Genomic DNA, 72,089 nt, shown 5'->3' with positions numbered 1-72,089 from the left:
GTGAACAATGTTGAATATCTCGATCTCTGCAATGCTAGAAATGAGAGGAGTGGAGGAAAATTTCACTTGGAAATGGAAGAACAATGTGTTGTCGAAGGCTTTCATGGCCGGAATCACTGGGTTGCTGTGAGTTTTCTGGGCTGTATGGCCATGTTCCAGAAGCATTCTTTTCTGATGTTTTGCCCACATCTATGGCAGGCATACTCAGAGGTCTGTTGGAAACTAGGCAAGCGAGGTTTATATATCTGGGGAATGTTCAGGATGGAAGAAAAAACTCTTGTCTGTTGGAGGCAGGCATGAATGTTGCAATTGGCCAGCTTGATTAGCATTGAATAGCCTGGCAGCTTTAAAGCCTGGCTGTGGTGCTAACTGGCCCTGATTGTTTCTTGTCTGGAATTCCCATGTCTTCTGAGTGTTGTTCTTTCTTTATTGTCCTGATTTGAGAGTTTTTTTAATACAAGCATGTGGACAATTTCAACAGAAAAGAAGAAACCATGAAAATGAACAAAATCTGGCTACCAGTATTTTAAAAACTCTAAAATCAGAATAATAAATAAAGAACAACACTGAGAAAAGGAAAATTCCAGACAAGAAACAATCAGGGCCAGTTAACACCTCCCAACAAAGGATTACCCAGGCAGAAACCAGCCAGGCTTTGAAGCTGCAAGGTTATTCTCCCACCTTGGACATTCCACAGATATATAAACCCCACTTGCCTAGTTTCCAACAGACTGCACAACCTCTGAGGATGCCTGCCATAGATGTGGGAGAAACATCAGGAGAGAATGCTTCTGGAACATGGTCACACAGCCTGGAAAACTCACAGCAACCCAATGTTGAATATCTCACACTCTGCAATGCTAGAAATTTGGGGAGTGAAGGAAATTTTCACTTGGAAGAAGAAGAACAGTTACTGCAGGCAATACTCTCATGTTATTTCCCCAACTAGGAAAGGTGAAAAGGACTGGATTATAAACTCCCCATTCCCACGCACTCTAATGCCCCTTTCATGTTCGTCTGGTTCACCTTGAGTGCATCTACACTGCAGAATTAATGCAGTTTGATACCGCTTTAACTGCCATGGCTCACTATTATGGAATCCTGGGAGTTGTATTAAAGTCTTTGCCTTCTTTGCCAAAGAGTGCTCACTCGTGCCTCACCAAATTACAACTCCCAGGGTTTTAAAGCAGTTAAAGTGGGGCCAAACTGCATTAATTCTACAGTGTGGTTGCACCTCATTAAAAAAAACCCCACACATAACTTCAGCCTTGGCACATCAGCTCTTCCCTGATAGATCTAGGCCCCATAGCAATGTCGAATGTCCTTTCCCTCCCTGAAACTTCTGCCATGGTTCATGAAGCCCTAGCCCTCTTTCTAGAAGAACTTCTCTTTCCTCACCTGAGAAGGAGGTTCAGTCAGGTCTTCTGGACCCTCCAGCCCAAGCAGGCACTTGATTCCACCGAATCGGGATCCACGGCGGCTGTTTTTTTCTCTCGTGGGACGGAGCCGGGCTGGGCTGCTCCCTCCTCCCTCCCTCCCTCCCTTCTCGGACTCGTTTCCTCTTTCAGAGAAACAGCCTCTCTTCTGTTTCTCTTTGTTTCATTGACTTTGTGAATGGAGGCAAAGAAAGGGGAGGGGGGATTCCCTCGGCTCGCTGAGACACGCCCAGCCAATCAAGGCTCGGCGTGGCGTTCGTTCTGCCGGGAGGAGGCGCGGCTAGAGTGTCCCGGGCCAATCAGCGCGGGGCGTTCTGAGATTCATTCATGGCTGGAAGTTCCATTCACAAAAAACAGGCACAGAGGCGCGCACTCGCAGAAGGGCGCCCGAAATTCATTCATAAAAGACTTCCGAGGGAGGGAATAGGGCAAAGCTGGAGTATATACACCGCGGCTCGGCTTCAACAGAGGCCCAGTCCTTCGGGACTCGAACTGGTTTTGTTGCTACGTTTACAAAGGCCTTGTGTTTTTTGGGTTTTTTTGCCTTTCCTCCCATTTCTGCGACTAATGTTAAAGGCAGGAAGTGGGGGGCTTATATGGTGAGGATTGGTTTTGAAAAACAGACATTTCTGGACATACTTTGGCTTTGTCAAAAGTGTTTTTGAATCTCGTGAGCCGCATTGGAACTCGATTAAGAGAAGAACGCTGAGCAGTAATAATAATAATAATAATACTTTATTTGTACCCTGCCTTATCTCTCCAGGGGACTTAGGGCGGTTTTCCAACAAAAGTAACAAAATGGCAAACATGCAATGCCGAAAACAGATCAAAACTGTGGATAAAACAATCTCAAAATCAACTTATAAAACTAAATAAAAATAATACATAATTGAACTTAAATAAACATAATACAACCCATCACACACAATTTCCACAGGCTGAAATAGGTATCCAATATCTAGGCAAGGATATATATGTACTAGTCTTCCCGTGGTGCAGCGGATTAAACCGTTGAGCTGCTGAACTTGCTGACTGAAAGGTCGGCGGTTAGAATCGGGAGGTGAGCTCCCGCTGTTAACCCCAGCTTCTGCCAACCTAGCAGTTCGAGAAAATGCAAATGTGAGTAGATCAATAGGTATCCCTCCGGTGGCACTCCATGCAGTCTTGCTGGCCCCGAGAAGCTCAGCCTCACATTGAACATCAAGAAGGTTTTACAAAAGTCTCAACCTTCTCTGCCAAGGAGTGCTTGTGTCTCTCCAAACTACAACTCATTGTAAAATGTACTCATTGCTATTTCAATACAAGTATTGCTCTAAAATAGTGAGAGCTGAATAAGAGCATTGTCTGTGGTCTAAAAACATTGAAACTGGTAAAATGCAGTTTACTCTGAAAGATAAACATAAGCTGTTGAGAGTTTAACTGGAAACTAGTCTCACCTTGGCTTAGCTCCAAAATGTGCTCTCAGTCAAAAGAAAGGAGCCAAGGACTTGATCGATGTGACTGTGACTTTGAAATGCATCTTACAGCACTACTTTCCACTCATGTCTCCTAGACCTACAAACCTCGAGGAAGCCCAGCCATCAGAGGCAATGGTTATGAATTCTGGGAGCTGAAATCTAAAACATTTAGACCACCAAGGTTTTAGCACTACTGTGCTAAAGCACAATCCAGTGCATGTCTACTCAGAAGAAAGGCCCATCAAGTTCAATATTTTGTTGATGTGTATCTTCAAGTTGTTTCCTACTTATGGCAGCTGTTCTGCCCTCACGCCATCTTAACTACTTGGAAGGTGAACTGGCTGTGCAGGGAACAAATTGGAGACTATATAATTGGATCAGATAAGAATTTATTAGCTGACAAGAATTTTAGACTTTCTCTCCTCCTGAGTCTCACTACAAAGTCTTTATGACAGTGGTTCTCAACTTGTGGGTCCCCCAGTATTTTGGCCTACAACTCCCAGAAATCCCAGCCAGTTTACCAGCTGTTAGGATTTCTGGGGGTTGAAAGCCAAAATATTTGGAGACCCACAAGTTGAGAACCACTGATTTTATGAGGAGTGGTAAAGTCTTTGAGAAATAGACCCAGTTCTGACCTAAATGAGGCTCTTGGATCTATATTTTTTCTTATTGTCTCTTTCTTGTATGGTGTTCAACTGTCTCTAAGATCATCTCGATATGTAACTCTGACTGAACTTGAATACAGCTCCAACTGGACGTGCTATTTTGTAGACTTTCCGGCCTTTTCACCTCACGAAAAGGCTGACTCTTCCAAGAACCAGAAATGCCTTGCCTAAGGCTCCACCCCTGAGGGAATTCTTAAAGGGTCAGGGCGACAGAGGCTTCAAATGCAAAGAAGCTGTCTAGACTGCCCCCCCCCCCCCAGAAACTGTACATAAAATATTAATCCATATAACTAAAAAGGGTTTAACTAGGGGCAAACAGTGAGGGTATTCATGGGGCATGACATCAACCCTAAAGTGAATCTATCATGGGGTTTTCTTGTCAAAATTGATTCATAGAGGGCTTGAACTTCTATTCTCCTGAGGCTGAGAGGATGTGACTTGTCTAAGGCCCTGTCTACACAGCCATATAAAATCTAGATTATCTTCTTGGACTGGATTATATTAGTCTACACTGCCATATAACCCAGTTCAAGGCAAATAATCTGGATTTTATATGGCAGTGTAGATAAGGTCTAAGTCCACCTTGTAGATTTCATGGCTGAGTGAGGATTTGAATCCTGGTCTCCAGTGTTGCAATTCAGTAGTCTAGCCACTACTTAATTGTGGCTCTTTTAATTAGATTGCTGCATCATTTTTCTATACTATTATGTAAAGATTAAGTCAGTTTTTAATGTGATTTTGTCTGTGGGCCCTTCCACACAGCCATATAGCCCAGAATATCAAGGCAGAAAATCCCACAATATCTGCTTTGAACTGGGTCACCCGAGTCCACACTACCATATATTCCAGTTTGAAGCAGAAAATGTGGGGTTTTATTCAGCTGTGTGGAAGGGGCCTTTGTTGCTGTGTGTGCTGTCAAGAGGCCTTCAAATAACACTATGGGCCCTTCCACGCAGCTGAATCAAAGATAAATCAGAGATAATGTTGGATTTTATTCAGCTGTGTGGAAGGGGCCTATGTCACATGATTTTTGTTCCTGGGTTATAAATGTCATTTCCTAATTGGTTCTATCATACCAACATGGGGAAAGTTTTAAACTGCATTTTGCGGGACATCCTGCGGCACATTTTGCTTTAGGTTTTCAATGAATATCTCATTGAGTCACAACCAGTTCAACATAGTCTGTGGCAGGGCCAAAAACAAAGTTTCTGGAGTATAACAACTACTTTTAAAGTAAGTAAGTACAACACAATTAAACAGGAATATCACATAATGTAATGGATAGCCCATGAATGAGAGACATTCAATAACCTGGTCACCAGCAGCCCTGCACAAGTCTTCCGGACTAGTCTTGGGGGCTCAGTGTGCCACGTTTGGTCCAATTCCATCTTTGGTGGATTCAGAGTGCTCATTGATTGCATGTGAACTATAGTACCTACAAAATGTCCAGGCCAATTCCCCTCAAAACCCACCAGTATTCAAATTTGGGCTTGGTATGCATGACAAATGTGGTCCAGATCCATCATTGTTTGGGTTCATAGTGTGCTCTGGATGTAGATGAACTTAGGTAAAGGTAAGGTTTTCCCCTGACATTAAGTCTAGTCATGTCCAACTCCGGAGGTTTGTGCTCATTTCCATTTCTAAGACAAAGCACCAGCATTGTCCATAGACATCTTCAAGGTCATGTGACTGGCATGATTGCATGGAGCGCCGTTATCTTCCCGCCAGAGCAGTACCTATTGATCTACTTACATTTGCATGTTTTCAAACTGCTAGGTTGGCAGAAGCTGGGGCTAACAGCAGGCGCTCACTCAGCTCCCCAGATTCAAACCTGCAACCTTTTGGTCTGTAAGTTCAGCAGCTCAGTGCTTTAACACGCTGTGCCACCGGAGTCCCTGGTGAACTACTATAAACTATAAATCCCCTCAAAGATCTCCAGTAGATTGCAGGTGAATTATACATCCCAGTACTTACAGCTCATATCAATCATGGTGAATTCTCCCCAAAACTCTCTACTATGTTCAGTTGCTGATCAATTCCTCTGTTTGCTGTGTGCCATAGAAAAGAATAGGGAAGGGTTAAGGGAGAGGCAGTGGGTGGAGTCATGCAAATTCTACACCAGTTGAGGGATTAAGAGAAACACTGGGATGTCTGTAGTGAAGGAAACACATAAAATCTAGGATGAAATTGATGAAGTGCCTTCACTTGGGTGGTGGGCAGTATGGTGTTTGTGGATGACATTGGCAGGGCTCTTGTACATGTTCATGGTGCTCACTATAACCTGCAATGTGACTGGAGGGAGAGCCATTGGTGTCTCCTGAGTAGTGGCAATGATAATGGTTTGTAGACGCAGGAGCTTGTCTGTGACTCCCTGGCCACATACACACATACATATTTTCACTTTTATTATGTGTATAGATAGATTATAAATTATGTCTCAAACAAGGTATTTCCTGGTCTTACTTGATGTTGCCAAGGATTGAATTCTGGACATTCTACATTGAAACCCTGCAAACTAACCCTAGCACCCTTCCTCTCTTATAAGGATGTAATTCTTCATTAAACTTATTATCAAAGCAACAAATAATTTTAGTAATTTTCTTACTGCTACAAGAAAGTCTTTGAAAAAACACACTGTTTTTAAAAATCAGCACTTGCTCTCGGCAAAATTCACACATAGCCATTTTGCACAGAAATTCCCTGTTTCCTGTACAGAAAAATGCAAATCAAATGAATGTGAATTTTGCACATACATAATATATAACAATTGCAGCATTTTCCCCTTGGGCAGTAGCATTTGCTATGCAGTAAATAACATCTCTGCACATTTTCTAATGCTATTTCTGTGTAGAAATATTATTTTTTGTTTTCTGTGCCTGTTTTCTGTAGAATAAGTTGTGAACTGTGAAGATTCCTATCAGTTAAAGATGTTGGGGGTTCATCTACTTTACAGAAGTAATACAGTTTCATACCACTTTAACTGCATGCTCAAGATTAGGAAATATGGGATTTATAGTTTGGTAGGGGCCAGCACTTTTTGTCAGAGAAAGCTAAAGAAATTACAAAATTACAACTCCCATGGTCTAGATCATTGAGCCATGACAGTTAAAGTAGTTTCAAACTGCATTAATTCCACAGTGTAGGTGCACCCTTGGCAGGGTTTCTCAACACTAAAAAAAAAAGAGTGTTGAACCTTTCTGAATCTGGGTTGCTGTGAGTTTTCTGGGCTGTATGCCCATGTTTCAGAAACATTCTCTCCTGATGTTTCACCCACATCTATGGCAGACATCTTCAGAGGTTGTGAAGTCTGTTAGAAACTTGGCAAGTGTGGTTTATATATGTGGAATGTCCAGGATGGGAGAAAGAATTCTTGTCTGTTTGAAGCAAGCGTGGATGTTTCAATTGGCCAGCTTGATTAGCATTTAATGGCCTTGCAGATTCAAAGCCTGGCTGTTTCCTGCCTGAGGGAATCCTTTGTTGGAAGATGTTACCTGGGACTGATTTTTTTTTTGGTCTGGAATTCCCGTTTTCTGGATGTTTCTCTTTATTTACTGAATCTTCTTTCCATCCCCACCTCTATCCTTAGTTGAGACAACAACCTTTCATTGGCAAGCCTTTCCTCCCCAAAAGAGTAATCCATGAGTTCAATGCACCCTTCTGCCCAACTCCCATCTTTCAATGCAGGGCACCCGTCCCCTCTTGGTATTCCTTTCCAGTCCTTTTCTGATAATTTTCCTGAGTGGAAAAGAAGGTAGCCGTGTGGGGCACTTTCCATGCAGGAAGGAAGCCATTAAATGTCTTAGCACTTTGAGAGATTAAATGCCATAACTTATGGCTACGGGAGTTTCTGCAAAAATGTTATAATGTAAGAAAACAATTAAAAAGAGTTATCTAAGGGTGGGCAGTGGTTTTATTGTGATGGAGTGCGCAGTTAATTGATTGCCATCTTGTATGATGGGACTGGGGCCAGTGGCAGTGGAGCAGTAAATGACAATGGCTCCGGAAGTGTGAATAAAGCTGGGTGGCTGTCTGGAAGAGGGACAAGGAGGGAAGAAGGGTGGTTGGACACTGCCTCCAAATGGGATATCCACCCCGAGAAGGAAAGGAGCTTGTCTTGTTCCAAATGCCCACTGCCATCAAATAGGAAGAACGCAGGACAATTCTGCCCTACCCAAACTCTGCATTTTAGTCCAGCGCCAGATGTATGCTTCTCACGATTCCAATATGGTAGAGACAGTCCCAATGAATCCATTTTTCAGCTGCTTTTAAAGTATCTCATTTTTCTTCTGCTTCCCCCCTTGCTCTACAACATACTTCTGTCGCTATAAACAGAGACAGGCATTCGCACTCAGGCCCCTTCGACACTGCCATATAAAATCCAGATTATCTGCTTCGAATGGGATTTATATGGCAGCATAGACTCATATAATCCAGATGAAAGCAGATAATGTGGATTATCTGCTTTGATACTATGAAATATATGACAGTGTAGAAGGGGCCTCAGTTAATTTAGGGTGCATCTACACTGTAACATTAATGCAGTCTGACACCACTCTATCTGCCACGGCTCAATGCTATAAAATCCTAGGAGGAAATGTTTAGTGAGGCAATAGCACTCTCAAACCCCTTCTACATTGCCATATAATCCAGATTAACAAAGCAGATAATTCACATGATCTGCTTTGAACTAAATTATATACTGCCAACCTAACAGTTTGAAAACATGCAAATGTGAGTAGATAAATAGGTACCGCTCTGGCGGGAAGGTAATGGCACTCCATGCAGTCATGCCGGCCACATGACCTTGGAGGTGTCTACAGACAACGCCGGCTCTTCGGCTTAGAAATGGAGATGAGCACCAATCCCCAGAGTCGGTCACGAATGGACTTAACGTCAGGAGAAAACCTTTACCTTAACCTATGCTGCCATATAAGGAGCCCCGGTGGGGAAGTGTGTTAAAGCACTGAGCTGCTGAACTTGCAGACCAAAAGGTCCCAGGTTCAAACCCCGGGAGCGGCGTGAGCGGTTACTGTTAGCTCCAGCTTCTGCCAACCTAGCAGTTTGAAAACATACCAATGCGAGTAGATCAATAGGTACTGCTCCGGCGGGAAGGTAACGGCGCTCCATGCAGACATGCCGGCCACATGACCTTGGAGGTGTCTACGGACAACGCCAGCTCTTCGGCTTAGAAATGGAAATGAGCACCAACCCCCAGAGTCGGTCACGACTGGAATTAACGTCAGGGGAAACCTTTACCTTTACCTATGCTGCCATATATATATTCTAGTTCAAAGCAGATCATCCACATTATCTTGCTTTGAACTAGAGCACATGAGTCGACACTGCCATATATATATTCTAGTTCAAAGCAGATAATCTGGATTTTATATGGAAGTGTTGATGGGGCCTTAGGCAGAGAAGGCTATGAGAAATTCTAAAACTACAATTTCCACAGTATTGACCCATGGCAGATAAAGATGTGTCAAACTACAGGGTAGACCAGACATGGGCTAACTTCGGCTCTCAGGTTGTTTTGGACTTCAACTCCCACAATTCCTAACAGCCTCAGGCCCTTTGCTCAGCTTAAGCAACTGAGGGGGGAAAGGAAGGGGTCTGAGGCTGTTAGGAATTGTGGGAGTTGAAGTCCAAAACACCTGGAGGACCGAAGTTTGCCCATGCCTGGTATACATGCACTCCCACTTGGCATTTTGCTTTTGCTTGAGTCTGCTGGAAAGCGCAGAATCCCATCTCCATTTCTCTTCTCCTTCATGTGAAGTTAATTGAGTACAAACTATTTTTGCACTTTCAATTTAGTTTGCAGCAATTGAAGGGGAAAGTGGAAGGAGGTGAAAGAGACATGAATACTTTAAAAGCCACTGAAAAAGTGAGATTGCAAAGGATTAATAGGGATGGTCCCTGCCAAATTGGACAATGGCTGTGGCTGACTTAGAAAGTAGCTCCAGGGTATAGTCGTCAGCCCTCCAGATTCATGGATTCAACCTGCCATGTTTTGAATGTGTGTGTTAGTTAATTAGAAAAAAAAGGAAACTTTCATTGTGCTATTTTATATAAGGGACAACATTGATTATGCCATTGTATATAAGGGAATCCATGCGTCCACAGATTTGGTCCTGGAACCAAACCTCACTGGATACCAATGATTCTTTTTGTTTTTAGCCAACTCAACTTCTTTCAGATTTAATCAGTGGATTTAATCAGTGGATTTAATCAGTGCATCAAAGACATTTGATGCAATTATATGGAAGCTCCATGGATCTTGGAAAAAAAACTTTGGGGACTACAACTCCCACTTGCCTGGAGGATTCTGGAAATAGTAGCCCAAAAAGAAATCTTCCCTTGCTCTGTTGGTGTTCAAGGAGACTGAGGCCCCTTCCACACTGCCACATTATCCAGATTGTCAAATCCAATAAACCACATTATCTGCTTTGAACTAGATTATAGTCTACACTGCCACATAATCCAGTTCAAAGGAAATAATCTGGATTTTATATGGCAATTTAGAAGAGGGCCATTTACTATTGGACATTTTAAAAGAGAAAAACAAAGGGAGTTGGTGGGTGGAGGAAACGCCCCAGCCAATACTAAAGCACAACTTTAGGTCTATGATACAATCTCTGCTGTTGAAATTAAACCCCTTCTGAGCCGAGCTGCAGCTGAAATGAAGCACGGCCCAAATCCTTGCTGCCTAATTAGACCGGAGGAAATTGAACCAAGAATGGTGACTTTAGAAATAACCTCTCGGATCATTGCCCACCTGTTGGAGGTGGGGTGAAGGACAGGATGGCAAAAAAAGATCCATTCCTTTCAACCTGTGAGCTTTTATCTAGACACTTAATGGTCTAATCTTATGGCGTTACAAATTCATCCTGAAACATAAGGATGGGAAGCAGAGGAAGAAAGGCTTTACTCATAAAGACAACAAGATAAGATGAATGTAGTAAATCCAAGCATGACGATGATGATGATGGATTGTAGAACTCACTCAGATCTTAACAGTCCTCAGGGCCATAAGCTATTTTGGGTTCATTTATAGTGAACGCAATTTGACACCACTTTCACTGCTATGGTTCAATTTAATGGAAGCATAGGAGTTGTAGTTTTACAAGGTCTTTAGCCTTCACTGCCAAAGAATGCTGGTGCCTCACCAAACTATAAAACCCATGATTACATAGCATTGAGCCACAGCAGATAAAATTTATTTTATTTATTTATTTACTTACTGTATTTATATACCTCTTTTCTCACCCCTACGGAGACTCAAAGCAGTTTTACAAAATAATAATGGCCCAGATTATAATATCTAAACAATAAACACATAGCTATGAACTAAAATCATTAGGACCATTAAAGCATAAGACATAAGCAACATTTAGACATTAAGACATAGAATTAAAGCACCTAATATAAACATTAAAATCACATGATCCAGAATCGTAAACCAAAGCCATTCCAATTGTCAATTGCACATATTTCTAGGCTGTATGGCAACAACATAGGAAACTGAGTAGATTTCAAACAATGCACTAGAAAGGGGCTTCTACTGTGAATATATGTCAGCATCCCACTGGATATGTTCCAGGGCAGGGGTCCCCAAACTTTTTAAACGGGGGGCCGGTTCACGATCCTTCGGACCGTTGGAGGGCCAGACTATAGTTGGCCACCGAGAAATAATAATAATAATAATAATAATAATAATAATAATAATAATAATAATAATAATAATTCCAGCATATCTATCTTGTTTGCTGTGTCATACAATAAAATAACAACAACAACAACAACAACAACAACAACAATCAAAAAGAGGGTTGAGAGACCCTTTGGGTCATTAAGTCCAATCCCCTTCTGCCTTTCTGCATCGAAAGCACAAGCAAAGCACCTCTGACAGATGGCCACCCAGCTCAATGTTATTATTATTATTAATAATAATAATAATAATAATAATAATAATAAAGAGGGTTGGAGGAGACCCCTTGGGCCATTAAGTCCAACCTCCTTTTGCCTTTGTGCACCAAAAGCACAAACAAAGCACCCCTGACAGATGGCCACCCAGCCTCAATGTTAATAATAATAATAATAATAATAATAATAATAATAATAATAATAATAATAATAAAGAGGGTTGGAAGAGACCCTTTGGGCCATTGAGTCCAATCCCCTTCTGCCTCTGTGCATCAAAAGCACTAGCAAAGCACCCCTGACATATGGCCACCCAGCCTCAATGTTAATAATAATAATAATAATAATAATAATAATAATAATGTGATTTTGTGATACAAAATCCAGCATATCTATCTTGTTTGCTGTGTCATAAAATATAATAACAACAACAACAACAGCAACAACAACAGCAACAACAACAACAAGTGTTTTAAGAGAAGAAGAGACCCCTTGGGTCATTTAGTCTAACCCCCTTCTGCCCTTGTGCCATGGGGGCCAGATAAATGGCTTCGATGGGCCGCATCCGGCCCCCGGGCCTTAGTTTGGGGACCCCTGTTCCAGGGAATTATTGGGATCACCGGTACACTATTTAAGTATTAAAGGAAAAATTCTAACATTTTCCCACATATAAGTGATTAATATGTGTTGAATGAAGTAAACTCTCAGTAAAAAGGTTCATAAGACCATAAGGTTCATGAAACCAACACTAGGTGACATAACAAAATGGAACGGTAACTGATTCATACCTGATTCTATTTGAGCAAGAGCTGATTAAAATTGTGCCAAACTGCATTCATTTTGCAGTTCAGTCTTATCAAACTTAGCTGGAGGAGGGATCTATTTTTGCAAACTTGGGGCATTGAAGTCCATATTTAGATGTAACTACAATTTAAGCACACCTTTCCTCCCTGGTGGTGATAACTGTGGCAATTGTATGCCTGTTTCTGTTTTAGACTGTATTCTGCTTTCCTTCTTAGGTTTTTACATACCTTCCAACTTTCTCAATTTCCCAAAAGCAGTTCCAATCAATCCTCTAACATAGTGGTTCTCAACCTGTGGGTCCCATGGTATTTTGGCCTATAACTCCCAGAAATCCCAGCCAGTTTACCAGCTGTTACGATTTCTGGGAGTTGAAGGCCAAAACATCTGGGGACCCACAGGTTGAGAACCACTGCTCTAACATCCCACTTATTCAGCTGCTTTAAAAAATGTCCCGGTTCTTCTCTTCCCACCTTCCCTTTGTCATCAACATATTTAAATTGCTGCAAACTGAATTCAAAGTACAACACATAATATCTGCTCTATTACAGGGAGAAAAAAAGAAGAGAAGATGTAATCTTGTCCTTCCCAGGAAGCTTAGGCAAAAGCAAACTGTTGCAGCCTCCCCTAACTTGTGTATTCTTCCACATTAATAACGAATGTTATCTTCAGCACACTCTATTGTTGCTTGGCCACACATGTCCTGGTTTCATTTCTGAAATCTAGGTGATAGTGCTTTGTTTGTAAGCCATATTTGGACTAGGGAGCCCTATGAAAGCAGTAGCATCCCTCTACTAGAGAACTGTCCCCTAGTAAAGAAGGTCTATTGCGGAGAGAAATGTCTTGGCAAGCTCCTTGAGTCGCTAGTGACGCTTACCTCTCCCTGCCTGCTCTGGAGGAGCCACCAATAAAACCTGATCAATGGGCCGCCTTTTAAGTTGCGATGGATCAGTGACCCTGCTAATAGCTCCCCTGTAGAAAAGGAAGTGATAGTCAATAAAAGGGAGAAATCAATGGGGAAAATCTATTAACTGGAGTGAAGAGTGGGGGGACCTTTGGTTTAACAGCAACCTCCTTTTGGAAAGGAGCCATTGAATGTGCGTGCACCAGGGTTTTAACTCTCTCAGTTCCAGAGAGGCTGGCATGCCAGAAGTATGGAAAATAATTCTTATGGACTACGATTTCCCAAGGCCCTGACTTAAGTAAAGGTAAAGGTTTTCCCTGATGTTAAGTCCAGTCGTGTCCGACTGTGGGGGTTGGTGCTCATCTCCATTTCTATGCCGAAGAGCCGGCATTGTCCGTAGACACCTCCAAGGTCATGTGGCTGGCATGACTGCATGGAGTGCCATTACCTTCCCGCCTGAGCGGTGCCTATTTATCTACTCATATTTGCATATTTTCGAACTGCTAGGTTGGCAGAAACTGGAGCTAACAGCGGGCGCTCACTCAGCTCTCCGGATTCGAACCTGCAACCTTTCGGTCTGCAAGTTCAGCAGCTCAGTGCTTACATGTTTGCTATCAGAAGATTTTGGGATTTATAGTCCAAAACAACTTTTACCTTCCCAACTATTATTTCTTTCTCATCAGAACAGCAGCTTTACTGTGACTTTGATTTCTAGTTAACTTGACTTAGGATGCATCTACATTGTGTGATTGATGCAGTTTGACACCACATTAACTGCCAACAGTCAATGCTATAGAATCATAGAAGTTGAAGTTTTACAAGGACTTGGGCCTTTTTGGCCATAGAGTCTGGTGCCTCATCAAATTACAGTGTGGAACCGTGGTGGCGCAATGGTTTACACCCTTGTGCCGTCTGGACTGCTGACCTGAAGGTTGCCAGTTTGAATTTGTGAGATGGGGTGAGCTCCTGTTTAGATTGTGGGGACACGAGAGAAGCCTCCCAGCAGGATGGTAACACATCTGGGCGTCCCCTGGGCAACGTCTCTATAGACGGCCAATTCTCTCACACCAGAAGCGACTTGCAGTATGTTCTTAAGTCGCGGGATTTTAAGGAGTTGGTGGGAAAAGGTGGAAGAGAAAACTAGTTGAAATTGAGAGGATCTTGGGAAATAGTTAAGAACAGAGTAAAAAGAGAGGAAAACAAGTTGGATTCCTCGATCAGACAAAGGGAAGAAGAGAAAAAGTGGGGAGTCGGAGTATCATACAAAATGATAGTGGAAGCAAAAGGAATGATGCTTAGAACGATAATACAAAAATGGAGTAAAGAAAGGAATTTTTCAGAGGAAAGGGTAGAAAAGATAAAGAAGGGGGTAAGTACCATTAAAATGGAAACATTCCAAGAGTTAGTAAAAAAGATATATCAAAAATGGTGCAGAACCCCAGCTCAGTTAGCATATATGACAAAAGGCTCCAGCTCAAACTACTGGCATTGCAAAAAGGGAAAAAGGTGGTTTACACATATGTGGTAGGAACGTGAGGAAGTGCAGATATTTTGGAGGAGGGTACTAGAACAAATAAATGGGTTATTCTAAGTGAAGTTGTATAGTGGGCCTGGTTTGTTGGAAATTGGAACGTTGGGTTTACAACAAACGCTGAAGAAAGAGGACCAACAAACTCTGATGGCGAAGGTTAAAGCTGCCCACTCTGTAATAGCACTGGGATGGAAGAATTTTAAAAAATGGACAATGGACAGATGGAATGAATACATTTATGAACAAGTACAATCAGATATTATAGAAATAGTACAACAAGCTATCCCATGGCTTATAATCAAAGAATCAAAGAGAAATGGGTTAATATATGTGAAATGGGTTGAAAAAGGGAAAGCTAATGATCAGACAAAGGAGAAAATGGACAGACTCCTGGACTGGCTGCAGTTTAAAAATGTTTGTAAAGTTGGAGGGAGGGGGAAAAAGGGGGGGGGGGGGTAAAAAGTAATGGTTTATGGATGTATATAAAGTAAGTTGATTTCTATGTATTAAATGGATACCATTGCAATAAAAAATTAAAAAATGTTCTCAAGTTGCTTCTGATATGATAAAAAAATATCAAACTACCACAATGCCATAGTATTGAGCCATGGCAGTTAAAGTGCTGCCAAACTGCATTAATTTTACAGAATGGAATGTGTTCACAGACAGTTAACCTAAACAAGGACTAGGCAACTGTGATTCTTGAGCATTTTTTAAAAAATTTATTTTGGCTTACAATTTCTATCTACCCATATCTCTCAACTGTCAGGGATAAAGGATTATGGAAATTGCAATTTCCATAAGGGGCACTTAGATATTGCTCAGAGAAGGGAAATAAACGGTTGAATTTTCAAAAAATGCCCAGTTAAATTTGCAAAGGATTCTTGCTTTCTTTTGCTTTTTTCCAGATTTCTTTTCTCAAATGCTCATAATTTTTTTATTCTGTCAGAAGCGACTTGGGAAAATAGTGAAAGTCGGTTCTGGTGTGAGAGAATTGGCTGTCTACAGAGACGTTGCCCAGGGGACGCCCGTATGTGTTAGCTGGGAGGTTTTTCTCATGTCCCTGCAAGCTAGAGCTGACAGATGGGAGCTCACCCTGCATCACGGATTTGAACCATCAACCTTCAGGTCAGCAGTTTAACATATTGTGCCACTGTGGCACATTCTCATAATGGGCATTCAAGAGTTATGTTGGTCAAAGAGTTCTGGGAACTATCACTTTAAAAGATTTCCCTCCCTCTGCTTCTTTTTAAAATCTTTGGTTCAAAATAAATTGAAAACACCTCAGGCTTGGGAGAAGCTCTGAAGATCTCAAAGAAACATCAGAGCCTGTTCCTCTTTGTCCTGTTTGGGAAGTTACTTCTCACCTACCTCCAGTTTTGTCTTCTCTGATCCACACATAACATATAGACGCACGTGTGTCTGGATAAATCTACACTGTAGAATTAATGCAGTTTGACACCACTTTAACTGCCCTGGCTCATTGCTATGGAGTCCTGAGTGTTGGCAGTGTAGATCCAGCCTGCATGAAAAGGGATCCATCCACTCTGTGACCCCTTCCACACAGCTGTATAAAGTCCACATTGAACTGGATTATATGGCAGTGTGGACTCAGATAATCCAGTTCTGCCTTGATATTCTGGATGATATGGCTGTGTGGAAGGGCCCTGTAACTGCACTATATGGTCTGCTGAACTTGCTGATTGGCGATTCGAATCCAGGGAACGGGTTGAGCTCCTGCTGTTAGTCCGAGCTTCTGCCAACCTAGCAGTTCGAAAACATGCAAATGTGAGTAGATCAATAGGTACTGCTTCTGCGGGAAGGTAATGGCCCATCTCCAAGAATTTTGAGGTAAGCACTGAGTAATGTAAGCACTGAGCTGCTGAACTTGCAGACCAAAAGGTTGAAGGTTCGAATCCGGAGAGCTGAGTGAGCGCCCGCTGTTAGCTCCAGTTTCTGCCAACCTAGCAGTTCGAAAACATGCAAATGTGAGTAGATCAATAGGCACCGCTCCAGCGGGAAGGTAATGGCACTCCATGCAATCATGATGGCCACATGACCTTGCAGGTGTCTACGGACAACGCCGGCTCTTCGGCTTAAAAATGGAGATGAACACCAAGCCCCAGAGTCGGACATGACTAGACTTGATGTCAGGGAAAACCTTTACCTTTTCTTGAACTACATTAGCAGTTCCAAACTGCATTAAATGCCTGTGTAGATCCAGCCATAGATATGATTTGACTCTCAGAACCTTAGCCATAGAATAAAAATATATGAATAAATGCGTGCACTGTGTGGCCAAATCTATAGAAGAGTTGAGGATGCTGCATTACCAGATCTTCTCCACAAGGGGGCACTGTCCCAATGGCTATGGCTTTCCACTAGTAACTTTCCTGCCACCCACTTCTCAATTTTCTTCTTGTTTTGAGATGAAAGGAGGGAATACAATTTAGGCTGGCGTGGAATCAATGGGAGGATAGCCGCTTGTCTTCTAAATCCAGGTCATCATATAAAAATAATTACAATATTCACAAACTGCCTGGTTGGCTTTGTGTAAGAAAATGCCACGAATTGAGACAGGTGCCATGCTCTTTTGCTTTTCACGGGTGGAAACCAAGACCTTTGCGTCCAAGCCTCAGAGTAGTCAAAATGATAGGAGTCATTAATGAGGCCCCTTCTGCACTGCCATATAAAATCCAGATTATCTGCTTTGAACCGGCAGCGTAGACTCATATAATCCAGTTCAAAGCATATACAGTAGTCTCACTTATCCAACATAAACGGGCCGGCAGAACGTTGGATAAGCGAAAGTGTTGGATAATAAGGAGGGATTAGGGAAAAGCCTATTAAACGTCAAATTATGTTATGATTTTACAAATTAAGCACCAAAACATCATGTTTTACAACAAATCAACAGGAAAAAGCAGTTCAATACACGGTAACGTTATGTAGTAATTATTGTATTTACGAATTTAGCACCAAAACATCACAATGTATTGAAAACATTGATTACAAAAACAGTAACCACAAGTCTTTGCTACACAAGGCAACTAGTAACTGACTTTTCTGGTTTCTCAAGCTTGTGGATATTATCTTGTTTGAACTACAACAGCAAGAATCCAACCCATTGTCAGCTTGACCACTGCTATTCTGTCTGGGAAGTTCTGGAAGTGGTCCAGAAGGAGGCTATTCTATAGTTCTTTGCACTTTATCCAAAATTTCTCCCCAGGCAGCTATCAGTCCCCTATATATTTGGACCAAAGGCAGGACTAAGCAAAGCAAGGCAGTCACCTCAATTATCTGAGCCTGGGTGTGCATGACAAAGTGTTGTTGCTATTGCTGTATGTCTTCAAGTAGTTCCCAATGCATGGTGTCCCCAATATGAGCCTATCATGGGGTTTTCTTGGCAAGATTTCTTCAGAAAAGGTTTGCCATTGCTTTCATTTGAGGCTGAGAAAATGTGACTTGCCCAAGGTGTGATTCCCTGATTGCGTGGGAATTTGAACCTTGGGCCCCATATACACTGCCATATAAAACCTAGATTATTTGCTTTGAACTGGATTATATAGCAGTGTAGATTCATATAATAGCGTTCAAAGCAGTAATATTAATCATGTGCTTATATGGCAGTGTAGATCCAGCCTTGGTCATTATACCATGCTGGCTGTCTTATGACGAGGTAGCAGACTGTATTGTCTGTTCTTGAAGGACTGCTAGGGAAGAGGAAAGATGGATTTCGGATTGGTTGCCACAGTTACCAAAATAAGTTGTGTGACTTGCATACTACAGACCATGCCTTTGGGAGAAACAACCGCTATTTGTTGCATTGTCCCAGGGAGAAAATTCTTTGGGACAGTTCTAATGCAGAGTCCTGTATATTTCTCACGTGGTCCAATTGATCAAATTGTAGAGGATCAGAGCACTTTTGACTCTCCTCATTTCCACATGTATCTTTATAGTTTGGCTCACAGTGTTTCTTCTAGAGAGAAAGGTTGGGAAATGTAGTTTGCATTCTATCCGAGATGAGACATATCTGTGCATGAGCCATGCTTAAACACACAACCCTTTGTCTCTATTCAAGCCACATGAGATAGCACTGAATACTTGGTAATCGGGGCTTGTAGGTGTTTGATTACAATCAATGGGATCAGAGAGGTGTCAGAAGTGTATAACACACAAATAATGATCTGTAGCTTTATCATGGCCATTAGCAAACTGCTTTTCGGACAGCAGATAGAATAAGAATGGTGAAGTATGCTTGTACCATAGCTCCAAATCCTTTCCTTTTTCTGCTTTTACATTCTCAGAAATAAATCAAATCTTCAGGAATTTGGGTAGCAGGTCTTGGGACATTTCAACTAGTTTGGACCATTGGTCTCTCCAAGCTTTTTGACTAAAGCAATGTGTTCTTTCACCAGTAGGTGGCAGCATTAGAAACGGGAGCAGCCAGCAAAGCATCTTTAAAAAATTATAGTATCTCTGGCCTCTTTTACACTTCCAAAGATTCTAGATTATCAAATCCGATAATCCACATTATCTGCTTTGAACTGGATTATATGAGTCTACACTGCCATATAATCCAGTTCAAATCAGATAATCTGGATTTTATATGGTAGTGTAGAAGGGGCCTTGGATGCCTCCCTTCTAGCATTCTAAAGCCCTATTTATACAGCGTGAGTCACAGTTGCATTTAACTAAAGTAATTGATCAGTTTATGGGGCAGTGGATTCAAATTTCAGGAAAAAATATTCCACCTAAACTTTAGAAAGAACTTTCTGATGGTGAGATTGTTTGGCCGTGGAACATGCTGTATTGGAGTGTGACGGAATCTCCTAATCTGGAGGTTTTAAAGCACAGACTGGGTGGCCATCTGTCAGGGGTGCTTTGATTGTATGTTCCTGAAAAATAGATGGTTGACTTGGATGGCTCTTGTAGTTTCTTCCAACTTTCGGATTCTATGACATCAGAATGCTATACTTGCAACAAATCCCATGCAACTTGCTAACTAAAAATTAAACAGAAATTGCACCACAAAAATCAGACTGCAGAGTTACACCATGGAAAGAATGACATTATTCCTCATAATATTCCAGTCATAATATTACTCAAGCTTGTCCTTTACCCCGAAGTGGACCAGAAGTTGAAACTGGATGTTGCAGATATCCAGGGACATTAATAGCTTAACATGGGGTAAACCATGTTGCACCAGTTTAAGTCTGCTTTAATCGAAGTTGGGGAATACTCAACTTTGCTTTCTATTTTTGAGTGACAGTATGATGTGCCTGTGAAATCCTGGAGGCTATATACCTGAAATACCACCATGGCTTCAGATCCTACTTTTGGAAGCTAAACAAGGTCAGCTGTGGTTAGTATTTGGATGGGTGATGGTCAACAAATACTAGATGCTGTAGGCCAGAGCATCTTAAATGTTAATTCACTTGCGATCTCTTTCTGCCCAATTAATTTTAAGGTGACAACAGGTATGTAGGTATATAAAATAGGTATAAAAGAAAACATTTACTGATAATAAATTAGCATTTTCAAGGCATGCTAACAACGGAGCACTAAGTATCCCTGGAAGATGAAAATACAGCCTCTGTAGTAATAGTTTAGAGATCGGCAGCCAGATTACTAACAGGAGGCCTGTACAGGGAGAGATCCATTCCCATGTTGTGGCTGCTCCACTGCCTGCCTGTCTGCTTCTGGGTTAAATACAAAGTGCTGGTCATTATCTTGATTTTTATGAAGTACAGTTGGAGCATTTTTTGCAGAGTTGAGCAAAAACCCAGCACCTTGTTGCTAACAGATTCATGTAAATGCCTGAAATAGCCACTAGGTGGCGTTTCGAAACTTTTTACTATGGCCAAATATTTCATGAGCCCAACATTCAGTTTGGATGCACAGTTTAATGATGGATTTACACTGTCCTATATCCCAGGATATAATGCCATATTATCTGTTTATCCAGATTATCTGGCAGTGTAGAGTCATATAATCCAGATCAGATCCTGGGATACAGGGCAGTGCATATCCAGCTGAAGAAGCAGTGCTGTAGGCTATAATTCAGAGGAAGGAACTGGCAAAACCACCTCTGAGTATTCCCGAAGAAAACTTTGTGAAATTAATGGGGTCACCATGAGTCAGGAAGGCACATATACACACACATGTAGGTATACATAAATGGCTGAGGAATGGTTTTCCCTAGAGTTTCTCCCATTCTCTTGAGAGCCAAACGCCAACATGATGAATGACCCCAGGGCATGGCCACTCTGGGCCAGCAGCTGAATAAATAGGCTTCCTGCCCGCTGAGCTGAGCTGGGCCATGGGGTGAGATGGAAGGAGTTATGAAAACAGACCGGATGGATTCATCAGCAGATGACCTGCTGGGAAGGAGAGAGGGGTCCATCTCTCACTGTGGTTGCAGTTTGGGATTTATTGTTAGGGATTTATTATACAGAACAGAAGTCCGACAGGCATGCCTTTACTCTAAACTTTGGATGAGCTCAATTCTCACAGCTAACTAGAAGCTGTTTGCTGGCAACCTGTTAATAAGGAGAGAAAGAAAATATGGTACTTTTCATTCCCAGGTGGAAAAACGTCATCCCTGACAGATGGAAAACACTGTCTGAAGGATTAAAGAAGAGAGAGAACCTTGCACTATTTTCTTTCTGTGTTCAAATATTCCAAAGTGCATAGAAAATGTTTTGTACGCAAACTTGGTTTTATTTGTTTTTTGTTTGCAGAAAATATAGCTTTCTCTATAGGAAATTTAGTTTCCTGTACAAAAAAACTGACTTTTGCACCAAAAATATTTCACATGTTTTCTATGAAGAATAACCTTTCTTTAATATATTGGAATATTTGAATACAAGGATTACACTGCAGGGGAATGTTGATTTTTCTGCTTCCCTATCTCCAGGGCCACTTTTACACTGCCATATAAAATCCAGATTATCTGCTTTGAACTGGATTATATGGCAGTGTAGACTCATATACTCCAGTCCAAAGCAGTGTAGAAAAGGCCTTAGTGACTTACACAATTTGTATCATTTTAATCCATGTATTTATTTATTTAGTAATATAAGTACCATTATACAATTTGTAAAGATCGTAATTTACCAGTGTAGCTCTTACATCACTAAGTGCATTCTACCTAAAAACCTTGTAACTTTTTAATTTGTTTAAATTTTATGATTATTATTTTTCAAGACTTACACATTTAACTTTTCATTGAAATGCACTAGCTTGAGTGTTGAACTATGGGTGCATCTATGCTGTGATGTTAATGCAGTTTGACATCAATTTAGCTGCCAAAGCTCAATGCTATGTAATCCTGAGAGTTGTAGTTTGGTGGGGTACCCATACTCTGGCAAAGACATTTTTAGACCTTGTAAAACTTAAACTCCCATGATGCCATAGCACTGAGTCGTGGCAATTAAAGTGATGCCAAACTGTATTTGTTCTACAGCTTAAATCAGGGGTCCCCAAACTTTTTAAGCAGAGGGCCGGTTCACGGTCCCTGAGTGTTGGGGGGGCGGACTATAGTTTAAAAACAAATATGAGCAAATTCCTGTGCACACTGCATATGTCTTATTTGTAGTGAGAAAAAAAAACAACAAAAAAGCCAACTAAATGTTATGGTTTGCAAAGGCACTGTGCTATATTTGGGTGTTAACTGGAACAGCCGATTAGCTGAACTTGCAAATACCTGTAATTTGATTTGAAACTGTTTCTGTTCTGCTGCTGGAGAACTGGTTTGAACAAGTTTTTGTTCAGTGTGAGTCTGTGTGGTGATTGAGTACTGCCTGGCAAAGATGGCTCTGTACTCAGAGAGTCCTTGCTATTTCTGAGGCCTTGTTTGCTACTGGGAAAAGAGGATGAAGAACCAGGACTGTATTCTTCACTGAAACAGATTTATGGACTGAAAAAGGACTGTTTGTGACTGCTGGGTTTCTGTAAGCAATCAGAGGGACCGTTGTGAATACCATTGTTCTTTGGATCTCTTGGAATTAATAAAGTTCTTGTATTATTTGTTCTGCAAGTCTGAGTGGTGCATCATTGTTTTGCAGGGTGACTCTGGGCTCACGGGCACACGTAAGAGTTTCTGTTTACCATCTACAATCCACAACACAAAAGAACAATACAATATTTAAAAATAAGAACAATTTTAACCCACATAAACCTACCAGGATTTCAATGGGAAGTGTGGGCCTGCTTCTTGCTGATGGGATAGTCAAGTTAATTAGGATTGTTGTTGTTGTTAATGTTGTTGTTGTGTGCCTTCAAGTCATTTCAGACTTAGGGCGAGGCTAAGTCTAAAACCGAGGGCGGGGGCCGGATAAATGACCTTGGAGTGCCGCATGTGGCCCCCCGGGCCTTAGTTTGGGGACCCCTGGCTTAAATGAACCCAATTACCCTGGAAGTCAAAGTTCAAAACCCACTAGACCATGAAAACCCACTGGGTCATCTTGAGCAAGTCATTGTCGTAGATCAGCCACCAGAGGCTGATGGTTTAACTGATGATTTAGAGAGGATTGTGAGATTTCCTGTGGAACAAAATGATAGGCTCTCAAGTCTGGGAAATGATGTTTCTCTCTGTGAGAAAATTGGCTTGGAAAGTGCAGGGACTCAAGGGCATTCGGGGAAGTCAGAAGTAAAAACAGCAGATAAGGAATCGAGTTAAGAGCTGAGTGATAAGGAAGGTTCCCATGGGAACCCACCTGCAGCTATGGAGATCAACAAATGTCTTCATTTACAAATTAGAGGTGAAAATAGATTGCGTCGTTCAAAGAGATTACATGAAAAGGTAGGGAAAGAAATTCATGGGAAACAGAATTATTTCATGGGTGTCTATTAAACAAGTTGTTTACCTTAAGGTCAGTTCAGACAACACTGCGTAAGAGTGAGAAGCTAAGCCTGAGTTCTCTTGTTCCTGGTTCAAGTTAAGCTCTGATTTTGGATTTAATATATCCTTGAAGTTTTCTGTGCTCATCTCCATTTCTAAGCCCAAGAGCTGGCGTTGTCCATAGACACCTCCAAGGTCATGTGGCTGGCATGACTGCATGGAGCTCTGTTACCTTCCCGCCGGAGCAGTACCTATTGATCTATTCACATTGGCATGTTTTCGAACTGCTATATTGGCAGGAGCTGGAGCTAACAGCGGCCGCTTATGCCGCTCCCGGGGTTTGAATCTGGGACTCCAAGCTTTTTATATGTTTTTACAATAAACTGTCTGCTTATATTCCTGGACTCCTGGGTGTTGCAGTGGTCAAAAGTGTTTTCAGGCCTGGAGTGCAACAGTCACCCTCTCTCAGCCTCAGAGGAAATGCAAACTCCCTCTGAATAAATCATGCCAAGAAAGCCCTGGGTTATGTTTGGCATAGGTTGGAAAGCTTGAAGGCACACAGCAACACGTACCTGGTTGTTTAGGATACTCCTGAATGATAGGACCCAAGGACCATCAACAATATAGGAATCTTTGTGGTTCTGCTAAGTTGATTCAGGAAGGCTTAGCATGCCCAGCCTAAGCTTTGGGCTTCAAGCCCTCTACCACTGACTTCCATTCCAGGATCCACAGATACTATCAAGGCCCAACCCCAATTTGTTTCCAAAATCATATTAAAAACAGATATGTTGAGTGCAGTTCATGTCAGTTTCGATATTTTCAAAGAAAACCTGCAGTCAGAGACAAAAGTATGTCTTTCAGCTGCAGATGTCAGTCAATCCTTCCTCAAATCCAAGAGATGCAAAGGAAGGTCTGTTGTGGCGGTGGCTGCCAGGAGACTCTAGCCAGGAAAATGTCATCCATCTGGAATCCACCAGGAAAGATGATGGGCCATGGAGATTGTAAATGTGGTGGTGGAGAGGAGTGGGGATGGAAAGTGGAAGTTGCTGGGATTCAGGCCAGGGGGGAGGCCAAAGAAAGCCTTAATTTGCACTTCTCGACCTGGCTCACACTCGAAGAGCAGCGCCAAATGCTTTTCCTCATCGTTAAATCTTTTATTGGAGCCCTGGAGTTTTGCTATGTGTGATCCCTGATCATCCCAGACTAGGGTTTGGAAAAATTACTTTGGATTGACTGTAACTCCCCATTTATTTATTATTTATTTATCACATTTATTTATTGCAAAAATGGGAGAAAGATCTCACTGTGACAGCTGTCATCTTTCAAAAGTGATTTTTAAAGGTCTGTCTTCTTGAAGCAGCCATGAGCACAGTCAGTATCTGAACATCTTAATGCTCAGCATCTCAGAAATTATTTGACAGGTAGGTAAGTAAATAGATAGATAATAGGGGTGTGAAAATCTTCATTTTTAAATCGTAAGTCGCATCTAATTCGTAAGTTTTGTATATGCGAACCGATATTAAGAAACACAGGGAGGCACCCACACAAAAATTTAAGAAACCAAAACTTACTCAATACTTTTTTGTTTGAATTCTGTGATGCTCGTAAGTCAGTTTCATTTTCAGTGCAAGCGAGATAAAGTCAAAAAGGCTGCCATTCCTCTTTAAATTAAGAGATAGGCTGCCTCTCACTATGAGGAGAGGAAAGCAGCAGGGCGGAATGAGCTGAATGAGTTGAGAAAGAGACTGAGAGGACACAGAATTCTGGGAAATATAGTTTGGGAAGGTGACGAGCCCTATAGCAGATAATTAAAAAGGCCCTGCCCTAAACTATATTTCCCAAAAACTATATTTTCTGAAACTTGGAAGGAATGATCCCCTGTTATCTTGTGTCATTGTGTAGAAAATTCAAGGCAATAGCTCTTGTAGTTTAAAAAAAGTTATTTGTAAACATTTTGAAAATTCCACAGAAATCCGTGGATGAGTGAAACGTTCTGAAACTTGATGGGCTAACAGTGGTAAATGTGTTCTATAATTGCAGCAAGTGTCATGCCAATAGCTCTAACGATGAGCGAGAAAGGAGTCCCTGAAGTTTCCCCATTGTTACAATTACTTAACGAAAATTAACACAAATAGTTAACTCATTATAGTTATGATACAGACCCCGTCCAATTTTAGAAACTATTTTTCCCCCACCGTCTAATTTTGTAATGAGTATTGAAACATATTTTTCATTGATAGCACAAGCTTAATAGCTAATATTCTCTCTGGGTACATCTACATTGTAGAATTAATGCAGTTTGACCCCACTTTAACTGTGATGGCTGAAAGTTATGGAATCATGGGAGCTGTAGTTTCACAATGTTTTTCACTTCTGCCAAATAGTGCTGGTGTCTCACCAAACTACAACAACAACAACAACAACAACAACAACAACAACAACACTTTATTTATATTCTGCCCTTCTCCTAGTGGGGACTCCAAGAGGATAACAGTATAAAAAGACACAGGCAAACATTCAATGCCTTGTTACAATACAATGAGACATACATACACAGACATAGGCAAAGACTTCTCCTTTCATTTCCGGCTCCGGAGGCGGTGTTCATCTCTGGCTCTGCAGGAGGTACTCTTATCCATTTCCAAGTCGAGGAGCCTGCATTGTCACCTCCTGGTAGTGGGACCGGCATGACTGCTTGGAGTGTCTTATATCTTTCTCAATGAAGTGGTACCTATTTATCTACTCACATTTGCATGTTTTTGAAGTGCTAATTTGGCAAGAGCTAGGGCTAACAGCAGGAGCTCACCCCGTCCCACAGATTCAGACTGCTAACTTTCAGGTCAGCCGTTCAGCAGCATGAGAATTTAACCCATTGCACCACTGTGGCCCACAATTTACCTATTCCATAGCATTGAGCCATGGCAGTTAAAGTAGTGTCCAATCCCATTATGCATCTTCACAACTCATGAACAGGGTTTCTTAGTACCTTTGTCAAAGGCACAGTGTGCAAAGTTACAGAGCAAAGACTGTGACAGAGAATTCCAGCCCATATGTGGGAATCGCAGAAGTGTTTTATACCCGCAGATACGTATAAAAAATATACAAATGTACGTTTAGTCCTAAGATTAATTCTATTCACCATATATATATGCATACATGCCTGATGTATGGCAGCTTTGCTTCTTTGTTTGGATCACATGGAGCTGCTGCCATTACACATAGTTTCCATTTAAAAAGAAGAAAAAGAATGAGAGAGAAATGAAGAACATTACCTCCAATTCTCATAGTGCTCGTTTTTTTCTCTCCTTATGGAAAAATAGACCTCACCCTACCTTTTTCGGTGCCAGGTTTTTGATGATTGTAAGCCAATCCCCCCAAATACACACACAGAATATATTTCTAAATACTTTAGAGATAGCATTAGTGGAGGACAAGAAGAAGAACCAGGCAGCTGGCTGCTCCAGGGACATGGAATGCGACTCATGCCCGTCTGCCAGGGAGGGGAACATTATTATTATTTTTTCAATTGGCACCACCAGACAATGGCAGCAGCAGAGATTTGGCCTAGGTGCTGGTTTTGGATTTCAGATAATTGGAATGACCTTGCAAAAAGACTCTTCCCTAACTTGCAAATGAGCTAATGCCCTGAGCCGGGAGCTCAATTTCTTCAAGGTTTGTTTTGGAATGGAGCTGAGTGGATTTCAGGCTTGCCATGCGTCCGCCTAGCTTGCAGGCTCAATTCTTGGAAAGTCGGCGCTTGCTTTTGTTCCAAAACAACACCGTCTAGAATAAGAACTATGAAAGGGACCAGGTCCAAACCAAAGACAAAGGCAGGAAGTCAGATTTCAATCAGAGACAAGACCAAATCAGTCCCTGATGAGGGAGAACGGATACCAAAGTGATTAAGGTATTGCCATATAGAATCAGCGAGTTGCAAGGGACTACAAGGTATATCTAGTCCAACCCTTTGCCATGTACACAACTGAAATAATCCGAAAGGATGCCCACCCAACTTCTGTTTAATAACCTTCAAAGACTTGAGAATCCATCACCCAAATAAGTAGTTCACTTCTGCGTAAAGAGCTCTTACAGTCAACAAGTTCTTCCTGAAGTTTAGGTAAAATTTGTTATATTGTAATTTGAATCAATTGATTTGTGTTCTAGTGTTTGAAGCAGCAGAAGATACTGTCTACATCTTCTATATCAGTGGTTCTCAACCTATTGGTTCCCAGATGTTTTGGCCTTCAACTCCCAGAAATCCTAACAGCTGGTAAACTGGCTGAGATTTCTGGGAGTTGTAGGCCAAAACACCTGGGGACCCACAGGTTGAGAACACTGTTCTACATGATATCCCTGCAGATTTTTTTAGTATCATGTCATTGCTTTGGCCCCTTCCACTGCCCCTATATCCCAGGATCTTGTCCCAGATTATATGGCAATGGAAACTCATATAACCCAGTTTAAAGCAGATAATCTGGGATCAGATCCTGGAATATAGGGCAGTGTAGAAAGGGTCTTGGTTTTCCCTAAACTAAAATGTACTCAGGTCCCTCAGTTGTTCCTCATAAGTCTTGGCTTCTCGAAAACATGATGGTGTGTTGCTCTGTTCCTCCAGATATTTTGAACTTCAGCTTCCAGAATCCCCTAGAGTTTAGGAATCAATGGTGTGTTGCATTACACATCCTTTGTTTACTTCATAGACATAGATACAAATTGAGAATGAGCTTTGGCTTATTCTGATAGAAAGGCAGTATGCCATTCACCATAGTCAGCAGCTCTGCTAATGGAGCCCCTGGTGGCACAATGGGTTAAACACTTGTGCCGACAGGACTGCTGACTTGAAGGTTGGGTTGCTGACCTGAAGGTTGCCAGTTCGAATCTGAGGAGAGTTCAGATGAGCTCCCTCTGTCAGCTCCAGCTCCCCTTGTGGGGACATAAGAGAAGCCTCCCACAAGGATGGTAAAACATCAAAAACAACTGGGCGTACTCTGGGCACGTCTTTTCAGATAGCCAATTCTTGCACACCAGAAACAACTTGCAATTTCTCAAGTTACTCCTGACACATACAAAAAACTGCTCTGCTGGTCTGTCAGTGTCTGTTCAGTTCATATAGTTTATCTTCTAGCTGGATTTGATCTAAACAGCCTTTCAAAGGAAGAGGTATTCATCAATGTAGGACACATGAATACCTTGCTAATGGTAGGCTTACCAGTTGAAGGGTGCATCTACACTGTAGAACCATTTGTTTGACACAACTAATTGCCATGACTCTATGCCATGAAAACATGGGATCTGTAGTTTCATAAGATCTGTCAAAGAGTGTTTATTGTCTCACCAAACTACACATTCCAGGATTCCACAGCACTGAACAATATGGTGCCAAACTACATACATTCTGCACTGTAGATGCATCCTAACCCTTCCAAAATTGGCTAGTTAATAGCAGGAGTGGGAAGGGGAATAAATTTTCCATGCTCTGGAATCTGGATTCATTGTATGGGAAGGTACTTTGAAACAACACCTTCCTACCTCTCGTTTTATTACTTGAGCAGAGAGTGAGTTAAATTTTCACTCCCTGCTAGAACTACGGCCTTTGAATTGCCCTAGGCTGGGATAGGAAAGTGGCTCTCTTGCCAGATTCCTCCTAGGTTCAGTCTGTGTCCAAATCCAGTGCTATAAACCTGATGCTGATTTCCAAGTGCTACATTACACCCTTTCTTTCTTTGCTTTCTTTTTCCTCCTCTGGTACGTGTGAGCGATGGCAAGGCAACAAACAGCACCCATGAACATCTGGAGAAAGAACTGCATCGAAATCCAACATCCATGTCCAAGCAATGTGGTTTTCCAGAACATGTGCTATTTCTATGTGTGTGACTAGCAGAAATTCCATAAGGTATAAGAAGCCACACAACCCAGATTTCATCCCTCTTTAACACAGGCATATTTGAAAGTCTAATTTTTAAGGTGTGCTTCTGAACTATAGCTATACACAATTTTCCATACCAGTTTGAATTCTGACGATAATGCAGACTAAGTTTAGAAAATATACTTTGAATTTTGTTTTTATATTTTTCTCTTGAAATTTAATTTTTCAGACAATGCCTTTTAAAAAACACAAAATCTTAACCAAATAATCAAAATCTTCACTAAAAATAAAAGTCTTCACTTTAAATATCCAGATACAAAATTCAAATTCATTTATAAATACTTTTCCTAAAGACCCTAAATCTAAAATGAAGAAACAATACCTTTCAGCTTAAGTTTGAGATTATCCACATAATTTTGGAATAAAATTTGAGATAGGGAAAGATTTTCCTCAAATTAATTTTAGGCATGCTATGGACATTTGGGGTGACTTTTTCTAAGTCAATCCTGCTACTTCCTGAACATCAAAATTTAGTGTACAGATTTATTTATTTATTTATGTCACTTTGTCTAGTGCGTTATTATTATTATTATTATTATTATTATTATTATTATTATTAAGAAACCTTTTTGGGCAATGTAACTTAGAGTTATAATAATAATCATAACAACAACAACAACAACACTATTTATATTCCGCCCTATTTCCCCAAGGGGACTCAGCGCGGATCACAGTACACGTACACGACAGACATTCAGTGTTGTTTTGGACAGACAAGACAGAACAGACAGAAAGGAGGTACATTGTGTTGAAGTCCAGCTTCAGTGCCTTGGAGGTTGTGCTCGGATTCAGCCACAGGGAGGTGCTGTTGTTCCATTATTATTATTATTATTATTATTATTATTATTATTATTATTATGTATGACAAAGAGCCATCAGGACTTCCTCCTTCCTTTAGGTCATTGGCATTTCTGGTCTTTTCTTTTATGATGTCGTAAAATACCTCCCCTGCTAATTAGTAGTACCTCATTTCTCTACTTACCTCTTTAAGCTGTTGTCTAACTGTTTTCCTAAACAGTGAGCTGGGCTTGACAGTCGGGTGCTCACCCTGACCAGGCTTTGAACTGGCCACCTTTCAGTTGTTAGATCTTATTACTGCTGGTGATTTACCAGCTGTGCTAAAGCCATTGCTGCTTTGTACAGTACAATCCCATATCCATGGAGGATACATTCCTTAACTTACCACAAAAACATGGATAATAGTGAATCCTATTGAAATGAAAGACATCCACCAGAAGATACTATAGAGCAATGGTTCTCAACCTGGGGTCCCCAGATGTTTTTGGCCTACAACTCCCAGAAATCCCAACCAGTTTACCAGTTGTTAGGATTTCTGGGATTTTAAGGCCAAAAACATCTGGGGACCCCAGGTTGAGGACCACTGCCATAGAGCCATCATGGAGGATAGAAAATTCAGACAAAATATGTCCTCTCTAGGAATTTGCTAGATCCTCTAGGTCAGCTTTATGGTAACGTACAACAGAAGCATACCATAGAATCACCTGGAAGATCAAGAAAATTCCATGGGATGACATAATTTGTCAAATGTGGATAGGTGAAACCACAAGCACTGGTCTCATGGGTTTGGGAATCATACTGTATTCATAATCTCTACATAACCCCTACTTTAGGGGCTTAATAGGGACATTAAAAGTCTCCAAATCTCCATTTACCAAGAAGCAGTTGCTGCAACAAACAGGGATCTGTTTCCTTGTCAGGGCAATAGTTAGGGCCTCCAGATGTAGTCGGTCTGCAGCTCCCAGTTTCTCTCACCAAGGGACCACAAGAACTGCCATCCAGCTATATCTGTGTCAAATACTGTCTTCTATGTACTCTTCGGCATCTTTTAGGCAAAAGGCAGGCTATATGCCACACTAGGATGGAAAGTTGTAGAGAAAGAAAGATGAAGTCCAGTTCGCACTGCATTTTCTTTCTTTCTTTTTTTTCTTTCTTCTCCTCTCTTCTCTTTAACAGAGAAATTAAAACAATGTGTCCTGTGCGAGGAAAGGAAACCGCATAGATTAACTCTGCACCTGCCTTTGCTCTGCTATTGCAATGGATACCGGGAAGAGCTTTGCCGTGATTCAGACATTTCACCCACAAAGCAGCTGTCCGGAGGCAGGAAAGCAAGAGAGGGGATACTTTTCCAAAGCTCTGAATATGTTTGAGGCAGAGAGAAGCCCCTCGCCCTCAGCTAGTGGAGCTGTGAAAAAGAAGACCAAGAAAGGAATTTCCTGTCTCTCTGCTGCAGACTAGATCTCAGCCGGTGCTGCTCATAGGTGGAAATGGCTAATATTTCTCAGGAGGGTCTTACCTTCTTCATTCTTTACTTACATATAGCAAGAAATTATCCCCAGTATGTTGCAGCACTTGAGGTGATCTCATATTAAAGAAAGGCCAGACGGAGGGAGAAATGAAAGGAGGGGTCTGGGGTGAAAAGGATGCTCTCCCTTTGCACTGTAATATTTTTAGGAATTGTTTAAACAGTTCTTCATTTGCAGAGATGAGTGCAAAGCTTTGCCGACACCTCCCAAAGGTATCAGATTCAAAAGAGGGGGCATTGCTAGGTCTCCGATGAGCTCATGCGGCTGAAAGCAGGCCTCTCCTAGGCAGTGCGTGGTGGCACCTGGTGCCTAAGCAAGCGGGTATACTGTTTCCTAAGGAAATGGGGCAACCTACTCCTACATGGCAGATGAGGGCAGGTGGATGGTCATGCACACAAGTGCACCGGTTCTGCACAACACCCACTTCCCTGTCATGGGGGGAGCAGTGGGACAGGTGGCCACATAGCCATAATAAAGCCCATGTCTGGCAGAAAGAAAGTCCCAGGTTTAATCTCGCTAGAGAATGACCTCCGGAGAGTTTCACCGGAGTTTACACCCAGGGAGCGGATATCAGCTTGCAACATAGTTTAGTCTGCTCTGGTTCTGATCCATTGTGCGATAAAACTGTAAAACTGAGATTATCATCAACATCTGAGTAATGGAAGTGCAACTCATATGCTGATAGGATCCCAATGGTTAATGATGTCTGGTGAAGCCAGAGCTTTAAAAAGCAATTTTTTTCTGGACTACAATTCAAGAATCCCCCTATGGCATTTTATGATGTGTAGTAAGTTGAGGTACTTTGCATACAGCAATATAATGAAGTTTAAATGTTAATTATCCTTTGTCTCTGGGTACAATTGGCATCACTCTAATTGCCACAGCTCAATGCTATGCCATCATGGGAGTTGTAGTTTCATAAGACACCAGAACTACTTAAAGAACTATTTAAAGACTCTGTGAAACTAAAATTCTCACAATTCCATGGCACTGAGGAAGAAGCACACAGCATTGAGAGAATTGTGACGTACAGCTGGAGAAACACAGACATTCAGTGTCAGGTTGGGACAGCATTGGCTACAATAAACATTGCAGTGGAAATGAAAATGATTGTTTCATTTCATGTATGCACATTGTAAGCTATGAGTAAAAAGTTTATGGGAACATAGAGAACTACTCCTCCTCTTCCTTCTTGTCCTCCTCTTCCCCAAATCATAGAATCATAGAGTCATAAAGTTGGAAGAGACCTCATGGGCCATCCAGTCCAACCCCCTGCCAAGAAGCAGGAAATCGCATTCAAAACACCCCCAACAGATGGCCATCCAGCCTCTGCTTAAAAGCCTCCAAAAAAGGAGCCTCTGCCACACTCCGTGGCAGAGAGTTCCACTGCCGAACAGCTCTCCTAATTCTTCCTAATGTTCAGGTGGAATCTCTTTCTGCTAATTCATATTTCCCAGGAAATACGAAAGGGTTGGTCACTCTAATTTCTGCTGAAGCTGACTATTGAATTGCACTGGAGGACCTAGAGATTCCAACTGGAGGACAAGGAGATTTGTAGAGAATTAATTTTAATCAAACCTGTGACTAATCAAATCTACAAAAATTAAACCTGCAAATGTGGAGGGCTGACTATACTATCTTTTTATTATTTTTAAAAGGACAAAACCTTCCTAAGGAAGGAAAGGAGCCAGCATGCAGGATTTGAATCTCCACTTGGCCATAGAAACCCACTGCTGACCTGGGACAAGTCCCACTATCTCAGCCTCAGAGGGAAACGAGGGCAAACCACCTCTGGAAAAAATGACTTGAAGTACCACAACAACAGCAATGCAGGGAAAGAAGAGGCCCTGTGTCCTGACAGATGAAACGGATGATACAGGAGGCTTGAGAGGTCTGCACACCCCTTCTCAATTGTAAAGACCGGCTTCCGCTTTTTCAAGTGAAGAACTAATATTTGCCCTGGGCTTTGAGCCCCGCATACTTGGAGCCGATCAGTTCTCTCTAGAAATATGTGGGCACCTGTTGTGCATTAACCTTTGCCCTCCTTAACTAAACATTAGCCTTTGACAGTCATGGGATAAGACAGATTCATATCTGAAGGGAGAGGAGGGGAGGAGGGAGAGTTTAATCTTTCCAGTGACATCAGCAAGAGAGACTCCAGTTGCCCAAATGAACTTTTGCCGCAGGTTGAAGTTGTCAGATTTGGTTCAAAAGGCCCAGTTAGTTCCTGTGTTCTGTCATTTCCTGTAAACCCAGGGAGAGGTGGTGTGTTCCCTTTAGATATGAAGAAGAATTTTATTCAGTTTGTATTAGGATATGAATTTGCCTAATTTGCACTCCTTAAACTAACACAATTCCCCAGAACTGAGTTTGGAAAGTGACTTTTGGGAATATAATGACATGTTTAAACTATCCATAGCTGAAACCCTTTGCATCATCCAATTTCTTTATTTTTATTTATTTACTTTGCTTTCGTCCCATCTGTCTCCTGATATAGGGACTCAATGTAACTAATAACATCCTACCAGTCAGTATGACATTACAGCCATTCTTCTTAGAATTTTCCAAGCTGTGCCAAATGCAATACTACTCCATAATTTAAACTTTTCTGAACATTGTGATTATATTTGACAATGTAATAATGCATATAGTATAGGAAAGAGTACAACTCATGGACCATACATGACTCCCACATGGGAAAAGCACCAAAATACACACAAAATGTATGTATGGGGAATCCATAGGAGTTTGAAAAAGTATGTAAGAACAAGGAGCAAGTGTGTTTTTCTGCTATTCCAGAGGAAGACATAGAGCAATGGATTCAAACTACAGGAAAAGAGACCACACCTTTGACAATGGAATATGCTGCCTTTGGGTATATTGGAGTCTCTGGAGGCTGGATGGCCACCTGTCAAGAGTGCTTTCATTGTATATTACATACATGACTGGAGTTGAACTAGATGGCCTTTGGGGTTTCTTACAACTACAATTCTATGATGATTCTGTGTGTACACTTTTGAGGGACAGCGTGTACAAAAATACATAGGAAAATTGCATATAAGAAGACACACATCTTGTGCAGGCCTACTGAGGACAGTAATTGCAAAATGATACAGAGACATAATAGAATCCCCACAATCCCATCGGTATTCAAATTTGGGTGTGTCGTGTATTTGTACCAAATTTGATCCAGATCCATCATTGTTTGGGTTCACAGTGCTCTCTGGATGTAGGTGAACTAAATCTCCCCTAAATCACTGTCAATTCCTTCCAAACCATTCCAGTATTTTCTGTTGGTCATGGGGGTTCTGCGTGGGAAGTTTGGTCCAGGTCCGTCATTTGTGGGGGTCTCAATGGTCTGTGAAAGTCAGAGCTCAAGCGGTTGAAGGTACTGCAAATCCTATCATCTGTTGTCCATACTCCCCCAAACATATTGCTTTTGTGATTAATCACTATGCTTTAATTATGTTCAATTTGTAAAAATGAAAATACATCCTGGATACCATATATTTACATTATGATTCATAACAGTAGCAAAATTACAATTCTGAAGTAGAACCGAAAATAATGTTATGGTTCGGGGTCACCACAACATGAGGAACTGTATTACATGGTTACTGCATTAGGAAGGTTGAGAACCACTGTGCTAGAGAAAAGCTGAGGGAAAATGGCACCTTCATTCCTCTGCCTCTCTCATGCATAAAATACAGGTGGACCCAATCTTCATTTGTTTTCCATCTTTCCCTCCTCCTCCACAGCCATTACGAGGTTTGGCCACTCTGGGGATGGAGTCGTGGAGCTCCATCCCCAGCCCCTTTGGAGACCCAATTAATGTCAAACATATCCTTAACAGGGAAAGAGGTGTCATCGATGTCTGGCACAAAACTAGGATCACAAATAGCTGTGTTCCTGTTTTCATCTGTACCAAAGCACTGCAATGCAAGCAGATCTATTTGGCCGACCAAGACTGTGTAGATCAAGAGTTTTCAAAACCAACGCACTGAATATTACTGTAATGGACAATCCAGAAGACAGCATCAAAAAGTGAGCAAGTAAGGAAAACCATTGGATCATGCTTCCCCTGTGGCCTTATGTCGTGGGATGGATATGGAGCTGAAATCATTCTTTTCCCCAAACAAGAGGTGGCATTTCATCTCCCCCTTCTTTGATTTGCTTGCCAGGTGGGTCACGCAATGCCTCTCCACCATCAGTTAGCCGTTTTCTTTTTTGAGACAGAGTGGGTTTGAGGTTGCATTGCAAAAACATTGCCTAATTTCCTCTCCCCCTCCTCTTTCGCTCCACTCTCTCCTTCTGGAACAGCTTTGAGTACCAGACCCAGATCCACCCGTGCTCAAAAGAAGTATTGTCTGCCCGGACGTACTCTGGCATCCATTACTGTTCGGGGAAAGGAAACCGAGAGGAAGGAGTAATTTAATGTTGTGTCATATGATTGTAGTTCATCCAGACATATTACACTTGGTGTGCAGGGACTCATTTCCCCCGTTCCCAGAGGGGCCACAAATTTCACTGGATAGAGAGCAGCCATCTTGGCTGAGGGGATCTGAAAGATGTGCGGCTTCTGGAACATTCGTCATGCTTACTGCATTTTTTGTCTTTGAGCAAGAGACACTTTGCTTTCCTTCCCCCTCCCTGATGAGGGAAGGGTGAACAGAAAACATCCAAAGTTTGAGTAAAGGGAACCTTTTACGTTCAGGAAGCTGGGCTATTCCTATTGAGGACTTTGCCTAATGCTCTGTCAAGGGAAACAGGGATGGGTCGGTGCAAGGTACCAAAATCAGCAGGTGGTTTCAACAAACTTGCCATGGATGTGTCATAGGTTTTGAAATGCAAGAAAAGGAAATAGAACCCGTGGCCTTTCATTTCTTACTGGCCCGGCTCCCTGATGAAATGCAGTCAGATCCACTTAAGTAATGCCTCCTGGAAAAGGAAGCACCGTGTTTTTATTGGACACCTTTATTAGGCAAAATTGGCGAGAAATACGCCCGCCGGCAGGTATCCATTCCGGAGGCCTTTCACCAAGCTGTAATCCTAACAGCACACAGGCTGGTCTTTAAATTAGACCCACAGACATATCAGCAGCAGGGGCCGAGGGAGTGTGGAGATGAAACCATACTGTTACTTTAGGTCTGCTGAGCTACAGCTGCTTCAAATTTGGGGTTTGCATATCACAGCTGAAGGCTGTATTTGATTTCTATTCTCTCTTTTCCTCTAGTAATCGACAGCATGAGACAATACAAGTACAGTCAGCCCTCCACAGCCAAGGATTCTATATCCACAAATTCAACCATCCATGGGTTGAAAATATATATATTTAAAAATCCCAAACATTGATTTTGCCATTGTATATAAGGGACACCATTTACTACACCACTGAGCATCCACAGATTTTGATAATCATGGTGGGGTCCTGGACCAAACCCAACTGGTTATGTAGGACTGTGTATTATGGAGCTACGTCTCCCACTATTACTTCCCACAAACCGATCTTGAAAGCAGCCCAGCCCTCTCACGATATACACTTTCATATTGTCAGAGAGCAGGGGCATTAGCAGTGATGCATTCAGCTATTTTCTTTTAGCTGCATGTATTGCAAGAGAGACATTAACCACAGAGATCTTGGTGGGTCCATGAAATATTCCTATCCTTTTAGTGTGTTCAATTAGAACAGTGGTTCCTAATCCTTGGGCCTCCAGGTGTTTTGGACTTCAACTCCCAGAAATCCCAGCCAGCTTACCAACTGTTAGGAACTGTGGGAGCTGAAGTCCAAAACACTTGGAGGCTCAAAGGTTGGGAATCACTGAACTAGAAGAAATAGTCAAACTCAGCCTTGCTGATACTCCTGCTCTCCAACAACAGGGAAATGACTGAGATTGGGGGTTTTGTTATTTTTTGTGAAGTTTGTGCTCTGCTGAGATATTATGGCTAATCTTCTTGCACATAAAAGCATCCAGTATATCGTTTGCCAAAACATCGGGAAGACCAGCCATGGGAAGTGCAGCTCAAGGGGCAAATCAATGCTATCTTAGGGCCCTGTGGCTTTGAAATTCTTCCACATCCCCCTTATTCACCCGACCCCATACCATCACACTTCCACCTCTTTCCAACAATGAAGTTATTTTTGAAGGGCAAACATTTTTCAGATGATGAGACTCTGATTTCTGAAGTCATAACATGGCTTTTGGAGCAACCTGTCGGCTTCTACAAGCGAGGTGTTTACAGTTGCTTTAAAAGATGGGCAAAGTGTATGCCCCTATGTGGCACCTATGCAGAGAAGGACTAATAACTGTGCCAATTTTCATTGCTCTCAGTCCACAGGAAGTGGGTCAGGGGAAATCATTAATGAACGCCCCTCGTAGTCAAGCAGGCTTAGCTCAAAACACAAACATGTGCCTGCTGTCATGAACATCTCCCCTCAGTTCCCTCAGTTCTGTATTTATTTTTCTATAGAAGAACTGTGCTTTTCTCCTGTTGAAAAGAGCTAGTTTCCTTTAGTATCTTTTCCCATTGTTTGGCATCTTCTGGCATCCTAGGGAAGTTTATAAAATCAACCATAAACTAGTTTTTTCCTTGAGCAAAGACACGGCAGCATCTATCATAATATGGAAGCCAGCACATCACTTTGGGATGGTTGGTTGATTATCATCCTTTACACCAGAGATACTCTTCAAACTTGGATCCAAGCTCTAGTATGATGAGGTCCTCAGGATTCAGTTCATGACCTACTAAGATCATGTTTTAAATTCAGTTCACTCATCTCCTGAAAACCTGTATAGGATCGAACATTTCCAAACATCAGCATGCCTTCTCGTGCACACAGATAGCTTAGATATACCTATAAGGAAAAGCAAAATAAGGACATTGTACCTCTTTTACCGAAATCAGCTTTTACCAAAATCAGCTGTGCCACCAGGGGACAGTGTAGGTCTATGGCCCAGCATGCCATGCTAATTTGAAAGCCAGGAAAAATATCACCAGGTTTGAAAGCAATAACAGAGATTTATTCATCTGGCCAGATGGATGATAGAACAGCATAATTGCCAAAATAATTTGCATAACTCATACAGAAAAAGTGCATCACATTTTATGCAGTTTTGCAGCTATTGAACCTCCCGCTCCTTCCCCTGGTTGTTCAGGAGATGTGTTTCCTAGGATTCACCTTCTCATTGGCTGAGACCTCTTCCTGACATCACAGACCAAGGCAGAGAGGAAGAGAGAATAGCCAGGATTGGTGGGATTCAAAATTAAAGGTCTGTCATTGTGCCCACCTCTCAGGGGTGTGGGCCCCATTTTCCAGACTGGAAATAATAGGTATTTAACACTAATAGACTTTTGGAAGCTTAGATTAATCTCTACACAAAGACTGAGGCTTGAGAAAGTCAATCAAGTGGATAAATAAAATCCTTAATGAATCCTGGGGGCTGCTGGCAACCAGTCTCTCAGCAGGGAGTTCACTGGAAGAAGCTATGTTGTCTCCCAAGACAGTCACATATTCCAAAGTCACATAAGCACTACATAATGTAAGTTAAAATATTTGGGTCTAATGGAGCATGCGTTGGTCTGCTGTAAAACAGCATGGTAACCTATTAGAACAGTTTGATTATGCAATTTTGCAACAGTGAAAAGGTTAGGAGAAAAAGGAAAGAGACACAGAAAGAAAAAGGTGGGACTGTTTTGTTAGTTAAAGAAATACATAATTTCATAGGTGTGAGTGTGTGTGGGCATTTCTTGGGATGACAGGGTTAAGGGAATTTTGTCTTTTTGTTTTTCTTTCCCTTGAGGCTGAGTGGGTGAGGCTTGGGAGATGTCAATCTTGAAGTGTTGAGAGGTCAATTTTGAGGTGTTGAGAGTCACAGCCTAATCTTGGCTCCAGGGTTTCCTCAGAATCACAAAAGGAGAGTTGATCAGATTAAGGTGTTAGGGCTTCCTGGACGTTCAACTCCTCAACTGTTTCCCAAGATCATATATTATAGTAAGTTTCTTTGGGCGCCTGAGAATATGTCTATGGTTGCACCTCAGTTTTTGTGGATATGTGTGAGTCCCCCCCCCCCATCTGTTTATTAATAAAGCATAAACCTGACTCAAGACACAGGAGAAGCTCTAAAATGTTTTTGACAATGTAACCCTCTATAGGGAGTGTGGGGCCACTGTCTATAATCTGGGTGGCTTTCCACCAAACCAGTTTTAGGCTTGATAAATTATTAGCTTAATTTTCCCAGGAATGCTTGGGGTTGGGCTGGGGCTGAGCTTGGCTTAGACCCAACCAAACTCTAAAAATATGTTTATAGGTTATTACTATTATTACAGGAGGGGGGTTGATTTTTCAATAACACCTCCAAATCAGAATTCTCCAATAAAATGTGCCTCCAATAAAATTTGCCTTCAGTCCTCAGTTTTCTAGACAGTGAAAACCTTTGACACCTTTTTTAAAATACCGGTTGAATATCCTTTATTCAGAATCAAAATACCTCAACGTTTGAAATTGTCCACATTGGTGGCTGAGATAATGAGACTTTCGCTTTCTCGTAGTTCAATATACTTTACATAAACTACGTCCTGAAGAGAATGAATAAAAATATTGCATGAATTTACTTTCAAGCTATATATAAGGTGTGTATGATCCATATTTGAAATTTGAATTTTGACTCGGGTCCCATCTCCAAGATATGAACACTTCTGGTCCCAAAGCATTTTAGATAAGGGATATTTAACCTGTTTCTGCTGTGTTTACATTCCTTTGATCACTTTGCCCCATTTCTTGGATGCCTAAATTCTATGCTCAGCTGATGTTCTAAGTTATTACAATGCCAGAAATGTGAGAACTAAAATTTTTCATGGAGGGTGGAATTGTTATGGAGGACAATGCCCTCATTTCTCCTCTCATAGCTACACCCCTACCCACATGTACATACACACAGGGCTTCAACCAGGGACCGTTTCAAACTACAAAATTAAAGCACCATGATTCCGTTTAATTTACCATGGTTCTGTCCTGTGTAATTATGCAATTTGCAGTTTGGAGGAAAATAATTTAAAATCTTAGATGCAGCAGCCATGGCAGTTGAAGTGAAATGATACTGCTGAAATTGAAATTGTGTTGTGTAAAAGGGCTTAAATTCTCCAGAACTTCAGCATTTGTATTTAAAACTAAGACTACATATATGAAAATTGAGATTGCACAAGTGCCTTTTAGAACCTGAGCTGTGACAGCCCAAAAGAAACCAAAATAAGATGAAGGATGGAGCAGAGGAAAGTTTTCTTTGGAACCTTTCTGTCTGTTAGCCAAAGACCTAGCAGTCAGTAGCTGTATGTTTTTATATTGCCCAGTTGGAAACGACTTGAGTATCCGGGAAAGTGGGGAGGGGGGGGGGAGGACACTCTTAGGGCTCAGCGCCCAGCTTGAAAATAGAAGTCAGGGCTGAATTTGAGTCAACCTTGGCCCAAAGGAAGACCTTCGATTTTCGCACTTCCTCTGGAACTTCCTCTGCTTCTGGCTGCTGCAACTGGACAACATGGAAAAGCACCCACCATAAAATCATCTTCCCTCCCTTTGGATGAATTGATATGATCCTGTTTTAAAGCAAGATTTATATTCTCCTAAAATCAGAGAAATCACTCCCTCCCTACTGCCAAAACCCCTTGAATTGTTTGGCTTCCCAAATAATTCCTTTACAAGAGCTATTATGTCAAACGATTTGCCTGGTAAGCACTTTATGACAGCTCAGGCTGTGTAATTGTTGGCCTACCAAATATTGCTTGAAAGATACTCCCAAGGTTTCCTCATCATCTTTTATGTGGGCTGTCTATGACTGTTGGGAATTCTATTCTTAATATTCTCACTCCTTGGTGGTCCGATTGCTCCTCCCTCCCTTTATGGCTAAGGTGGCCATATATAGTATTTTGTAAAGGACAGTCCCCTACCCTCCAACTCTTCTGATTTTGAATGAACAGTTCCAATTCATTTTCAGTCACCCCACGTTTTCACTTGCTTCTGACATATCTAGTGTTTCTCTCTTTTTTTGTCCTCAGATTATTTCAGTTAATTCAAACAGAGTTCAAAATTCAAATACAGCTGACGCACAATTAGCAGAGGAGATGACATAATATTTCCCTTCCCAGTTGGCTCAGGCAAAAGCAATCTACTGCAGACTCTTTTTATTTGTATGTACTTCCTCAGGAATAGTTTTCATCATCTTAACCACACTCTAGTGTTTGGCCACCTTGTTTTTACATGTGAAATGCTGTAGGATAAGCAATCCTCTGTTTGAAAGATTTCCAGAAAACAGAACATTATCAAACTAATTTGCTATTCTGCTACAGCTATATTATTATAGACCAATGGTTCTCAACCTGTGGTTCCCCAGATGTTTTGGCCTTTAACTTCCAGAAATCCTAACAGCTGGTAAATTGGCTGGAATTTCTGGGAGTTGTAGGCCAAAACACATGGGGACCCACAGGTTGAGAACCACTGTTGTAGACAATGAATACAGGCCATGTTGACCATCTTCAATATACGCCTCTGTTCAATAGCAATTGCAAAGCTTTGCCATTCCATAGTCCTACCATCATATTTCTGCACACCTTTATAACCCCACCTTCCTGCACTTCTCCAGTTCCTTTTACTTTTATTTTTTTAGTGCAATTTCAACATAAAAACAAAATAAAAAGGAAAGATATATGTAAAATAAAAAGAAAACAGCCAATTTGAATATAGCAAGCAGGCGAGAGAAGAAAAATACCACCCTGATGTCACATTACTGCCAGCAAGGTGATACAGGAGTGGAAGGAACCTATTGCACAAAGGTAGCTGATGGGAACTTAGTGGGATAGGGAGATATTAATGTGCATGTCCCCCTTCCCATCATTGCTGGGGATAAAAGAATCACTGGTAGGACCTGGAAACCTCAGGACCTGAGATGATCCTGAATGGGCAACATTTTTTTTTTCATTCCTCACAAGCTGTATAGGTGGACTAAAATAACAAATAAACAAGTCAAATCATAGATGTGACAAACTTTCTTTAGGAAACTAAAAGAACTGGTCTGGACAACTTGGTAATGATCAAAGGCAGTCCACAAGCATGCAGCAGGGAGGGCCTTTATAATTTATTAGTACAAAATCATTCCGGTGACTGAATGTAGACATCACTGCTACGTAAAAGAAAAAGGGTTGGACCACAAACAGAAGAAGAATCAAAATGCTAAGGCTCAGAAATCTGCAGAACTATTTCACAACATGGCCATTTTGTATCCTTTCTAAGGAAGCTCTTGAGATCTACAATTGATTTTTTAAGAAACATCAAGTCAGACAACAACACACATTTCAAACCAACACATCACCCATTAATCATAGGCTAAATGCTGGTGAATCCTGACATATTCAGGAGTCCAGATTTTATATTTTCTCACTTGTTGAAAAGTGATAATTCTATTATTTATTACTCAATATGAAAGGGTTTGCATGGTTAAGAATGGCTATTAGCTTGATACACCAAAGCCTTCAAAAACATTACACAGAAGTGGCACCTGGGTACATTGTGATCACAGGCAAGAGGCCACTTAGCTATAGTGGCCTCTTGCCTGTGCATTTCAGGGAATCCTTTCTTTGTATTACATTGTGATCACCCCAAGTGAAACCATAGCTGCTTGAATCCTAGGCTTGTCTGCACCAATGGCACATTCCTGAAAGGGAGAGATTGATCTAGGCACATTTTACCTCTCCCCTTCTCACTCCTCACTAGACTCAAAATGTATTGACTGCTAATGTAAGTGCTAGTTTTGTAGGTCTTCCTTTTACTGACTGAAGGCTTCTGCCACATTGTTGTTGTGTGTCCTCAAGCCATTTCTGATTTATGCCAACCCTAAGGCAAACCTATCATGGGTTTTTCTTGGCAGAAATTGTTCAGAAGGGATTTGCCATTGCCTTCCTCTCAGGGTGAGTGTGACTTGCACAAGGTCGCCCAATGGGTTTCCATAGCTGAATGGGAATCTGAATCATAGAGATGAAAAGGGTTGAAAGTTTCCCCACTCTTCATTTTAAGGCACTGAATTGTTGATTGTATTCACACAAACACCCTACTTTTCGTTGTTGTTGTTGTTGTAAAGGAAGATGTAGTGCTCTAAATATTAACTGTACAAGAACATTGCGGTGGCATCACAGGTGACCAATCAATCAATGTCATGCCTTTCAGTATTACTTTTGTTTCTTTACATGAACCTGGAAAGGAAAGACATATGAAATTATGACACTGTCTAAGTGGATTTCTCTACTGTAAAAATGGTATGTCATTATCATAGAAATATTGGGAATCCACTTCAACACAATTTAACTCTGTTTTCCTTTGAGTTGTTTGCAAACGTAACCCAATCCTAGAATGACAGTGATCAGAGCTACCTCGGAAAGCAAAGCAGGTATTCTAAAACTCCACCTCCCTCTTTCCTTGGTCAAAGTCACATGACAGTCTTAGAAGGAGATAATATGATCTGAAACGACACTGATGCAACAAGTGGTTGATCCCAATCTTCAGAGCCACTTTAGAAGGGACTATTCTGAGCTGGGGGAAGCAGCAGAGTCCATGTCCTCCATGTTGTGGTCCTGAGGTGACACCGGCTGTCCACCTTTCACACGTTTCCATTTCATCCTGCGGTTCTGAAACCATACTTTGACCTGCAGGAGAAGGGGAAAGAACATAGATGGTGATTATAAGCAGTTCCTACATATTGCTATGATTTTGTGGCTGGCTACCTAGAGTAGAGTGCATCTGCACTGTAGAATTAATGCAGTTTGAAACCACTCTAACTGCCATGGTTCAGGGGTCCTCAAACTTTTTAAGTGGAGGGCCGGTTCATGGCCCCTCAGATTGTTGAAGGGCCGAATTATCATTTAAAAAAAAATACAAATTCGTATGCACACTGCACATATCTTATTTGTAGTGCAAAAAACCCCAACCCAACAACATTTATTTATTTACTACATTTATACCCCACTCTCTCTCACCCCGAAGGGGACTCAGATCGGCTTACAAGTTATATGTACATACAATATATTATATTATTAGCATAGCACAATATTAGCATTATACTGTAATAATATTATTAGTAATATTAAATTTGATATATAATATATAATTAATATTATTATATTATACAATATTATTATGTTGTATTATTATTATTAACCGCCCTGAGTCCCCTACTGGGTGAGAAGGGTGGGGTAGAAATACTGTAATAAATAAATAAATATTATATTGTATTACATTACAATATTATTATTAATATTATATGTATACACAATATATTATTAGGATTGCACAGTATTAATAAATTAAAGAACAATGCAATATTTAAAAATAAAATCAATTTTAACCTGTGTAAACCTATCAGGATTTCAATGGGAAGTGTGGGCCTGCTCCTGGCTAATGAGATAGTCAAGTTAAGTAGGATTGTTGGTGTTGTGCCTTCAAGTCATTTTGGACTTTGGGTGAGCCTAAGTCTAAAACTGAGGGCGGGGGCCAGGTCAATGAACTTGGAGGGCTGCATCCGGCCCCCGGGCCTTAGTTTGGGGACCCCTGGTTCAATGCTATGCAGTTCTGGGACTTGTAGCTTATGAGAAGGGACAACTTGACCTTTTCACTAGGTCTATTGTTGAAGATAGATATAGCTGTAGGACACTCAGTGGGGCCAGCCACTGCCAATGAGGGTTTAGGGCAATGTTGATAATTGAAAGGGTGCTTAAAAACCCCTTTGGTCTGATACTGGTAGAAAGATGGGATAGTAATTAAATGAAAATACAATACAATAAATAATTGGAACACTGAATACAATATACTTCAGGTAAAGGTAAAGGTTTTCTCCTGACATTAAGTCTAGTCATGTCCGACTCTGCGGGTTGGTGCTCATCTCCATTTCTAAGCCGAGGAGCCGGCGTTGTCGGTAGATGCCTCCAAGGTCAGGAGGCCAGCATGACTGCATGGAGCGCCGTTACTTTCCTGCTGGAGCGGTACCTATTGCTGTACTCACATTTGCATGTTTTCGAACTGCTAGGTTGGCAGAAGCTGGGTCTAACAATGGGAGCTCACCCCACTCCCCAGATTTGAACTGCCGACCTTTCAATCAGCAAGTTCAGCAGCTCAGCGGTTTAATCCGCTGCACCACTGGGGGCTCCACATATATCTTAGCCCAGTGTATAAAACTATAGTGCAGATTACTTACATGCTTACTCATGCATGTTGTTCATGCACTAATCTTGGATAAGCAACTTGACAGCACCTATTTTGCCCTCCTTTCTAATGCCTCCTTATCCTTCAGTCAGATTTGGACTGCATAGCAGTTCAAATAGAACATTGTCACCTGAAAGTCATTCAATAGAAGTGGGTATAAGGTAGCTTATTCCTAGATTGTCCTCTCAGGAAGAAGAGTTAGTGTGGTATCGTGGTTTGAATGTTGGACCTTAAATCTGGAGACCAGGGTTTAAATCCCATCTTGACCAATTGCATGATTTTAAGCAACTCATACCCTCGCATCCTCAGAGGAAAGCCATGACCCTCTGGGCAAATATTGGCAAGAAATCCCCATTATAGATTCACCATAGGATCATCACAAGTCGAAAATTTACACAACAACAACAAACAAAAAAATGTACCCTTAGCACACCAAACTTCGCTCCAGCCATGGAAAGGCGAGGGTTAATAAATACCACTTCCTCCAGCATTATTCCCCTGATCAAAATTGGACAGAAAAACACACTGCTTGGTGTTTCCTTTATAGTCATTTAAAAAAAAACTTTAAAATGGATATCCAACTTCAAGTCTGGCTTGGGTCCCGTGTGAGAGAAAAGGTGCAGTCTTTGAAATGTTCCAGCTGTTTCTATACAGAAGTATAGGTCTTTTTGTGCCAGAACCATTTATGTGCTGTTTCTTTTCAGCAGCCCATGACAACAGCAGCCAAAGAAGCAGAAGCAAAGGCAGAAATGGATTTTTCCAGTAGTAATTTAACAGCCAACAATCACTGACAGTTTCAAGTCTGCAGTTCAGCACTCAAATATGACATGTACACATTCAGCCCCCGGATTAAGGCAAAGCAGGGGTTTTGAAACATGTCAGAAGCTGGGAAGGGTGACAAAATTTGTTCAGTTGGCATTTATCTACCAATGTACCAGATTTTGACCTTTCCAAAATCTTAACAGTAAGGCAAAACACAATTTTGCATACCTCCCCAAATTACAAAATCCAAGATTTCCATAGATCAGTGGTTCCCAACCTTTGGGCCTCCAGATGTTTTGGACTTCAGCTTCCACAGTTCCTAACAGCTGGTAAACTGGCTGGGATTTCTGGAAGTTGAAGTCCAAAACGCCGGGAGGACCAAATGTTTGGAACCACTGCCGTAGATTATGATGATGATGATGATGATATTTATTTATATCCCATTTGTATCTCTTAATTGAAATGCAAAGAATGAAACCTTGGCAGTTAAAGAAGTATCACAGTATTATCATTGCCTAACATGAAAAAGATACCTACCTCTGGCTTCAGTTCCCCACCTAAAGGTCAACAATATTAGGTAGATATATAGGTTCATTAAGTCTAAAGCCCTTCCAAATGTCTTTAGCCTTCTTTAGTCTGCTTTAATAAAGATTTAGGGTTTTTTTCTTATTGTAATTATATGACCAGAGACAGAAACACTGAGCTGGAAGAGACCACAAGGGCCATTCCTGTTTTTAAAACTCCAGAGATGGAGACTCCACCATACTCCAAGGCAGCACATTGCAATATTGTACAGCTCTTGCCATCAAGAAGTTCTTCCTATGTTTAGGTAGAATCTATTTTTCTGTAGTTTCTATTGACTTCTATCTATTACTATTTCTATTCTCTATTTGAGGAGCCCCAGTGCCGAAGTGTGTTAAAGCGCTGAGCTGCTGAACTTGCAGACCGAAAGGTCCCAGGTTCAAATCCCAGGAGCGGAGTGAGCGCCTGCTATTAGCTCCAGCTTCTGCCAACCTAGCAGTTCGAAAACATGCCAATGTGAGTAGATCAATAGGTACTGCTCTGGCAGGAAGGTAACGGTGCTCCATGCAGTCATGCCGGCCACATGACCTTGGAGGTGTCTACGGACAATGCCAGCTCTTGGGCTTAGAAATGGAGATGAGCACCAACCCTCAAGAGTCAGACATGACTGGACTTAACGTCAGAGGAAACCTTTACCTTTACCTATTCTCTATTTATAGAGAGATATGTATAATCACAGATGTCCATATTTCTCTAAAGCTGTGGTGGATGTATTCTAAGTGGCTGGGATTTTGACAGGGACGGCCCTGATTAATGCTCTGTTGGTCCACTTTTTCAACTGCATTTCACTCACCTCCTCCCACTTTCCCTCCTTTTCCCCACTTACTTCAATTCCTGCAAATGGAACTCAAAGTGTAAAAAGTAGTGAGGAGAGGAGAGGGCAGAATCTTGTCCTTCCCAGTAAGGCTCAGGCAAAAGTAATTCACCATACTGTGATATTGCTTGTCCATATGTATCCTGATATACATCGGTAAAATGTAGGAAGGCATATTTTAACCCTTTTTCTAAATACGATGTGAAATAGGCAAGGTGCATCACAATAATGTTTATTTGAGGGGAGTCAATGAATGGGATTATAGTCATCCCTCCAAATTTGCATTTAACTTTTGCCTATTTGATTATTCACAAATTATAGCTACTCATGCCATGACATTCAAATTATTTATTTTTTTCAAAAATCTAACAAACAGTACAAATGAGGTAAAGAATAAAATGAAATTGGAATGTCCTGAGAAACTTTTTTTCTATATACAGTAGAGTCTCACTTATCCAACACTCGCTTATCCAACGTTCTGGATTATCCAACGCATTTTTGTAGTCAATGTTTTCAATATATCGTGATATTTTGGCGCTAAATTTGTAAATACAGTAATTACTACATAACATTACTGTGTATTGAACTACTTTTTCTGTCAAATTTGTTGTAAAACATGGAGTTTTGGTGCTTAATTTGTAAAATCATAACCTAATTTAATGTTTAATAGGCTTTTCCTTAATCTCTCCTTATTATCCAACATATTCGCTTATCCAATGTTCTGCTGGCCCATTTATGTTGGATAAGCAAGACTTTATTGTACAATATTTTATTTTCATAGTGGTGCTCTCACCCTAAGATTCCTTCCTTTCTCTTAAACCAGAGTTTCTCAAATGGTGCTCCCCCAGATGTTTTGGACTTCACCTTCCACAATTCCTGACAGCTGGTAAGCTATCTAGGATTTCTGGGAGTTGTAGGCCAAAACACATGGGGACTCAAAGGTTGAGAACCACTGGTTTAGACCCTGATAGTTAGTAAGTTAGAACCAGGCCTGGGAAACCTAACCTTCCATGAATGTGCTTTTGTTGTGTGCCTTCAAGTGATTTCTGACTTATGGCAACCCTAAGGCATATCTTGACAAGATTCAGCCATGGTTCTCGATGTTTGACCCTCTAAGTATCTTTGGACTTCATCTTCTAGAATAATCTACTGTTGACCCTGCAAGCAAGCGGTTCTGGAAATTGAAAATCAATGTTTCTGAATAGTTGAAAACAATTGTTTTAGCGCCATCCAGTATGGTGGTCATCACTACATCACAGATCTCCCCCATTTCTAGATACTGTTGCCAAACAAGAGTAAGGTCAGTTATCTTATGCAGGAGGAGAATCCAATAACCAACTGGTGCCTCACCTGTCTTTCCGTCAGATCCAGATTCACTGCAATCTCATATCTTCGGAGCCTCGTCAGATAGTTGTGGTGTGCAAATTCTGCCTCCAATTCCCGCAACTGGTCCTTTGTGAAGGCAGTGCGCTCCTTCCGTGCTTTGGAGCTATTGGCTTCTGCTTTTGTGGTAGTGGAAGCAGAGCTGTTGCCACCTCCACCTGTGTCCTGGTTCTCTGTAAGAGGAGAATAGAAACATTCCTATGAAACCAAGTTTTTCTTAGAGGAAAAGACCTGGCATCACTGCTTGCTGTAGAATCCCAGCAAATACCCATAATCTATATCAGGAAGAAGAGTTCAAGATTTTCCATCCCATGGCTCAATCATTAATCAGAGTTGAGAGTCTCTGTAATACTTCTGTAATGTCATCTTCTTCTGTAATGTAATGGTGATAAGTTATATTTTGTGTATACAACTCAATAAAAATAATAATTAGAGTTGAGATTGCAGTCAAGAAATCAGAAGACAACTAGGAAAGGTTGTTGTGAAGGAACTAGGCAAGTTTCTGAAGTGTAAAGATACATCACTGAATACTAAAGTTGGGATGGGCCATATTCCCCATTTCTACGTATGGTGTTGGAGAAAAGTTCTGTGGATATACTAGATCACCAAAAAGAGAAATAAATGGGTCCTAGAACAAATTGGGCCTCAATTCTCCCTAGAAGCCAAGATAACTAAACTTTGGGCATATCGTGAGAAGAGATGACTCATTAGGAAAAAAAATGATAATGTGAAAGACAGAGAGAAAAGAGGAAAACCACATTTGAGATAGATAGATTTCAATTAAGGAAGTAATAGCCCTACATCTGCAAGACCTGAGCAACACTGTTGAGGATAGAATGTCTTGGACGTCTCTCAGTCATTGGACTGCCACACATGGAGGTCAACTTGACAGCAGTTAACAACAGCAAAAACCAAAAGAAACTAAATGGAAGATTATAAGAGATTGTTAACAACAGAATAAAAGTTAGTGCCAGTTGAAAAAAAAGCTCTAGGATTTCATGGACTTTAAAAAAACAGCTGTCTGTGCTGACACATCTGCCAGCTGAGTTTATCTGGGCTTGAATCATTTTTGACCATTGAGCTGGCTCTCTAAAAGACAAACTGGAAAACTTTAAAATCTTGGACTCTTCTTATCATTGCCTTGGCTCGTGTTTTTTTTTTTTTTTTTTAGAGTGGGTGGGGTCCAAATCCTCTCCAGAAAAGAATTCTTTGGGACAGTCCCAAACCTGCTTAACATTTATTAGACTGCTTGCACAAACTCTTTTCAGTCCATGTGGACTACACATGCAAAGTAAAGATTGTATTTCAGTCCATTTTTAATAGCAAGTTAAAAAAATAGAAAATTTCTTCATAATCAGGGCTTCTTTCGCATTATAAAGTTCTAGCAGTTTAGGAAGGAGTGCTTAGAATTCTCAGCCAAATAACTCCAATGCCTCACCAAGTATAAACCCCAGAATGTTATAGGTCAGGTGATTTAGAGACTTTAAAAAATGAATGTAGGCTAAACTTAACTTCCAAATTTATGCATCCAACTGTATGCAACCTATTTTGGGAAGAGGATTCAGTATCCTGAGAGCCACCATGGTTTAGTGGTTTCAATGTTGGGTTATATCTCTGAAGACTAGGTTTTGGATACCTGCTTCACCTACTGGATGACCTTGGGGAAGTCACACTCTCGCAGCCTCAGAGGAAAGTAAAGTTACTAGCCGTCCCTGAACAAACCTTGCCAGGAAAACCCAGTGATAGGGTCACCTTAGTATCACCAAAAGTTGACATGACTTGAAGACACACAACAACAACAACAACAACAACAACAACAACAACAACAAGTGCAGTATTTTGGATTGTAGTCCATCATTCTGGAGGATTACAAAGGATGTACTTCAGAATACATGTATCAGTTTTAAAGTGCCAAATACTCTCAGTTTTTAAAATTTAAAATACTTAAATGATTAAGTGTAGGGTTGGTGCAATAATAAAAAATATTCGCAAAGCAAGTGCAAAATCATTATACAATCAGCTCTTTGTATCCACAGATTCTGTATCCATGGGTTACAATTTTTTTTAAACCCCCCCCCCCCCAAAAAAAAATCCTTTTATTTTGGTATTTTGTATAAGGGACACCATTTTATTACTTCATTATATTAAAGGCACATGAGCATCCATAGATTTTGGAATCCACAGTGGGTCCCAGAACCAAACCCAAGTGGATACCAGGGCCCCACTGTAGTTATACAGTGACATTGAATAATACATTTTACTCTGGGCTAGGCCATGTGGAATCACAAAGACAAGAAAGCTGCTGAACACATACAGTGAACAACCACAACCAGCTTCAACACATTTGAGATCAAGACAGCCTGTCCAGGCCAGAAGTTGGGACCAAGTCAGGTGTGAGACTTAGCACTTCGTCTTCTGCTCTGCACCCTGGAATTAAGAGTTGCCAGGTGTGACCTTAGGAGCTTGCCCTTCTGTTCAAAAGTTAGAGGGCTATGAATCATGATGCAGCTGTGGCTTCTCCTATCATTGATTGCCTTTTTCACTTTCTTGACTTCTAGTTCAACTTCACAGAAACACAGCAAGGAGAGCAACGGAGAGAAAAGGGCAAGGAAAGCCAACCACATACCTTCCAACTATCTCTATTTGGCAGTCCCAATTAATACGGCTGTCCCATCTTTTCCCAGTTGTCCCAGTTTCTCTCTATCCTCCCATTTTCCCTATTGTCTTGGCTAACTTCAGTTGCTTCAAACTGGGAAAATGACTTGCATGTAATTAATTCAATTGGGGGAGAGGACAGGGACAAAATCTTGCTCTTCTCAGCACTCTCAGGCAAAGGAAAACCCCTGTAGCCTCTCCTAGCTTCTTCTGCATTCATTGCTTTTGTCATCTTCAGCACATTCTGATGCTGCTTGGCCACACATGCCCTGGTTTTCATCTGTGAAATGTTGGAAAGTATGCAATAAGGTTATTTGGTCTCTTAAAGGAAAAGTATGCAAGATCTCTTGGGTGTAACTTGGCAACCTTTTCTGGAATTGCTAAATACTGAAGATGGTCTCAATTTTAGATGGAATTGGAGACATTCTTCTTTTGGAAAAGCTTTCCTTTTCAGCTCCTTTTGCTAAAAAGTATGATGGAAATTTTATATGTATGCCAATATGATTGTTAATGTGGTTCAAATCTGGGGTTGCAGGTGCCTCCATAGTGTAGGCCACAGACACTCAAATTAACATAGGTATATTATAAGCAGAACTTATCATATCTCTTCTATGCATATGTTGTCTTACACTTCTTTCCAGTGAAATCATTAACAAGGACACTACTGCAGTTCCCAAAATAACAAATTCCAAAAATATTTAGGAAAAACCATCCTATTTTCAAAGCAATTCCAAAGCAATTTTATTTCAAGGGCAGGCATGTCAAGCCTCTTAGTGGAATTTTTGCCCCTGGTCCCAGTAGGGCAAAATATCCAACAACAATTACAGTTGTCCCTCCACATTTGCCGTTTTGATTTTTGTGGATTTGATTATTCACTGATTTGATTAAAATATTCTTGTGAATCTCTTATTCTTCCATTGTGACCATGATCAAGTTCCTTCTCACCATACTAGAAGACCTAAAGATTTCTAAAGGAAACACCTCTCTAGGTACTCAAGTGCAATTCCATATCATTTTCCAGCAGAAGGTAATTACAGAATCATGCTGGAAGACCTAGAAATTCATTGAAAGGTGTTCTTTCAGATAAAGAATCCCAGCAATGTCTTTATTAATAGGTTTTCACTTTCACAGGAGTCCTGTGCCCCTGACCCCAGTGAATGTGGAGAACTAGCTGTAGTTCATTCTCTGCATCTTGTAACCAAAAGCCTTGTTTCTTATCACAATCAGATCTTTAACCATTTGTGCAGGAGACAGGACAAGGCCTTTTGTGTGGTAGCCCTGAAGTCAAGGAACCTTTACCAAAAGGCCCAGTTGGTTCCCCTTACTGTTAACATTCAGAAAGCCTATTGAAAATTATATTCCCTTATGCCTCAAGTTAACTTTCCACCACCTCAACTTTAGCTATGTAGTGTTTAGTGCAATGTTCCCATACATTGGTCCTCCATATGTTTGGGACTTCAACTCCCAGAATTCCTAACTATTGGCCAAAACACCTGGAGGACCAAAACTTGAGAATTACTAGTTTCATGGATTTTGTTTCTGTTCTGTTCTTCATTGATCACAAAGAGGAAGATCATGATAATACTAATACTGTATTGCAAATTATTCTGGTTTTATGTTACAAGCAGCTTTGCTGGATTCTAGACCAAAACCCAAGATAAATAAACCAACAAAGGTGTTGGAGTCACATTAAACTCCACCTACCTGCATTCCCCTTTTTCCTCCGGGATAGTTTCTTCTCCATTTCCCTCACTGCATTCCCTGCTAAGATGTAGTCTTCACCTGTTCCTATGGATGTATCCACCACATTGCCACTCTCAGGTTCTCCTGTCCCTTGAGCCAATTCAGCAGGAAGCCGCCTTCTCCCCTCTAGAGCCGTGAAATGCCAGGCGGAGTTCTGGAAGGAGAGATGATGCTGATCAACAAAAGCCCGCTCATCCCGGGGATGGCTTTGAGGGGCCGCAGCCAAGCAAGAGGTGGAAAAGTCCGAATAACCCCCCAAGTCTGGTTTGTGATGGAATGAAAAGGGGGGTTGTGAGTAATGGTGAAGGCCTGCTGTTCCCCCGACCTCAGCATGGGGGTTCCTCAAGCATCCCCAGAGGGTGGCCGTAGGGTGAGAGTTTCTCATACAGCTCCCGGCGGCAGGTGGATCCATCTAGGAGCACAGAACTTTTCTATCATAAGATGCTCGCCAAATAAATTCCCGTTGTAAGGTTGATTTTGTTCAGCACTCCAACCAACCCCAAAAGAATCAGGTCCTTTCCGGTGAAAAGAAAACTTTCCAGCTTTTTCCTTTTGCTCTGTCATGGGTTTGTTGGCTGAGGAGGTCCAGGGAAATGCTCCATAAACGTCAGCAGGAGGACTTCACTTCTGTTGCTTCTGAAGCCAGCAGCTTCCTTGCTGTGAAGCGCTGAAGTCCAGAAAAGACTTTTAAAGACTTTGCTGGGGTGTGAGTGACAAGTTTAGGAAGGGAACTGTGTCTGTGTGTCTGTGCATGTGTGTGTGTGTGAGAGAGAGAGAGAGAGGAGCAGGAGGGAGGGCTTAACCTGAACGCCCGCAACCCCTCCAACCAAAGCCAAGCCTGCAACTATTAATCACCCGAAACCTTAGAGGCGCATCTAATGGGAAATGCAGATGGAGACTTTTAAAGAAACATTGTCTGTACTTTTTTTTTTAAAAGGAGGAGGTAGTACACACATACACACAAGGAGGGTTTAATGTTTCCTTCTCACACTCTGGAGTTATTTTTATTGCAAAGGGAGAGAGGAAACACTTTTTATTATTTGTAAAAAAAAAATACTGTACCAGATCAAGGTGTGTAACAGGGACAAGATAAAGAGAGAAAGGAAAAGCCATACTAGAGAGGCCGAGACATTTAAAAATGAAAGACCTAGTTTCAGAATTAGAAGTTTAAGCAAAGAGTAAAGTAAGTTTCAAAGCAAAAAAAAAAAAAAGGCGGGAGGGGGAGGGAACAAACACATCAAAGCTATGGGAGAGAAACCAGAGCTGCTTCAGAACCACCATTCTGAAAGAGAACTGAACTTGTGAGGGTTTTTTTTATATGAAAGCCTCATCCCCAACTGATTTTGTGACCCTGTTGTGGATGTATATGTATTAGCATTTCTTTTCCAAAATTTCTTCAATAGGACCAGCCCTTCCATTAGTTGGAAGAAGACAGTTGCCTCAGGTGGCAAATGTTGGTGAACAGTGGAACAGCCCTCTTCACAGCCATTTCTCCTGAACCCTTTGACTATTGGAGGAAGAGTTTTTTGTGCCACCAAAGCCTGTCTTACACTTTCTAATAGGCCTTCTCCTTCCATATCATTTCCTATGGTTGAAGTAAGAATCAACTACAGGCTGGACACCTTCTTGCACACCTGGAATGGAGGTGGGAGTACCATTTTGCCTTTGGCCTTGGACATTAAAATGTCTTTGGGATGGCCATGGCATTCAAGCAAAACAGGAATGGACAAACTAACACTGCTACAATTCGTAAGTTATCCATTGGTCATGAATTCAATGCTATAAGGTTGCACCACAGTTTTTTTATTATGGCAAATTCTTGAGTTATCTTTTTGGCACATGTGCATTTTTGATGGATCATTCCACAGCAAGTCAGATTGGCTATTATCATATTTTTTCAGACATATCTTGTTTACAGTTCTCAAGGTCTGAGAAGGAACACAAAGATGTTGAGGTTCAGATGCTTCCTAATTCAGAACTTGGGGGAAAAAATTTTATTGCATTTCCCACAATCCAACAACGATTGTGGTCAATGACAGCAGAAATCCAGAAAAGTAACTTTTTCAATTCTTGTCATAGCATATACTCAGAAAGTACTGGTTCACTTGTATACAGTCTTTTTTTCAATTATAAAGATGGAAATATTTGTTACATTAATGTCAAGAATTGTTAACTATTTGAAGCTGAATAACATAGTGGACCTGCTTTATAAACAAACTAATCCCATGTTTTGGCAATCTTAACTGCTTCTCTTTGCCTCAAAGTTTCTTGTTTCAGAATAATTGGCTACATTTTTATTGTTCATTGTAATTATGTTAATTTTCCTTACCAGCTATATCCAGAAACAGCTAAGGATGGGTTGGACTCAAAAAGTTCAGGAACAAGTGTTATTTTGACCAATCCATGACTTGGACAGGGAACTTGTGTGCATTCCTCCCTGGTTTCTAAAGCCTGAAAAGATCCAAGTGTCAGCACTATGAATTCCACCTGGCACTCTGTTGGTATTTCATGCAGAGATTGTGCTTTGTATGCAAGCTCATGGCATAATGTCCACATTTATACACACTTGCATAAGCAGTTCCATAAATCTTAAGCACGTCCACAAATGCAACTGTTGCTCTTCTAGTTGCATGTTCCTAGATAATACACAACTGCTCATCAGTTGTGGAAACAGCAAGCACACACTCAACAGGTTACAAATACTGGTATACGCCTGAAGAGTGATGTAGTGCAAACTCTTAAGTGTAGATTTGTACTACATATTTATGATGTAGGAAGAAACCTGGCTTCCATATTCTTTGAAGCTTTAGAAACTGGTGGCATTTGGATTTACGTTCGCTTTCTTCTTCCTCTCCTTCTCATTCCCTCTTCCCATGCAAGATACTCAACATAGGCTGGAAAAATGAAATGCAAAGTTACAGAATGGGGGATGCCTGGTTTGACAGCAGTACGTGTGAAAAAGATCTTTGAGTCCTCATGGATAACAAGTTAAACATGAGCCAACAATGTGATGCGGCGGCTAAAAAAGCCAATGGGATTTTGGCCTGCATAAATAGGAATATAGTGTCTAGATCCAAGGAAGTCATGCTACCCTTCTATTCTGCCTTGGTCAGGCCACACCTGGAATACTGTGTCCAGTTCTGGGCACCACAACTTATGGGAGATGTTGACAAGCTGGAATGCGTCCAGAGGAGGGCGACTAAAATGATCAAGGGTCTGGAGAACAAGCCCTATGAGGAGCAGCTTAAAGAACTGGGCATGTTTAGCCTGCAAAACAGAAGGCTGAGATGAGACGTGATAGCCAATGTATAAATATGTGAGGGGAAGCCATAAGGAGCAGGGAGCAAGCTTGTTTTCTGCTGCCCTGGAGATTAGGCTGCGGAACAATGGCTTCAAACTACAGGAAAGGCGATTCCACCTGAACATTAAAAAGAACTTCCTGGTTGTGAGAGCTGTTCAGCAGTGGAACTCTCTGCCTTGGAGTGTGGTTGAGACTCCTTCTTTGGGGGCTTTTAAACAGAGGCTGGATGGCCCTCTGTCAGTGGTGCTTTGAATACAATTTTCCTGCTTCTTAGCAGGGAGTTTAACTGGGTGGCCCACGAGGTCTCTTCCAATTTTATGATTCCATGATTCCTCATCCTCTTCTTCTTTTTCTCCTCAACTTTAGCTTCTCTCTTTCTGTCTGTTTTGGGGAAGTTTATGGAGATGGGGAGTTAATTAAGCAAACTGTTCCTGAGAAATAAAGTATATCCTTCTGTTATTTATATCCCCCAGAACCACCTTAACGTGATGACAAAATAACATCTCAGAATAACATCTGATAAGAAATGTAGGCTTGTGACTTTTACCATCATTTCTTTTCTTTTCCTGCATGATTTTTTAACATCATCGTCTGATGAAGAAGCCAGAGAAGCCTTGAAAGCTCACATGGTATAATTTGTGCTTTCTAGTTGGCTCCATAAAGGTATCACTATTTTGTGGATTTGGGGTTTTGTTGTATTTTGCTGCAAGCCAACATACCCCTGAATATGTTTCCTGAACTTTAAGAGAGAGAACTACAATGTAAATAAATTTTAAAGGATACAAAGCAGCATACTCAGGCCAGTTATGCCAAATTTTCCTTTTTTCACATTTTACATTCAGTAAATGTATTAGATAACTACTTTATTGAATCCTTGATCGTACCATTACTCGAATCAGAAACATTCATTAAAGCATTCATAAACCCTTGAACTCATCATCCTGAAATATAAGCTCTGAGCTGAATACATAAATCTTGAAGTAAAATTCGAGACAGACATCATATGGCTGCACTATTTCAATAAATGTATGACACACTTTGACTGAAGCTTTAGTCCCAGACGAGGATGGCAATGCTACTGTTCAGACCTATAAAACTGACACAATGATTAAATGTTAGAGCTACTGAGCATGGACAGAATACAAGGTTTCAGATGAACTTCTTTTTGGCCTTTCAGATTTTTCAACAATGTGATGTATCACCCAAAACTTCAATGCAATTCTAAGCTGCATCTGCAGGAGTATAGTTGCTGATGGGATGAATTTGTAGAATCACTCCATTCTCATTTGGTCAAACCTCACCTAGAATATTGTGTCCATTTTGAGCATGACAGTGCAAGAAGAATATTGAATATCCAAAGGAAGGCAATCAATGAAAGGCATAGAGACCAAGCCTTATGGGGCCAACTTAGATAGCTAAGGTTTAGGATGGAAAAGAGAAGTCTGGAAGGTGATACAATAACCATATTTAAATATCTGAAGATACCAATATCTCACCCAATACCCTGGTGACCCTGGTCCTCAATTGATAGAAGAACCATTTTTACCTGAAGCTGAATGAAAATAAATGGGTTGTGAGCAGCCTATTTTCTTTCTCTGCTGGCATGCCCAAACCAAATGGCTCCCCTTGGTGAGACACCGATAGTTGATTTATGAGCCTGCTGCCTGTTATGTCAACACAGGATAGAAGGGGAGGTCAGGGGAGAGGTGGGGCTGTGCACCGAGCAAAATCACTAACAAAGAATGAAAAGTGGCCTGACTAAGCCCCTTTTGCTCGCCACCCAAATGGGATTAATCAGGCGGAAAGAAACCAGAAAATCTGTTGTCTGATCTTTGTCCCTGTGGAGGATCTTCTACAACAGACCTTTCCAAACAGGCACAAAAGTCAAACCTTACAGTAGGTTTGCCAACTGGGTAGCAAATATACCCCAGAATGTTTTTGTAACACTAGTCACAGCTCAGTGTGCAGTGTCCTTTCATAAAAAAAGGAGAGAGAATTCAGACAAGTGACTTACTGGGGGTGCATCTTCACTGTAGAATTAATGCGGTTTGACACTACTTTAACTGCCATAGCTGAATGCCATGAAATCCTGGGATCTGACTATAAATTATAATAGACTATAACAGACTATAAATTAATTTAGTCTACAAATAATAGACTATAGTCTATCAATAATAGACTATAAAATTAATTTAATGATGACCCAGACTGGTCTTGGAATATGACCTGGATTATGTGATTTTGATTCTTGTTTGAATGTTATGTTTTAATTGGTTGGTTTTAATGTTTTTGTTTATTCAGTGATGTATGTATACATGCAACATTGAATTGTTGCCTTGTAAGGCTGCCTTGAGTCCCCTTTGAGGTTGAGAAAGGCGAGATACAAGTATGGCAAATAAATAAACAAATTGAAGATTAGTGAAGCATTAACACTCTTTGGCACAGAAGACTAAATACCTTACAAAACTATAACTCCCATGATTCCATAGCACTGAGTCATTGGCACTTAAGATACTGTCAAATTATATTAATTCTACAGAGTAGGTGCAGCTGCCAAGAAATATTCTCACTTTTTGGTATTCTCACAGCATGGTACATCTGCATTTGGAGCTATGCTATAGCTAGCCCAGAAACATCCTTAGAGTTAGATTCGTTCCTCTGCAGCATGACCATTCTGAGGATGATGGAGAGTAGTGGAATTGGAAAAGCATTTGGATATGTCCTTGTAGCCAGATACAAAATGATGACACCATCCTCTCTAACCCCTGCAAGGAGCTATAGCGAAACTCAGCAGATGATGTATTCATTTCACATAGACTGATGCTTCTCTGTTACCTCCCCCTCTGCTCCCCACTACGTAGCTGTGAAATGATCATGAGGAGATTGCCAGTGATTCACTGATACATTCAGTAATTTTGGAGGAAAGAGGAAGGGAAAAAGCATTCTATCTTTGCCAATGTTGTATGAGAAGAAAGGATTTCTGTTTTGGACAATGACCTGAAAATGACACACAGAGACAAAAGGCGGACATATACTTGAGTAAGGCAAATTTACATTTGTAGAGAGCCAGCATGATATCATGGTTTGAGTGCTGGGCTACAGCTCTAGAGGCCAGGGTTCAAATCCCCACTTGGTCATGAAACCCAAAGATTGATCTTGAGCAAGTCGCACACTCTCAGGTTCAGAGGTTGGCAAAAGAAGTGCACACACTTCTGGACAAATCTTACCAAGAAACTCCCATGATAGGTTTGCCTTAGGATCATCGTAAGTTAGAAATGACTTGAAGCCATACAATAATGCTTGTATGTATCAGTAAGAGAATGCCAGCCAGTGTCTGAATAAGAGGAATGTATTAGCTTGGCAGATAGCTTGGTACTGAAAGTAAGTGTAAAGTGTTGGAACAGCAACCTCCCAAGCCTATCACCATTTATACTATATATATTTGCTAACCTGTATTCTATGTGTATGTTGATTTGCAAGTTTGACTGTACCTCTTTGCTGTGGGAGGGGTTATAGACATGTGATTTTATTGAGCATATTCAGACTCAGGACTCCATTTTGTATTCAGTTTGTGTTTAGATTTCAATGGGAACAGTTTTACATCAGACCTCAGTGGAGGTAGATTGCATGTATGCTTATGGACTTCAGTGAGTACAAATATACTTAAAGACTATGGACTATTGATTAAGAATGATATCCTGTGTACTCAACACAGAGAATCTACATCCTATCTGTAACTAAACTTCAATAAGAAGTGTGCCTGTGAATTAATACAAGATGTTTATGAGTAAACAAGATACGTTATTTTTCAAATAAGACTTTGCTTTTTTAATCTCTGAGTGCATATTTTAAATTTAAAAATTTAAAGGGAGTATCTATGTTTTGGGCAAATGCAACTACAATTTCAACTTTAAAGAAACAACCATCATCTACTAACCAAATATATTTTTTGTAGTGGCATGACTTTGTACTTGGCAGTTCAAAGACATGGTTCTCCAGTCTAACAGCTGAGTTACCTGTATGACATTACATGAATGCTTATGACTATCACTTGTTTCAAGGGTTGACTTCTAACAAGATCATGCTTTTCTTGACTAGTGGTTTTCAAAAGGTGGTCTCCACACATTCATGGAGATTCACATTTGCCAAAAATATATGTGCCTAGAGAATGGGTGCAGTTATTTTCCAATATAAACAGGGTGCTCAATAAGTGCTTCACTCCAAAAAAAACAAAACAAACAACAACAAAAAAAAACCAGCAGCTTTCCAAAGGAGAGGGATGGGTTTTCTAATAATATAAAATGCTGAATTGTCCCTGTTTTACAGCAATGTATACCCAAACAGCTTAACAATACTGGAGCAATTAAGCCCCATTAGCTTTACAAATGACCCACGCCTGGTCTACTAGATCTGCTTTGGCATTCTGAATCAATCAACAGATCTGAGAGTTGGTTGTCATTCACCAGCACTCTCTTCTTTGCAATTTTGTTTGTAGGCTAAAGTCAAAGAATAGGGAATCTGTTCCTTACTAACACCTTTTCACACTCTGCTATTATTCTCCCCCAGGGTTATAGGATAGTACACGTTCCTCAGCAATGGGAACTGGTGACCCATTCCTTGACCCCACTCTTTCTACAGCTGCTGTTGTCACATATGTACTCTGTGGGGAAGGTGTTTTCCTTTTGCACCACCCTGGAGAGGTGATGGTGGTAACAGAGGAGGGGGAGGGCTGCCTCCATCCCTTCCCTCTTATTCCTCAAAAACCATTTGTCATGAAAAGATAGAGACCTTTAACCTTCTAAAAGTCGCCATCTCCCAACCCACCTCACGACATCTGGGAGCCATTATTTTGATCAAGCATGAAAGCCACCAGTGACTGTTTGTTCATGTAGTACAAGTGTGTTTGGTTGCATACACAGGCAGCACAGGAGTTTGGAAAAGCTATTGTTTGACTGCATCTCTCCAAATCCCTCAACCAGCATGGCCATTGGCGAAATGCATCTTTTGAAACTCTGTACAAAATACCCTGAATGAAAGCACCAGATATTGTCTGATATTGGACACCAAGCAGGGTCAGCTCTGGTTAGTAGTTGAATGGGAGACTGAGAAGGAATACCAGGTGGGGTTGTCATATTTCAGAAGAAGAATCTGGCAAAATCACCTCTGAATATTCCTTACCCAAGAAAACCTTATGAAATTCATTGGGTCATCATGGCCGACAGGTAACTTGAAGGCAGATAACATAAACATGTATGTATGTATGTATGTGTGTATACATACACATAAATATACATATACATATTCACACAATTGCCTCTTTATCATATTTGCCTTTTCGGCTGGGCTAGGTTTGGGAAAGTCTCTCAATTTCTTGCTCATGCAGAAGAACTGTTTCAAAAGCCTCAAATATGAACGACTGTGATTTGTAAATTTGAGTCAATTCTTCCAAAGCTGAATCAAAATTATCTCCATTTGAGGGTAGCCAGATTCAATAGGTTTAGCTTTTCCCATCTTGGAAAGACTCTACTACGTCTGCCTACCATTTCCTATGTCTATTCTATTCTATTCCTATGTCTGTTTCCTATATGCCATTGTCTATTTCCTATGTCTATTGCACTGAACTCAGTGAGATTCCCCAGAGCCATACCAGTATTCTTTATTTATTTTATTTTACAGCATTTATATTCCGCCCTTCTCACCCCGAAGGGGACTCAGGGAGGATCACATTACACATATAGGCAAACATTCAATGCATTTTAACATAGAACAAAGACAAGACAAACATTGGCTCCGAGCGGGCCTCGAACTCATGACCTCCTGGTCAGAGTGATTCATTGCAGTGATTCATTGCAGCTGCTCTCCAGTCTGCGCCACAGCCCGAGCCCAGTATTAGGACAAAACATAAGAGCAGAAGTGGGAGCTAGTTTGAAATACAACTCTCAAAAGTATACATCTGAGGAAGTGAACTGTAATCACTGGAAGCTCGTCCTAAAATAAATCTTGGTGGTAAAAGATGGTACAGTGCAGGAGATATGTTCAAGGGCTTTGCATGGATAGGGTATACAAAAAAATAATGGATAATACTAATCATTAACCCTCTTGAACAAATAATTTCCAGTGGAAACATATCACTGGAGGGCCTAAGAAATGCCTAGAGAAACATTTCTAGTCATTTCTAGGTCTTCCAGTATACCTCTATCATTAACATCATGTGGAAGTATTCAAAGAATTCAAAGAAGTACACATTTCAGAAGATAATACAGATTACTTCTGTGTCAGTTTAAAAATGTGAAACCTAGATAAGTTTATATTAAAATGTAGACTGGATTTCTCCAGCCTATACCTAAATAGGAGCTAACGGCTCTTCCACACAGCCACATAACCCAGAATATCAAAGCAGAAAATCCCACTATATCTGTTTTGAACTGGGTTATCTAAGTCCACACTGCCATATATTCCAGTTCAAAGCAGAAAATGTGGGATTTTATTCAGCTGTGTGGAAGGAACTTAAGTCACTTCCATAGCAGGCACAGTTAATAGCAGTCCTCAATATCAATGGAGTAGTGAATCTGCTCATGGATTCATTGCAAGCTTTAAAGGACTTATCCAAGGGGCGATATAAGATATTTTGGGGAGAACTGGCTTCAGTATCTTAGATAGGTCCATTAATGTTCTGACAAAGGATACTTCAACATTGTAACACTAATGCAGTTTGGGATTTGTAGTTTGGTGAGCCAGCAGCACTCTAGCAAAGGCAGCTAAAACCTTGTAAAACTACAATTCCCATGATTCTATAGCATTGAGCCATGGCAGTTTAAAGTGGTGTCAGTCTGAATTAATTCGGCATTACAGATGCACCCTAAATCTCAGATTGGATTGACTAACCAATTAACAGGGGAACCATGGTCACAATAATTAGACTCCAACACATCCAACTATAACATATATTTCTTTCTCTTCCACACCTCCTTCCCATCCTTCATCTCTTCTGTTGTGGAGGCCCTTGTGCTGACAAGACTGATGACTTGAAGGTTGGGTTGCTGACTTAAAGGTTGTCGATTCGAATCCAACCCAGGGAGCGCATGGATGAGCTCCCTCTATCAGCTCTAGCTCCATGCGGGGACATGACAGAAGCCTCCCACAAGATGGTAAAACATCAGTGCATCCCCTGGGCAATGTCCTTGCAGATGGCCAATTCTCTCACACCAGAAGCGACTTGCAGTTTCTCAAGTCACTCCTGACACACACAAAAAATATTTTGTCTTTTGCCTTTCTTTTTGCATTCTCCCTTGAGTCAAAAGTATAGGATCTTGGAAGGCAAAATAATGGTCATTGCTTTTTCTCAAACTCTTTCTTAAGCATTCAAATGGGATCAAATGAGCTCCCTCTCCACTGCCCTCATCCATCCCTCAATCTCTCCTTGGCTCTTTTCATTTTTCTGACCTCATATTTCTGTGTGCTGCTAATTTAATGGCAATATGTTGGACAGAATCACTATTTCCGGCACTAAAGAAATGGCTTGTCTTTGTATTGCTCTCCCATAGCCTGGCCACCCGCCTCCTCAAAGTCACAGATGCAAGAAACAAGGAAATGCAGTTTAGGTAAAGTGGCCTTCATTTGAAAACAGAAAGGAAAGGGAGAATAAAAAAGTCAATCTCTAACAGCGAATGACTAACCAAGCTTGGTAAAGTTCAACCATTCCTGAAAAAGCCAGCATGGCCAGCGATGGTACTGGCTGGGAGATTCTGTGAATAATCATCCAAAATAAGCATCCTTCCCTCTCCAACCCAATTTCTGAGAGCAATATATAGTAAATAATAATTTCCCAGTCTTGAATCCAAAGATTGTCACTTGCAAAACAGCACATATATCCACCCTAGACAATAAGTATGTTTGACCATTTATAGTTTTGGATGGCCATGTGTCCTATTCTGCAAACAATGATCCTTGCTTTCAAAGCTGGGAAATGAATGAGCCTCTATATGTTGCTGCACATCAGAAGAAAAGTGGGATACATATATCCAAGCAATATCAGGGTGATTTCGGCACATGTTGCACCTTGCCTGGGTTCTATGAATTAGTCTCCAGTGTTAATATTGTATGTTTTATGTTGATTTTAACGATTGTTTTTACTGTAATTGATGTTTTTATTGGATAACTGTTTTATTGCTGTGTTTTGATATTTGATTGTTTTATCGGGCAAGGCCCCATGTAAGCCGCCCCGAGTCCCTTCGGGGAGATGGGGCGGGGTATAAAAATAAAGTTGTTGTTATTATTATTATTATTATTATTATTATTATTATTATTATTATTATTATTATCATGATGACAGTATTAATTAATAAAGAACATATAAATTAGTGCCAAAATTTGCCTTGGTCTGAGCCCACAGGAATGGGCAAGATTCGGCACTTCCTCTCTTCTGCTTTGAGTGCAAACTGCACAATGTTTCAAAATGATAGACCCAATTTCAGAGTTGAATATTTCACAATGGAACATGTTGCAATTACACAAAAAGTTACAAACAGTTTAATGAGTTATCAGTTTTTCACGTATGTTGCCGCAGGCTTTCATGGTCGGAATCACTGGGTTGTTGTAAGTTTTCCAGGCCATATGACCATGTTCCAGAAGCATTCTCTCCCGACGTTTCGCCCATATCTATGGCAGGCATCCTCAGAAGTTGTCAGGTATATATGGGAAACTAGTTACAATTGTGATTAATGACAACATTCACACTGGCCTCCAACAGACAAGAGTTCTTTCTCCCACCCTGGACCTTCCACAGATATATAAACCCACTTGCCAAGTTTCCAAAAGACCTCACAAACTCTGAGGATGCCTGCCATAGATGTGGGCGAAACATCAGGAAAGAATGCTTCTGGAACATGGCTATACGCCCCAGAAAACTCATAACAATCCAGTTTACTAAGTTTTGCTAACCACTCTGCTACCACCATTGGAGAAGATCCAACTGTATGCTGGAGAGTGGAACAAAGAGAGAAACTGGGACATTTTAAGAAGAGCTGAAAACATACAAAGACAGAGGAATGCCAAATTAGGATGTAAATTCATGTCCTCATTCAGATACCTTCTGAATGAGTGGGAAACCTCCTTGTCCTTCTTGGTGATACATCCAAGGACATTTGGCAACGGCGCATAAATCAGAACAGGGCAAAGATTGAAGTGGGAGGTGTTGACCACAGAACCTGCCTTTTTCAGATTTTCAGGTGTGAGTCATGTGAAAATTAGCCGGTGGAACAGACATCTCCTCCCCGCCCCCTGGCTCTACACCTCCCTGTTGTGTTTCCACTGAGAGTTGCTCCTGCATGGACTCCAACTCCTCCCACCAGGAAGTGGGGTTTATTTCAGGGCTCATTTTCGTCTGACTTCACCTCCCAGCTGTTGGACCATATAATGGTTTTTGTCTGCAAGCTGGAAAGGGCCTCCTGCTTTTTCCTGGCTTATTCTGCTGCTATCAGGTTTCAAATGCGCTTTAATATGGAGTGACTCTGTCTTCCTCCTATTTTGTCATGCAGAGAGACATTTTTGAAGGCACTGAGACATCGGTGAATCAGGAGACCAGAAACTGAGTCATCTTTGTCTCCAACAGTCTTTAGAAAGGGAAGTTTACAGGAACATATCCGAATCCATGCACTCCCAACCTTTCACAGGTGAAAACTGGGACACATGTGGCAAAGAAAGGCCAAAGTATAGATAAGATGGCAAAAAGTATTAAATTGAGGGGGGGCAAGCTAGATGGAGCCTAGGAGAGGCTATAACAGTTTGATTTTACCTGATGCTACTGGGAAAAGCAAAACTACACCTTCCCTTCTTTCCTCTTCTGTCTGTTGAGTTGAGTGCAAACTATTTTTGTTCTTTGAACTCAGTTTACAGCAATCCAAGAAAGCTAATGACTAAGAGGGGAGTAGGAAGAGATGAAAACAGGTACATTTAAAAAGCAGCTGAAAAAGCAGGATGGCAGAGAATTAACCAGAATTGTCCCTAACAAGTAAGAGCAGTTGAAGGGTATGTTGAGGCTGCCACCTATAAAAGTAAGCCAACCCCAAGACTCTCTTCTTCTTACTCCTTTCTTGCTGTGTTTCTCCAAAGCCTTTCTGCATACCCATCTGCCAAAGTCCAGTGTGGAGGCACATCCTGTTACCTTGTGATATATATGGCAACCCTGCACAGTGATTTCCTTAAATCAGTGGTTCCCAGCCTTTTTTTTTAACCAGGGGCCAACTTGACCAGGGACCATTCTGACTAGGGTCCATTTGACCAGGGACCACTTTGACCGGGGACCACTCTTCAACATTAGTACCAGAAGAGTTACGAATCAGTTTTTGGTCAACTTTAGATTTGGTTTGGTTATTTGTGGTGCTGATTCAGAAAATTGCATTGGATAGACCACATCAGCTCAAGTTTCTGATACAGAACATATGCCATCCAGTAGTCACCATCTGCTCGCCCACAGAAAACCATATTTAATAATCTAAAGCTGATGTGGTCTAGCCAATGCAATGGTCAACTCTGCGGAAAGGAGCGGAAATAAAATTAATGAAATAAAATAAATAAAAAGGAAGGAGGTTTGCAGACCAGATTTTCGTTCTCGTGGTCCACTGCTGGGCCACGGCCCACAGGTTGAGAATTACTGCCTTAAATGAATCAGAGGAGCAACATTTTGAGCTTGACAGGCCACCTGACTTTTCACCCTCCTCCAGAAATTTCTCCAAAGGAGCTGTAAAGGGCCAGATACAAAGAGCAACTCATTCAAAGAGCCATCAGTGAGACCTAAGTAAAATATGGAAAACAGAAGAATGATAGGTGGTGGGCTCCCTCCTACTCCTTCCCCCCATCCTTTTATTACAATAATAATTGAAACGGATTGGAACATTTGCTAAAAATACATTAGAGAAAGAGTCCATTATCCTGGCAGAGGAGGCAACACCTAATCCAGAAATTTTTACGCCCCGGTGTTAACTTGATTCATGAGGTGTATGGGTCACTTTCATTAAAGCCATCACTTCAGAGACATCATTTCTGCAGCGAGAGTTTTAGATTATTATTCCCTGTGTTTCTGAGCAGAAAGGGAGTGGGGGAAGATGGACATAATGAAATGTCTAATGGAAAGCTATGAAGATAATTGATGGGACTGCCTCACACATAAACCCCCAATTGCTTTGGCCTCCAACCTCGCTGCAAACTCTTCAGGGAGCGCATCCAAAGAGCAGAAGGGAGACTTCGGAGGCATTAAAGAGCATCCCAGAGAACTCCGCTATAATTTTTGAATTCCCTGATGCAATGCAAAATGGGACAGGTACTTTTCTTAATTATGATCCAAATGCACAAAAGAGTGATTAATTCAGCAACCTGTTTCCTAGGATAGCCAACCAGATATCAGTGACATAGGAAAAAGTCACTGTAGCATTATGGTTTGAGTGTTGGACTATGACTCTGGAGACTAGGGTTGAATCCTCACTTGGCCATGGAAATCTACTAGGTGATCCTGGGAAAATCATGCAGAAACCCCTGTGATAAAGTCACCATAAGTCAGAAATAAATTAAATGCACACAACAACCACCACCACCACCTTCCAGGTAGTCACACACTGCAGCTCAGTTCCCACCTTTCATATCATTGGCAATGTTGATCGGGGCTCATGGGAATTACAGTTTCATTTGAAAAGGAGAGCACATTTTAAAATGGCTAGCCTCGCTTCCTGAGAGGTTTGTGGATTAAGAAGTGGGAGACATTCAAAGATCAGGTGGAAGAGCCATAAAGGCATGATCAGAACAGATGGTGTGTCTTTTAACATCCCAGACTAATTGATCCTTGGAGGCCTCCGTTTAAAAGGATCCCAAGTCGTGGGTTGGGAAAAATTTGGAGTTGCCATTGAATTTCGCCTACTATGAAACCTGAGAAGATTTTGGATGTTCCAGTTTGGATGAGCATCCAAGCAATTTCAAGGGGGTGTTAAAAATTCTAACAAGTGGGAAATAGCTGGGGGAAACATCTGCAAACGAAGAAAGTAATTTGGTTTGATGTTCAATGACTGAAGAGAATAATTTCACCTTTTCAGTACAGTAAATACATAAGCACTTATGCCATAGTAAATTTGATCCACTGAAATTCTACATTAGGTACTATAGATATAAGACATTATCTATCTATCTATCTATCTATCTATCTATCTATCTATCTATCTATCTATCTATCTATCTATCTATGGAGCCCCTGGGTGGTTCAAATCCAGGGAGCAGGGGTGAGCTCCCACTGTTAGCCCCAACTTTTTCCAAACTAGCAGTTCAAAAACATGCAAATGAGAGTAGATCTATAGGTACCGCTTGGGCGGAAAGGTAACAGCACTCCATGTAGTCATGTCGGCCACATGACTTTGGAGGTGTCTATGGACAACTCCGGCTGTTCGGCTTAGAAATGGAGATAAGCACCAACCCCCGAGTCGGACACGACTAGACTTAATGTCAGGGGAAAACCTTTACCTACTAACTATCTATGAGAGTCTAAAACTCTCCCCACCCCCACCCCCACCCCTTCTTTTCATAGCTGTGACCCCTGAATACAGCCATGTTTTGGCTAATGAAGAGCAGAGGGAAGGGAACTGCATTCAGCTATTTTCCTGGAAGGTGGTTGTACAGTGTCTGTCTATTCTCTGTCCCAATTTGTCATAGACCACCCCATTTAATTCTCTGTCATCCCACTTTTTCCACTTTTAAGATGCCCCAGTTTCTTTTTTCCTCCTTCTCCCCCCGTTTTGTCCTCAGCTTACTTCAGTTGCTGCAAACTGTGTTCAAAGCACAAAGTACTCAATTAACACAGTAGGGAAGAGGAGGAGGCAATCTTGCCTATCACAGAAGGTTCAGACAAAGGCAAACAGCTGCATTTTCTCCTAGCTTGTATTCTTCTCCATGTTTGTCATCTTGATCATACTCTGAATGTTGCCTGGCCCCATTCATCTCATCATCTATGAAACATTAAAGAGTATGCAACAGGAGTCTGTAGGATCCTTCAAGGTCCTTGGGAGATCCCAACAGATGAAGCAATTGCTTTATGTTCAGCTATGAGAAAATAGCTGGTTGTCCCTCTTTCAGCTGCCCAGGAAATGTCCAGTTCAAGAGCTAGAGCTGAGAAAGGGAGAATTTGGGCATTGGGGTTTTGGTTACAGCATGGTCAGTAATCAATTCTAACATGCACAATGACCAGAAAAGTGTCTGGTGTCTGCCATTGCAATTCACTGACATAATGCCACCCACCTGTCTTTCACTTGCGCAGAATTCTTCAATGTTTATATCACTTGCAAACTTCTGCTTCCTGGAAGTGGAACTTTAAATCTGCTCATACAGTTGGACTTTTGTATCCACCGATTCAGTATCCGCATATCCACTTATTCGTGGCTTGAAAATATGTATTTTTGAGAGAAAAAATCCAAAAAGCAAATCTTGATTTTGCTTATATATAATGAGCACAATTTTACAAAGCTATTGTATATCATTTTACTTTAGCATCCACAGGAGCCGCGGTAGCGCAATGGGTTAAGCCCTTATATTGGCTAGACTGCTGACCTAAAGGCTGAGTTGCTGACCTGAAGGTTGCCCGTTTGAATCCGCAAGACAGGGTGAGCTCCCGTCTGTCAGCTCTAGCTTGCAGGGACATGAGAGAAGCCTCCCAGCAGGATGGTAACACATCCAGGTAGCCCCTGTGTAATGTCTCTGTAGACAGCCAATTCTCTCACACCAAAAGCAACTTGCAGTATGTTCTCAAGTCGCTTCTGACACGATTTTTTAAAAAGCATCCATAGATTTTGGTACCCATGAGGAGTCTACTGCATTTGTTATAAGTTATTGGTTATAATCCTATCTTGGGTTTCCAATGGATTCAAGGTGGTGAACATAATTTTCTCATTCTCAGTCTGTATGCTTAGTTATGCCTATTGTAAATCTAACCTATTATGGTTCTGATTGGCCCCAGACTGATTCTGATTATGGCTCCCAGCAAGATTGAATCATAGCATGGTCTAGTCAGTGGACTTTAATATGGTTCCCAATTTTGTTTGATTACTGATGAGATGGGCCATGATTTTCCAGAAAGGCTAATTATCTGTAAAGGATTTCATGAACCTGCCATCTCCTAAGAAATTACCCAAGCTGCCTTTTGTCCCACTCTTAACTTTACTGACCAGGTATTTCTTAAATAGGATCAATCCCCTTGTGAAAAGAATAGCTTTTCAATTAGATGTCATTATTACATACTGAAATTCCAGAACAATATGCAAGGTTTCCATTCCTCACTCCCATCCCCAGTTGAAGTCAGGGAGAAAAGACTTCTCCTCTGTCTCATTTTTGTTATGTTAATACCTCTTTTCTGATTATTTCCAGACCTTGAAATAAGCATTCCCAGGTTGGTAGGAATGGTGCCAGTTTCCATCAGTATTCCCAAGCCATGAAAAGGTTTTGCATGAGAAACTTTCCTGGAAGAGATACAGATTAACGAAGGTAAATCCAGTTTTCAGTTTTATTCTTGCAATCAGATAGATAATCTCTACCATTTCAATCCAGGAAATCTTGAACTTCACATATATCCTATATTATTGGAGCTACCCTTCCTGCATGTAAATTTTGGTAAGCAATTAAAGTGTCAGACTCACATGAAAGAAATTCAGATTCAAGTCCCTTTGGAAACCATAAAACTCACAGGTGATCTTGGATTAGTCACGTGTTCTCTCAGCATGACTACTTCTCAGGATTCCTGTGAAAGAAAGAAAGAGAAGAAACATATTCCTACACAA

At 41.1% G+C, this 72,089-nt stretch overlaps 2 protein-coding genes across 2 annotated transcripts in view; both read right to left on the bottom strand.

The window, feature by feature from the left end:
* Nucleotides 1-1,563, bottom strand: part of etv4 (ETS variant transcription factor 4) — a 39,671-nt gene extending 38,108 nt beyond the window's left edge. The window contains exon 1 of the mRNA XM_062983882.1: nt 1,399-1,563. The gene's annotated coding sequence lies outside the window, so the exon portion shown is untranslated. The remainder of the gene's footprint in view (nt 1-1,398) is intronic.
* Nucleotides 1,564-42,882: 41,319 nt separating this feature from the next.
* meox1 (mesenchyme homeobox 1) lies at nt 42,883-54,839 on the bottom strand. Its single transcript, XM_008113538.3, has 3 exons — nt 53,946-54,839; nt 49,554-49,759; nt 42,883-44,493 (listed from the first exon to the last, which is right to left on the bottom strand). The coding sequence occupies exons 1-3, from the start codon at nt 54,394-54,396 to the stop codon at nt 44,371-44,373; spliced, it is 780 nt and encodes a 259-aa protein (XP_008111745.1). The 5' UTR covers nt 54,397-54,839; the 3' UTR covers nt 42,883-44,370.
* Nucleotides 54,840-72,089: the final 17,250 nt, after the last annotated feature.

The sequence above is a fragment of the Anolis carolinensis genome, chromosome 6 (assembly GCF_035594765.1).
Source record: "Anolis carolinensis isolate JA03-04 chromosome 6, rAnoCar3.1.pri, whole genome shotgun sequence".
In the NCBI taxonomy this organism is placed as follows: domain Eukaryota; kingdom Metazoa; phylum Chordata; class Lepidosauria; order Squamata; family Dactyloidae; genus Anolis; species Anolis carolinensis.
The sequence above is the reverse complement of the archived record's forward strand: the minus strand, read 5'-3'. Positions and strand labels throughout refer to the sequence as shown.

Excerpts from the sequence above, each read along its gene's own strand:
- meox1 (XM_008113538.3), bottom strand. The coding sequence starts at position 54,396 with ATGGATCCACCTGCCGCCGGGAGCTGTATGAGAAACTCTCACCCTACG. Across the intron at positions 49,760-53,945 it reads GAGGAAAAAGGGGAATGCAG|AGAACCAGGACACAGGTGGA; the intron begins GTAGGTGGAGTT and ends CTCCTCTTACAG. Across the intron at positions 44,494-49,553 it reads TGGATCTGACGGAAAGACAG|GTCAAAGTATGGTTTCAGAA; the intron begins GTGAGGCACCAG and ends CTTCTCCTGCAG.